The sequence below is a fragment of the Alosa pseudoharengus genome, unplaced genomic scaffold (genome assembly GCF_046254945.1).
Source record: "Alosa pseudoharengus isolate Yale_2024_CS ecotype anadromous, Long Island Sound unplaced genomic scaffold, YU_APseudo_1.1 YU_APseudo_1.1_scf_19, whole genome shotgun sequence".
Taxonomy (NCBI): Eukaryota; Metazoa; Chordata; class Actinopteri; order Clupeiformes; family Clupeidae; genus Alosa; species Alosa pseudoharengus.
In genome coordinates, this window is record NW_027468657.1 from 6,489,551 (window position 1) to 6,556,435 (window position 66,885).

At 42.5% G+C, this 66,885-nt stretch overlaps 2 protein-coding genes and 2 long non-coding RNA genes across 15 annotated transcripts; 3 read left to right on the forward strand and 1 right to left on the reverse strand.

Annotated features, from left to right (window-relative positions):
* The first annotated feature begins 1,372 nt into the window (after positions 1-1,372).
* On the forward strand, positions 1,373-16,026 carry LOC143132197 (GTPase IMAP family member 1-like). Of its 5 annotated transcripts, XM_076291563.1 has the most exons (9): positions 1,376-1,443; positions 2,355-2,450; positions 2,585-3,100; positions 8,323-8,475; positions 9,035-9,099; positions 9,351-9,665; positions 9,763-10,077; positions 14,539-14,646; positions 15,300-16,026. In XM_076291563.1, exons 5-9 carry the CDS (start codon positions 9,045-9,047, stop codon positions 15,311-15,313), a joined length of 807 nt encoding a protein of 268 aa, XP_076147678.1. In that variant the 5' UTR covers positions 1,376-1,443; positions 2,355-2,450; positions 2,585-3,100; positions 8,323-8,475; positions 9,035-9,044; the 3' UTR covers positions 15,314-16,026. The 5 variants fall into 5 exon arrangements, with proteins under 5 accessions (XP_076147679.1, XP_076147678.1, XP_076147681.1 ...); XM_076291564.1 differs by lacking the exon at positions 2,355-2,450 and having other exon boundaries at positions 1,373-1,443; XM_076291562.1 differs by lacking the exon at positions 1,376-1,443 and having other exon boundaries at positions 1,456-2,450; positions 8,323-8,397.
* Positions 16,027-17,536: 1,510 nt separating this feature from the next.
* On the reverse strand, positions 17,537-21,955 carry LOC143132200 (uncharacterized). 3 transcript variants are annotated; one of them, XR_012988259.1, is made up of 4 exons: positions 21,917-21,955; positions 18,491-18,599; positions 18,249-18,368; positions 17,537-17,845 (listed from the first exon to the last, which is right to left on the reverse strand). It is a non-coding gene; the product is annotated as an uncharacterized LOC143132200 (long non-coding RNA). The 3 variants fall into 3 exon arrangements; XR_012988257.1 differs by having other exon boundaries at positions 18,249-18,379; XR_012988258.1 differs by having other exon boundaries at positions 17,537-18,006; positions 18,249-18,379.
* Positions 19,157-33,399, forward strand: LOC143132198 (histone-lysine N-methyltransferase KMT5B-like). 6 transcript variants are annotated; one of them, XM_076291572.1, is made up of 10 exons: positions 19,157-21,863; positions 22,568-22,858; positions 24,294-24,441; positions 24,814-24,979; positions 25,482-25,591; positions 26,596-26,762; positions 27,175-27,194; positions 27,306-27,442; positions 28,073-28,272; positions 28,777-33,399. In XM_076291572.1, exons 2-10 carry the CDS (start codon positions 22,678-22,680, stop codon positions 30,333-30,335), a joined length of 2,688 nt encoding a protein of 895 aa, XP_076147687.1. In that variant the 5' UTR covers positions 19,157-21,863; positions 22,568-22,677; the 3' UTR covers positions 30,336-33,399. The 6 variants fall into 6 exon arrangements, with proteins under 6 accessions (XP_076147687.1, XP_076147682.1, XP_076147685.1 ...); XM_076291567.1 differs by having other exon boundaries at positions 19,159-21,863; positions 28,774-33,399; XM_076291570.1 differs by having other exon boundaries at positions 19,159-20,785; positions 22,565-22,858; positions 28,774-33,399.
* A 20,062-nt stretch (positions 33,400-53,461) lies between these two features.
* LOC143133022 (uncharacterized) lies at positions 53,462-53,898 on the forward strand. The gene is made up of 2 exons (XR_012988408.1): positions 53,462-53,562; positions 53,811-53,898. It is a non-coding gene; the product is annotated as an uncharacterized LOC143133022 (long non-coding RNA).
* The last annotated feature ends 12,987 nt before the right edge of the window (positions 53,899-66,885 follow it).

Genomic DNA, 66,885 nt, shown 5'->3' on the forward strand with positions numbered 1-66,885 from the left:
AATGTTATAAGGACCATATATTTATTTCTTTAGAACACAACCAGAAAATACAGGACATAAGTATTAAATGAGTCCAATCTGTTGTTTTTTATTACAGTGACCATTCTTGCAAAAGCTTTGACTGAGCCATCGCTTCTCCCCCAGGCCACAGCTCCAACTGTGTGGGAAGATCACTTAATCACAAAATCAAATTACATAGGAATCAATAGAAAGGTTATTACCCTTCCATGCAGGTCATGTTTAAGATACTTATTTATCTCAGATGAGTGACAGGGTAGATGTTTTTCTCTTATGACTCTGTGTGTTTCCTTGTACATCTCCTTAGTGAAGTGACCTCTCCCATTTCTCTCCGCCATCTCATCTATTTTCTTCACCAGATCCACAACTTGACTGCAGTCACTGCTGTTATTGTCAAATACATGGTATCGTCCACCACAGCTTTTCATTGCTTTCTATTCCTCAGTTTACCAAGACCATCCTTTACATATTCATCAATTGTCAGACCCTCTAGTCTAGGTCATCAGCATGACTGAACAGGATCATCATGTACTTTGCAGCTTTTTCCCCAAATATCTCCTGTAGAGCTCTGACTGCATTCTGTTCTTCCGGAGTAAACCTGCCCACTGCAATCACCAGCAGGAACACATTCCGGTGAACAGAATTCCGGTGTGATACTGACCTAAAGTGTGTTGAAACATGATACGAGTGTGAACATATTTTTCATAGCTCATCTTAGCTGTCCCCTGCACTTAGAAATCGTGCTAGTTAGCCGATGATACCAACAGTTTTTCGATGGGGGTGCCTTGGGCATCGGCCTAGCCATGCAAATAAATCACTATTTCACACCATTTACAAGGCTCAAAGTAGCTCCATACTTCATTGGTAGACTTCCGAGGGCCTTGACATTTAAAACGAGACATTGAGAACTTTGAAAAAGCACTGGTAGTTTATTTACAAGACGATTTATACAGACAGTAGCTTCATGAAGTTTACCGTTCGCCGCCATCTTGAATTTAGTCACGAAAAGTCGAGCGACGAGTATGAATGAACAGGTATGATAAGGGACCAAATTCCAAAAATAATTCTGTGGAAATTCATGGATTCCGGTTGCTTCCACTCTCTTGATAAAACAAGTAATGAATAGAGTGCATGCTAAAACAAGATCATCAGACTCTAAAATAAACAAAATGATCACTCTAGAAATATCTGAAAGCAGTAGGCTTACCAGGAGGTATATCAGGTATAACCTCAGGAATAGATGGAGATGTTCCCATGTTCCCTCCCTCCCTTCCCCCAGAGCGAGCAGAACGTTGAAATTAATTTATGTTATTTATGTTATCCTCTTAGGGCCCGCCTACTTCCTCTGCTGCTACTCCGGCACTGCAAGGTTTCCAGCCTGAAGATCAGAGCCACTTTTGGTCAAGAAGAGCAGAATGTCTAACAGTAAGTTTGTCACTCAGTATAGTTTCATTCATTACTTCTAAGCTCACTACTGCTTATAGGAATCTCCCTGTAAGATGTTTTCATGGACATTGATGTTGATGTTGTTAATGTAAAAATGTAACAGTTCATATTGAATTATTCTAATCTTTGTTTATTTTCGATAAACATATTAATTCCTCTATTCTGCTATTACATAACACTAAGTTATATGGAAGGTTTTATGGATTTTTTCACGGATACATAAACATTAATATATTAATAATGTATGCAATTTAATCATTTTCATGTTTCTTGTGTTTCTTTTATAAGCGTATTCACATTACATGAAACAAGTCTACTATGTTCAGTGTCTGTACACTTCCAACTATTTTCCCCCACATTCATGCACAATTTCATTTCAAGCCACTGGCAATTAGCTAATTTTCAGAAAACATGTGCAAAACTGGCTTGCGGATTTTCCTATTCTGTGGTACTATTGTATGTGATTTTGTCAGTGCAAGTCACTCATCAGTCTTCTTATGATGATCCTTTCAGGTTTGTGTGTATTGGGTGTATTACTGGTCTGTTTGTGTTTTAGTTCTTCTGACTTTATCTAGATATTCCCTCGATTGTTCTTTTTTTTAAATATGTTTATGTTTTTAAAGGGCACATATAATGAACATCTAACTTTTTCAGTATCCATGTATTTGGGTAACTGGGATGGCTACCAATGCTAAAACACCAAAATAAAACCCAGTTGTTTATATATGGGCTGCCTATGTCACATGTGATTCAGTGAGCCATTCATATTCAAGGTGATGTGAAGTCATGGCAGGTTGTTGAATATAACCATCTCAGTTTTGCATATCAAGACCAAGTCTCTGCTCATGACTGTAGAATGAAAGTGTGAAAGTTTGCTTTTATCCCACAAGCTCAAGACCTATTAGCAACATGTCAAAGCAGAGCCATTGTGCAACAGGCATGCAAGCAGGCCTCTCTGAAGAGGGTTCATCAACAGGGTTGGAAAGGTATTTCCTTTTGGTATTTCGACTTTTGGTATTTCGACTTTTCAATGTGAGTCTGGGACAGCTCAAATTTCCCTCAAATCCTGTTTGACATAAAAAATGACAAAATGTTTTCAAAGTGAGGTTTCTCTGTGTAGATGACCACCTGAAGACCCCACAGCTGAAGCTGGTGCTGCTGGGAGAGTCCGGCTCTGGGAAGAGTGCCAGTGGGAACACCATCCTGGGAGAGAAATCTTTCCTATCAAAGCCCAGCTCCACTCGGATCACCACTGAGTGTCAGATGGGGAAAAAGTTTATCTGTGGAACAGAGATGAACGTCATCGACACTCCAGACTTCAGATCTTCAGCAGCCAGAACATGCTAATGACTGCAGAAAGCTGTGTGAGGGTGCTCTGTGTGTGTACCTGCTGGTCATTCAGATTGGCCGCTTCACTGAGGAAGAGAGAGATATGTTAGAGAGGTTAGAGAGCATCCTGCAGACCAGATTAAGGGACAGAGCCATCATCCTCTTCACACGTGGGGATGATCTGGGATCTCATGATATTGCTGAGTATGTAAAAAATACCAACCCACACCTCCAGACACTCATCAGGGACTGTGGTAACAGATATCAGGTGTTCAATAACAAGGACAAGACTGCAGCAGAGCAGCAGGTGAGAGAGCTCATGAGGAAGATAGCTGAACTGGTGCAGGAGACTGACGGAGCTGAAGTGTTTGCAGAAAATGTTTCACTGAAAAATAGTTGGATAACGTTGGTCACTTTGCTAGGTACAGGTGTGGGTGTGAGTGTGGTTGTGGTTGTGGGTGTGGTTGGGGGTGTGATTTTGGGTGTGGGTGCAGCTTTGGGTGTGAGTGTTGGTATGGCTCTGGTGGTGTATAAGCTTATAACCAAATAACAGTTCTAAAGGTCAGAATGTGCCCCTACAGCTCCACCTGTTGGTAGATAACTCACTAAGTTAAGTGGAAATGTGTGTTGTTGTTGCACCTTTTTAAAACATTTACATTTTAAATAAGATGTCAGCAACCTGTTAAATGAACACAACATGAGAGGCAGTGTTGAGAAAATTCAGCAGCAGTTGACAAGACATGAAACCATTTTGAGTACCATGGATTGTGTTAACTTACCTTAGCAAAAATAAGTTCATGGAAATGTACTGTTGGTCTACTTATTTTGAACTAAGCATACTGTACGTATAGCTTACTTTTTGTGTACTGATCAGAGATACACTAAATTGAATTATACTTGGCTTATACTGATAAGTATACATAGGGCCCTTGGCGATCAGAAACGGATGGTCAGAGGCGCAAAGTTTATAGACATTAAAGGTTGTATCAGCGATTGCGGGGTAATGTCACTTCTGTTGATATCCAAACAAAACAGAGAGCTAGCTCGCTACTCCCTCCCCCTCCCTCCCGTGCAATAGACCTCTGAAGTTCGCCTACAAAAAAGCAGCCATGTTTGACATCCGGTTTCTGGCGATTTTTCCTATGGGAAAATAACATGGGGATTTTGAATTATCGCATCTTTTAAACTCTCGCAGGGATGAAAAAGTCTAAAATGCAGACGTTTTCCTTAACACACTTTTGTCCTCTACCTTCGAGTGGATACTGTGATCTCCGTTACGTGAAGGCGGCACACTTAGATTTTTGCTACCCCAGAGCTAACTTGCAATGCAACTTGCCATAGGTAGTTAGCTTCAATTAACATAGATCTCCTTATATGGGCAAAGATGGCTGTTTTGGTTCTTTTTTGTAGGCGAACTTCAGAGGTCTATTGAAACTCCCCATAAACACTCATCTCGTCGGTTATTGGTTGGAACACTTTATTTTGCCTTTGAGTGGTTGCCAACAGTTGGTAGCAATTGTTTTTGTGTACAGATCTCAGAGCCTAGGCTGCCTACAGAGACACGTTTTTTTGACAGATTAAGAAACCTAGGAACGCCTTGTTGCGCCATCTGCCCGACATTTAACTAAAGGCCTTCCAAAATAGGGTAACCCTTACCAAAAAAAAAGATATACTTTAATTTTATAAAGTAAACTGAAGTGCTGTTGAAGTATAATTCCCAAGTTTACTTTAGTAATTTTATTAGTATAAATGTACTTACGGTACACTTGTACATGTTCTATATTTATACTTTTTTGGACTAAATTGGCCCACTTTCAGTTTATAATAGTAAACTTGTAAGTACTGAGAACTATACTTTAAGTAGTGAAGATAGTAGTTATATACTTGTAGCACACTGTCAGGGCCAATTTATCCTTCAGTTTGTAGTTTACTTAATGCCGTCTCCCCCTGGTTGAGTTCTGAAGGAGAACAGACTGAAGGATCCGGCCACACTACCGGCCTTGACAACGCTAGGGAGGATATCGGGACAACGCTAGGGAGGATATCGGGATAACGCTAGGGAGGATATCGGGATAACGCTAGGGAGGATATCGGGATAACGCTAGGGAACAACAGACCCGTGAACTGCAAGCTGCCGGATCAGTGGTCGGTGTGGAAATACACCTCCCTCACGCAATTGCCTGGGGGGAGAGAAGTTTTCCCCTACATTGAGCTAAGTGGCCCTTCCCTCCACGTTCAGATTTATTTGAAGCTTGAGGGCCTTCTTATCATAGTCTAAAACGTATGGTTACTGGCGAGAAGCTTATTTAAATTTAGTGGGATGTCCAGTTCACATTGGGAGTAATGTCGTTTTTAACTAATCAAGCAGCAATGTGGAACTAGGCCTCAGTTTAAGTTCTATGAGGAAAGCAGACAGCTCAGACTCTTGTTGATCATTGATTATGTAGACCTCCTTTGGTGAAAATCAAGTTTTTAACCTTGTCAACATGTCCGTCTGATGCTATGTTTTAGAAGACATATCATGCGTGAAATATGTCATGGTCAAGGTTTTCTGCTTTTAATACTATATGTGTATAGTATTAGCCTTTATATTAGCCTTTTTGTCAAGGAAAAAAGATATAGTGTCTTTGTTTTTACATCACCAAACATGGCTGAAACATCACAGTTAAAGGTGCCATGTGTAATGTCCGTCAAAAAATCAATTCATACTCCACATTCCATAACAGATGGGGGCAGTATACCTCCAGAAAGTGAGTTGGTCTACCCCAGAGTAACAACCGAGACACGTGTATTGCAGTTTGGCTGGTGGTGATGTTGCCCGCATACCGCCTCCCATGGCCGAAACTGGTATTATGACACCTGTCGGGCTGTGGCTAGTAATTTAGCATGCTAATTCAGGTTGATATCTCTGTAGCACTATACCTTGTCATTTTTTAAATTACATCATCGCCCTAATTTCTTCTCATTCTTTTGATGCGAGTAGCTCATTTTTTGGATATTTTTGCCTCAATTCTTACACATGGCACCTTTAAGCAAATGTACAGTAACGTGTGTCCTCTGACAGAGAACATGCGATGTCACCTCTGTCTGCCTCATTTTGCTCAGACTCTGTTTATGTTGGGAAAGACTTCTACAGAAGGGGCACTTGTACTTGTATAGCTTAGGCATGTCTGTGTGTGGAGTCCCCAGAAAGAAATATCCACCATGACCCTTCAGAGAAGCACTCAGAGAAGGGCTCAATCATTAATTGGTAATTTAAATGATTAAAACAGACTTTTTCATTGAGCAAGATTGTACAATGGGCAAATATTTTTTCTATAAGGTTCACAGTTTGTCTTAACTTTTTATGAACTCCCATCATATATTCATTACAATGTAGACAAACTCTGAAAAATTGTATAGGTTTTGGTCTTAAAATTGTAATATTTATCTATTTACTTCTTTACACAATCATGATGTATCAACACCATCTGTACATTTCTGCGGAAATTAAATGTAATTTTCAAGAAAACCTTTTTTCTTGAGAAGGTTCTATTAGCTGGATCTACCCATCACACACACACACCCATCTCTTGTTGAGGTGGTAAAACCGGACCTCGCATTTGTGTGTTCAAGGTCATTCAATCCTCCAGTCATTCTCGTTCTATGTTGCATTGTAGTCCTCAAAAAATTAAATTCCTTGAGGACTACAATCCTTAAGAGACATGCACATGCTGATATGACAAAAGCTGGCTTATTGCTTGCCTTTACCAGAGACTTTCTATTTTGAGTAGGAGGCTACGCCAACTAAGCTGTAAAAAAGACAGATAAAGAAAGACTTTTTACCCACATTAATTTTGGGTAAAAATTAATTTTTATCTTTTAAGAATAGCTTTCTATTTATTATGACCGCCGTGCAGTGAAGCGGCGGTCATATAGGTTTAGTCAGACTTTTTTTTTTTTTTTTCACACGGCCAAATTTCCGTCAAGGATTCCCGGGACACTGAAAGACCGGGGTACACGAAACTTGGTGGGCATGTAGGCCCACATGGATAGCATGGAACCATCGTTTTTCGTTTTCATCTGTAGCCCTCCCGCTGGACTGGACCCCCGAAAGGAGGGTAGGGCAGACACAGTTTTCTGTGAATATCTCGAGAACCGTATTTAGGAGGACCACCTTTTTTTTGTATGTTGATCTTAAGGGGACATGTCAACCCATTACATAACCACTCATTTCATGTATAGCGCCACCTAGTTAAAAACAAAAAAGTAAAAATGAGATGTTGTAATCGCAGGTATCTGTGACCTAACATGGTCAAAACTGCACGAAATTGGAAGTGTAGGATCATTATGACACCCTCTGAATGCACGCCAAGTTTGTGGAATTCCGTTCATGGGGGGCCACACAATAAATTAATTTATGTTACTGTACCCCAACTGGCCTGTAGGTGGCCGGAGACAGTTTTCTGTGAATATCTCGAGAACCGTAGGGCCTAGGAGGACCACCTTTTTTTGTATGTTGGACTTAAGGGGCCATGTCAACCCATCCCATTTCCACGTATTTCATGTATAGCGCCACCTAGTTAAAAATTAAAGAGCAAAAAATTAGGTGTTTTAATCACAATATCTCTGGCTGACATGGTCAAAACTGCACGAAATTGAAAGTGTAGGATCATTATGACACCCTCCGAATGAATGCCAAGTTTCGTGGGGGGGCCATACAATAAAATAATTTATGTGTACATTTAGTGACCGTACACCAACAGAGTTTTCTGTGAATATCTTGAGAACCGTAGGGCCTAGGATGACCAATTTTTTGCGTATGTTTGCCTCCAGGGGTCATGTTAACCAATTCCATATGCACGCATGTGCATAAACAGATATTCACACACATACATTCACAGTAATCATACGTATGCCACATACACACACAGTAGATGTACGCATGCATGCACATGCACACACACAGGCACATCCACAAGCACATGCCCGCACGCATACACACACACACACACGTACACGCACAAATGCACACAATTCAACAATTTCTCAAAATTATGAACAGGCAAGATGGGGTGGGGTTATATAAAATGTATTTTACATGTGAAATCTATGAACTAATCATGTTTTGGTACTTGTTGTCTAGCAGATACCAGTGAGAATTGAGTGTGCATAATGCAATTCAGTGAGACAGTTAGAATCATATATGCCTTTCACCTTTTGTTTTTAGCCAGCAGCCAGACCAGCAGACTGACTTTGCTGAATTACTGAAGCTAAGCAGGAACAAAGGAGGAAATGAACACAATTTGCCAAGTGTGACTTATTTTTGTGGAAAAAATGTGCCGGACTGGGCGGAGGTCATATTTTGTACCGCTCTGCGGTACATCTAGTTAATTAAGCAATACGGCACGAGTGGGAGTGGTGTTGGTAAAGGATATCGCCACGGCTGTAATTCGGTCGTAGGTACCAGGCCGAAAGTCTATCTATCTCTCTCTAGAAATGTCTCATGTGAGGGATCTCTACAAGTGTGTTTGTGTTTTATGTCTCTAGTCTCCAGGTGCTGATGGTGTGATCAAGGCAGAGCTCTAGCCGAGAGGGGTGGACCTCATTTTACATCGTGCCACAGTATATAAACTACACACTTACCTTCGAGAGTAATAACAAAAAACTCATCTGTATCTTTACAATGGGCTGACTAAAAATGTCAGTGTCCTATGAAAAACTTGTTACTCATGTGAATGAGCAATATAAAATGAAACATTTAAATATGGTACTAAGAACTTGTTTTTTTATTTGTGTTATGATTTTTTTTTTATCTTTAATGATGGAACATGTGTTCCAGCAAAGCATGCATGCCATTGGTGAAGAGTTTGTGTAGACACGAAAGCTCAAAGGAACAACCTTAAAGACTAAAATGTCTCCTCACCAAATACAGGATGTGGTTTTTCTCAGTAGTTGGGGGGGGGTACAGTTCTTTCCACTGACATTAGACATTATTACAATTGCTGAAATGTCAGAGGACTTTAGCCAAACCACATTGGCATGAAACCTATATTATGGCCAGACCACACAGCCTCTCACACACTTTCAGAATGTGTTTTTGGACAACAACAGAGACAAAAAACAAAAGAACCAGATTGAGAAAAAAAACAGAAGGAAAAACATTGTCATCACAGGTTCACATATGAAAGTATGCTTCCTTATAACTGTCTATGTGAGGGATCAAGTCTGAGCTCTGATTACTTTCCATCTCACTGTCTAGTGTCCACGCGATGATGGAGACATGTATTTTGGTCTGCCTAATCTGGCTCTTTATCCAGTGCCAAGGTAAGCAACACTACCTGAACTCAGTTCAATAGGTAAATGACATACATACACAAATTAAAATGCATAATAATGTTAACATAAACATAGTGATATTGGTTAATATAATGTTTAAACATACAGTAATGGATATACTGTAGGAATATGAAACAAAGTATGTCAATAATATTTTAATTTGGTGGTAGTGATGAAATGCTTCCTTCATAGAAAGAGTAGGCTACTATAAACTATGTTTTTTTTGTGTGTGAATTTAGGCAACACTTATTTTCACTATCTGACTGATGAGAATGCCTTAACTCTGTCTTGTGACACATGCAAATGGCAAGTGGACACTGACTTTGACCAATCGGTGGACTGCAACCTGTCCAACAGTTCAGACGCCTGTGAACAAGGGTGCTACTCCATGGGGGAAGAGCTCTGCAAACAGATAGAGGAGCATAAATCGGATCACTGCCAAATTACTGTCAGAAAGGGGTTCTTTGCCTGTGTCAGTGCCTTTGACACAAGAACGATAGTTCCATTTGAAACCCCTCCTCACCATGTAGACTCTTTCCTTGTTGTGCCAGAGAGTAAGTTTAAATGGTGAATCTGCATTACTAAATTAAAATGATTCATTACATGACCAACTAGTTGTTTGTAATGACATGTTTTACCTTATTCCAATAGTGTTCTCAAAACAAATGACTAACATCACTGTACGAGTGTCAGAAGGAGAGTCAGTCACTCTGACATGTGATGTCATGGAAACAAATCTGTTCTTATTTGAGCGACACACTCTGCTTTGGATCCGATCCAGCGTGGACAAGAGCAGCTCTTGTGCTTCCTCCACCCAGCTGCAGAGGCCTGGAACTCATAACCTGACTATCGCCAGTGCTTCTCAGGCTGACAGTGGGCAGTATCTGTGTGCCGTGCAAACAGAAAAGATCCGTATGTGGAGAATAATATCCAACATCACAGTCACTGTGGACAAATCAGCTGAAGGTAAGCCAAGGGAAAGTTCTGTCCCTAACAGGCACAATGAAGTTAACTAAAAACATCATCATTTGTTCACAGAAAATGCTTTCATTTAAATGAATAGTTTCCTTCATTTGCATGTTGTCTTGGCAATCTGCAAATTAAGGAAATTGATTGACTAATTGCAGTCAGCATGGATAGACTATAGGTCAGTTACTTTGGGAGGGTATTGATCAAAAAGACTCCCCTTGTTTAAAGCAGACATATGGAAAAACATATTTACCATAGCTTTTTTGAATAAGGAGAGTTCAGTGCATGGCCACAAAGCTACCATGAACCGGAAACACAGTTGTCTCTTCCTTTGAATGCAAATCTCATACTTGGAAATGACCATTCAAAAATACACAATCTCTGATCACCGTCCACCAGATACCACTTTGACTTGGAGTTCAGGTAGAACTTGCTGAAGCCTGTTGTGAATGGTCTTTGGCACCCAACCAGCGTAAAGCTGACTTAATTAAACATGTGGGTGCTAGCCTTGGATCCGTCCAGCGATGAGCGGATCTCGTCTCCTGCCGATGGATGAAGGCAGGGGCGAGGAGCCTACCCCCCACGACGAGACGGGGACCAACTGGTGGCGGTGGCTGAAAGACGGTGATGTGGTAGGCAGACCATGCCCGATTGACGTGGACTGCTGGCAGAGGTGGCTGGAGGGGAGGTGGAGGGGACGTCAAAGTCAGCGTACTGAGAAGCAGAAGCAGTGTTAGGTGGTACATATTTAAAGAGCCCACTGAATTCCTATAGGCTAGCGCTGATTGAATGAGTAAATGATCGGATTGCGGGGCTTTCCCGAAAGTAGGCAGCTAAGATAGGCTCCGTGTAAGCATGGGAGGAGTAAGCTACACTACGAGTCTTCCTAGTAGAACTTTCGCTGAAGCTATCATAGACCAATACAGCCAGATGAGCACGAGGGGGCGTATACTAACATGGGCCATTTTATTCTCCAGACTAATAGGGTTGTAAATGGGTTCATGAAATAGCATCTGAGCATGTTTTTGACAGACAAAACATGCTGCACATATAAAAACAAGTTGCATACCTTCCATGTTAACATCACAAAATAAGGTAAAATACTGTGTTCATCCACTCTATGCCATCTTAAAATTTTGGTGGTGAGAATAAAATGTCATTCAACTTGTTCAATTCAGTTTTTAGGACAGTTCTCTGGCAAATGTACTTGAAGTCCTGTTTTTAAATAACACTGTATGATTGAATTTTGATATGAATTGTGCAAGTGATTACAGTTATAGACTTTATCTGAAAAAAAAGGAAGTGCTCCCTAGGTGATAAAGGGCTGCCCATTGTTCAGAGTGTGCTAGTGTGTGTGTTTGCTCCTGAGCTCACTGCTTCTAGTGTGTGTGTGTACACTATCCTAGGATGGGTTAAATGCAGAGGACAAATTTCCATAACGACAAATAAAGACATTTAAGTGTAAGAAAATTCTATGGCTTCCTGGTCCGGTATCGTCAAATCAGCGGGGGTGTTCAACCTTGTATAGCGCTGCGCAGATCTGGCTGCATCTTTCAATACAAACATACCTTACGTTTAGCCAGATATACGTAGTGCTGAATCTTTCAATACAAACATACCTTACGTTTAGCCAGATATACGTAGGCTAGTGCTGAATCGATCGATCGCACCCGCTGATTTGAAGATACCAGACCAGAAAGCCAACATTTTCTTCCTACAGATAGTTCTTAGTTGTTATAACTTCTCTGTACACTTTCAAAGTTTAGGCCTACAATACTTTGGTTTGTCTGTAGAAATCCTCAATATACTACAGTGTAATTATATTTTGAGCATTGTTAGTGGTATAAAAAGTAATTTCTATAAGGGAGGCTATTGGTAACATAGGTAATAAGTTTGATAGTACACCCAAAAACAGCCCCCAAAATTAAGATTCTTTAGCACTATTACTCAATCTGAGTTTATAGCAAAACTCTAACTCAAACCGGCTCCTCAACATGTGCTTTAGATCCAATCCCTAGATTCCTCAAAAACGTATATGATAGCTTAGCTCCTTTTCTCAAGATAATAAATACCTCATTAGAAACAGGTATATTTCCGACTGCTACCGCTGTGAAACATTTACTTAAAGTCAAATCTTGACTATACTATCCTGAGTAACTACAGGCCTATATCAAACCTACTGTACAGTACCTTTCATGAGAAATGTACTTGGAAAAAGTTGTTTGCAATCAGCTAAATTTAGATCAAATCACAGCACAGAAACAGCCATAGTAAAAATAGTCAATGATCAGACTACCGACTCAATCAAAGTCTCAATCCTTATTCTTCTAGATTTGAGTGCGGCATTCGACACCATTGATCATAATATTCTAAATCACCGCTTGCGAAGTGGGTGGGTCTCTTATCTCTGATAACGTTCTAAACTTGCCTTTCGGTGTGGCCCAGGGGAGCTGTCTTGGTCCTCTGCTCTTTTCCCTATGCTTCCGTTAGGAAACATTATAAGTCAGCATAATGTAAACTTCCACAGCTATGCAGATGATACCCAATTATATATTTCTATGGAGCCAACTTACCCAGATGGCCTTTGCTCCCTTATCACATGCTTAACCTCCATTAATCAGTGGATGAGCACATTTTTTTTTTAAACTAAATGATGACAAAACAGAGGTACTTTTGGTTGGACGAAAATCAAAGCAAGACATCGTTCTAAGTCATCTTTGGAACCTGGCACACCAGGTCAAACCAAAAGTAACAAGCCAACAAGTCAACAAGATGCAGAAAAACTTATCCATTCCTTTATCAATAGCAGGTTAGACTACTGCAATGCACTTTTTACTGGTCTCCCCAAAAACATATAAAGAAATTGGAACTCACTCTGCTGCTAGACTTTTAACTTTTAAGACCATGAAGAGAGAACACATCACCCCTGTGTTAGCTGAACTGCACTGGCTTCCTGTTTCCTATTGATTTTAAGGTTATGTTAATTACCTACAAAGCTCTGAATGGCATAGAACCGTCATATATCTCTGACCTTTTAATATCTTATCAACCACAAAGGAAACTTCTCTCCTAATGCTAATATAAATTGTGCCCAAAGTGCTCCACAAGCAAAGTGGAGAAGCTGCTTTTATCCATTATGCCCCCAAACTATGGAACACCCTGCCTCTGTACATCAAACAGGCGAGTTCAGTGAATATCTTTAAAAAAAAACTGAAAACACCTGTATAAGAGAGCCTTTAGTTAACTCATCTTATCTTATAGACTACTTTTCAGATTATTCTACATTTGACTGCTTCCATTAGAGCTACAGCCAGCCAGAAGCAGATGGGCTCCCCCTATTAAGTCAGGTTCTGCTCAAGGTTTCTTCCTGAAAGTATACAGTATTCCTGAGTATATGGTGTGCTTGTAGGGGGTTAAGGGTTAAGACTGCCAGTCTTCTGGTCGGTGTGTTCCTTAAACGTCTGTATATAAAGTCATATAATCACAACACATACTAAGAACATAACCGCTTAGAGTCCACATCAACGGGGCCTAAGCCTAAGCATTTTTTAGCCAATAGCATTTGTTAGCCTATAGCATTTTTTAGCAAAGCGAGTACAGTACTGTAATTTCTGATATGTTGCTGATTGGTAGCCTAGAAATCTAGACGCACCCTAGCGGCAGCCAATTACATTTGCTTCCAGGGCTAGTCTAGCAACTCTCCGTTGGCTTTTGAGCTCGAAAAATTAAACCTCTATCAGCCCAATCAAATCGTGTATAGAGTTGTTAGGCGGGCTTAACATAATGATTGATGGCAGAGTTGCAACGGTTTGGCTTGAATTCCCTGCTACTTGAAAACAAAGAAGATGGATGTTGCTGTTGGCCAACAGTGTGACACGAGTTAAGCTTGTTTTAAGTTGGCAAAAGTTTGAACTAGCCAACTAGCTCCTCTGGTGGGAAAACGTATGGGACTCAGCACTGTCCTATTGCGTGCAGAGGGAATTTGAAAGACAACCGATTATCCCGCCCCTCGGAATGAGTACTGCGAACGGTGAGTGCCCAGACCCTACATTTTAATGTGGGTCTGGCTTGTCAGGTTAGCTGATTGGATCATAAACGGCCACAACAACAAAGAGGAATGGCTGATTCTTTTCTATTATTGTGTTACATGTTCCAAATGTAAAGCACTTTGAGCTGCATTCTGTGTAAGGTGCTATAATGCTTATTATTATTATTATTTTTTTTTTTTACGTGGCACCTTGTTAGCACTGTAAGCCCATTCAGTGATAATGCAAATAAACGGTTTTGCTCAAAACATTTACAAATTAAGGTCATTTTGAATGAATCAAAAGTTTGAAGTTGTTAATTACCGTAAATAGATCCTAGGTTTGTTTTTACTCCGTAGTTACACTTTAAATGTGATTTCTGTGCCTATACCTGTTTTCAGTAGATGCAGATCTCTTATGTGTGTGTTTTCAGTGGATACATATCTCTTCCACGTGTGTGTTGCCGGGGCCCTGATAGTGATGGGTGTCACTGCTATTGTGGTGGTTGAGTTTCGGAGAAAGATGACCTCTGAATTGGAAGGTAAAGAAACTATGTCTTATAATGTACAATGTTTAACAAGGTATGGTAATGATTTGTTTTCTATTTGTGACGACAGTTTCAAAATAGACAATGAGAAAGGAACTTCTAATAATTGCTGAAATCCCTCTCTATAAACTCCTTATGTGCTGTTCTGTGGTGCTATTTACGTGGAGATCTCTGTTTGCTAAAGTTGCAGTCTAGCCTCTCTACAAACGGAGGTCTGTGTGTTCAGAATAGGACAGTAGATCTCTGTTAAAGGTGTTGTCAGCGATAGCGCAGGATGTCCCATTTGTTTATGTTTATGTTTAGAATTATTAGAAGACGATTTTGTCCAAAACAACGTACATTATATTCTTACCAACGACCAAACGAAACCAGAGAGGTAGCTCACCCCTCGCTTCAGCATTCCGAGAGAAACTCCACACAGGTTTTCGTTTTCGTTTGAGAAACAGGCTTCCCCCACTTTGTTTGTTTTTGGAGCCTGGGCTGCCTACAAAGACCAGGTTTTTTTACAGTGTACTCACAGCATGGGCAGCGGATCATGAGGAGATTCCTGCTGAATGTGACAAATAAATGTATGGGCTTGAAATCATATCATCATACAATCATACAATCGCTGACTGCACCTTTAATGTTTGATATTCACTCTTCAGTAACCAGAAGTTGATGGTCAGAGAGAGGAGGAGCATCGGCTGAAACAGGGGTGGAGACAGGATGTGGGGCTAACCACATCTCGTCAGCATGGTGACATGACAACATCTGCAAAAAGAAAAGAAGAAGCCAGAACCCAGACGGGTTGAAACGTCGCTGGTTTTAATAAAAAAAATGTGTGAGCTGAACTCCAGTGTACGGACATTCCCTCCTTTTCGTTTTACGCTCATACTTTGTCCTGCACCTGACCTAAAGAAAGGATGTGCACACAAACACTTACATGTTTTTGAATTGTCCATGCAAATTGTCTGGACAATCCAACGGCGAAATGGGGAAATTAAGATGTTATTTTTTTCAATATAGGCTGGGCTAATTAATCAACAGCCAAAACAAACCATATAGCCTAGGCCTATGCTGTATTCAGAAGGTGATGATAATGTTTCAGGTGTTTTAGGCTACATCTTTAAATGAAAGAAATCATTGGTGGTCAATAGTAACAGAAATAAAATGTTGTTCAGCTTGATATCTGTAAAAGTGAACATGTGAAATGCAACAGATTATTTGCTTTTGAGAAAAATGCTTTACAGCTTCAGATGATTTTGAAATGGCTAATCCCATGGGGTACAAAAAAAAGGATGCACAGGCATGGTTGCATGTATTTTATTTATTGAGAAATCTTCCTACTACTAAATTTAACTCTGTATTGATGAACATTCAACTTCCTTTGATTTTAAACACAGATGACATTAAAAAGTTTAGATCAATTCTTAATTCTTAAGCCTCTAGTGGTCATTTGAAATGTCTGGAAACAGATATTTTTGTTCAGCAGAAAGGGATGCTTTTCAGGGGATATTTTCTGAAGATCAACCTGGCAATGTGTTTTGTCAAGTTTTGGTCTGAGGAGAGATTTTTTTTTGTTTGAAGGTGCACTCTAAGCAATGTTACGCGGTTTCTAAACTAAAACCAAGCCAAACGAATGACACCCAAGCAACATTTTTTAGTTCACTAGCCTCGTTATATTAGAAAAATAAGCCCACTCCTTCATGTTTGGTGTAAGACTTGCAAGACTTCAGTGTATAGTGTTGTGCTTTTATAGCTAAATAACAATCATTAACGTTTGTTGTGTTAATCTGTATTGGACCAAACCATTCAGTGCAAATTATGACACTAAACTAGGCCTAACACTTTTGCAGATTAGAAATGTAACTCTTTACACTAGTGTAACAAAAAGTTAACACTATAAATGTTAATTTTAAGTGTTTACACTGTAGTCTATCTAACTAGCATTTTTTACACTTTATGGAATAGTTATTTAGCCGGCGAGTTTGTCCAAAGTGACATACAAATAACACCAATACATAAATTTAACAGTAAACAAATATTATACAGTATAAAAAATATTTAAGAAAAAGCTGTGAATTAAACAGCGAAAAGATTGGGACAAAATAAACACGCAGCATAGTGTTAAAATGGACTCTCACAGAGTTGATTAAACACTGTAAAATTTGAGGATAATTCCCATTCATAGGCCTAGGCCTATTGATATCACTGTAAACACACACTGATGATTTTGCTACTTAACTGCTGGCCTAAGCATTCCCAGATAGCAAAATTTGACCGGCCCACCTCTGGCCCACTACCTTGCCTCAGGGTTGCGTGAGTGTTGGCCCAGTTCTGGCTGGGCCTCCGGCCCAACAATGGCCCAGTCACTGATAACTGACACAAACAATTTCCTCTGGCCCAGATGTGGCCCACACACTGTAAAATGACTCTTATTGTTTCTGTTGGCCCTGGTGTGGCCCACACACTGTGAAATGACTGTCATGCATTCTGTTGGCCCAGGTCTGGCCCACACACTATATAACTGAGTGTTGGCTGAGTGTCGGCTGGGCCTCTGGGCCTCTACTGGCCCACACACTATAAAACTGATCTGACTGAGTGTTGGCTGAATGTCGGCTGGGTCCCCGGGCCACATGTGGCCCATTAACTACCAAAAGTAAAAGTAAAAGAAAATAAACACAAATCCAGAACTAGTAATTAAAAGCACAAGCTACTTTTATTAACAAGTTTAACAAACACAACCTTGCAAATAAAACAAACATTTAAAAATTATACAAGCTTTTACATACAATTTAGAAATTAAACCAGTTAAAATATACAAGCTACTTTCATCTACAACAATCGACATCTTTCATATAAAAAAACACAAACAATTAAACATTTTAAAACTGTATAATGATTCAAAGAAATAAATTATTCTAAATTAACATTAAACCTGTCTAAATATTCTAAATTAACATTAATCTCTCCCTCACTCACTCTAAAAGAGTAATTCCATTGTCAGTAGTTGTGGGTTGTGAGTTAAGTGTTGTGTTAGTGCTTTAAATTCTGTATTTTTGTACCATGTACCATGACCTACCCAGCTACACACATGCACACACACTCACTCTCAAAGTATTTTTCAATAGCAGCAACCTTTGCCACGTCCCTTCTCTTTCTGTTGCCTCCACCACTTTTAGCAGCACTACCAGCCGGGGGTGTCTCCAAACTGAATTTAGGTATAAAAGAATATCACAAGATCATTATGAAGTTTAAAGCAAGATTTCAACATGTCATCTGTCAGAGAAGTTCTGTTTGTCCACTCAAATTACAGATAGCCACCTCAGCTCTCTCAGTTGGGGGTTGATCAAAGAGTTTTTTACATCCATCCTTCAATTTGAGATGAATGGACAGCATGTCATTTCAAAAGAAAAGAAAAATCATTAAATTATTTATCCTTTTACTGTCTGACAAAATATTACTAAAGCCCAGTCTTGCCACTCTGCAGCTGTCTTGGTAACACCTCCCTGGTAGTTATTTTGGGCAAATAAGACATTGTGTGATTGTTAAATGCTAATATATTACCAATGACGATCACTAAGAGCAAGACATATTTGTCAACACATACAGACCTGAAGCACAAAGGCTTGTGGACTGTGCTCCAGTTGGTTGGCCATGTTTTCAACAGCGCATTCCTGTTTCCTGCCCACTCCTATTCTTTGCTGACATAATGGATGAGGCAAACCAAGCATCTAAAATGCATCTAAAAATTACACATCACAAAACACAGGCCTAGATGAAAACTGATTCCTATTATTTGGCTCATCTAAACAAAAACATATTACTTATTCTATTAAATCAATGTACAACTTACCAAGAACTCTTCAGGTCTCCTGTTTTCCCAACACAAGAAATGGTTCACAAATGTATGTAGCCTTCTTCATCCAAACTGGTGCAGGTCTCTGGTCAGTGTTGCCTGGATTCTGAGGTGTACATTTAAATCACAGTAACGTTAGGTTAATGGAAGTATTATGTGTTCAAAATGATTACATGATCACAAACAACCCCTCAGTACAAAATACAGAACAACCTTAAAATAATCCTACTGATTTTGATGAGCTTTACATGACCAGGACAGGACAGGTCCCACCCTACCATCTCTCTCACTCACACACACACACACACAATCTTGCCTGTCTAGTGCCTGAAGTTGGATAGATAACGATGAGATGCCCAATTACCAATCCCTATTCTAAGTCATGCAATACTGGTTCATTGTTAAGCTATTTCTAAAATGATTAAATCACAATTTTCTTTGAAAATCACATAATTGTGCAAGTATAGCTAACGTTACAGCACTGCACGATTTTAGCCTAATAATCACATCATCAACTATCATTATTTCACTGATGAATCGACAGCGTGGCCTTGAGCCATCTGCATCGCTGTGTAGCCTACCCCCAAGCAATATGCAGTTGGCTGAAGTAGGCTACTGTATAGTAATAGCCTACACTCTCCATCTGCATATTTCCATTTCCTCTCCTCACACTATGTTGTTGTTGTTGACGATGAGCATCAGAGATGTTGGTCCTCAACAATCCATCATAGCCTACGAGCATGGACCGATAGTCCTAGTCTGGTCTAGTGCTTGGACATTTACAGGTTCATTATAAGATATATATGGGTTTTTCTTCCCATTTAAAACTCATGATACTTCCTTGCTTTTCTCTTCTAAGCAGATGACATAGATATTTAGATATTTGTGGGCACTGGGGAGCATTCACAGATCCATCAAGTCGCCTGATTAGACAAGGCTACATCTGAAGTTGTTGAGGTGTTTAAAGGGAAAGAGATTCGGGTTTGCGGCAACCACTTTTGTGCATCTCGGTGCAAGTATACATTACTAGCTAACTAACATTTGTAAGGAATTCCTGCCTCTTACGAAGTGAATTGAACTGATGGATAAATTAGTCAAATAACCTGGAACTATGGCTGAGATTTAGAAGTCAGTGTATTCCAGACCACACAAACTATTTTTTTTAAATCTAACTCTAGCTAGCTAACGTTACACAGTGGGCTAACGTTAACTTACGTCCTTCTCTGGGTACAGTCTCACCGCCATCTTGAATTTTAATGTTTATTTCTGAGACTTTTTGTTTTTACAAGCTGTGGACTAAGTACTAAATACCGTTTATGAGAAGAAACACAAACGTAAGTAACAACATCTCGTTAATTTGTCCAGTGGTTTACAGTCAATATGATTGCTGCAAGCTAACTTTAGCTAACGTTAGCTATCAGTGGCTAGTTCTAACTGTTAGCAATGCAACTGACACTAACATTAGCTATCGTGGGCACGACTTTCCACTTAGCATGCCGCTAGTAAACCCCACTCTACTGAGCTAGCAGGGAAGCCAAGCTGGCCGTCGGTAGTGGTGTACCGTTTTAGTTTGGCGTGAAACAGTCTGTTTAGAGTAGTACATATGTTTGACTAGAGGCTTGTTTTGAAATATTAGCTTGAACTTGAGTCGGGAATTCATCCAAATTCACTGATATAGGAAGATTATCTCTCCACAGTAAACTGAAAGGTTACAGAAGGAAAGCTTGCTAGCAGCTAGTTATTTTTTGGCTTAGCTAACGTTACCCATGGTAGCCATGTAACTGTTAGCTATGCTAACGTTTGTTAGTTCAGATCATGCCTGCCTAGCTTCCCATAGTATGTGGGTTTAGTTCTAACGTTAACACGGTTGATTTAACAAGCCGTTTAAGAATAACGACAGCATGTTGATTAGGCTTTATGTGAAGGTTTGTCGAGCTCTCATCTGACGTTATGATACGATGCTAGTATCTATAACGTTAGCTTGCGATAACGTTAATATATTGTGTCGTGGCATGGAAAAAAGACAGGCATTGATTGTCTTTTCATCAACCAACCAGTACATTTGCTGACGAGGTTAACGTTAGCACCGGCAAGTAAGAGCAGTTCAAAAGGGCTCTTATGTGGAACAAGTTAGCTAAGCTCCCATTACCACAGTGTTAATAACCTAACCCAAACTAATCGGTGGTTAAGTTTTTCGTTAGCTGCTGGCCGTGGTGCTGGAAGAGGGTTTAATTAGCTAGGGATATCCAGCTGATTGAGCCGAATCCCCTTGATGGAACGACAACTCGTTAGGTAAGTCTATGGTCAGGACTGTGCTAAAATAACCCAACAATCGCTTGCTAATTGCCGATTTAGTCATCACCGGAGATTCATTTTCAAGCTTTAACAGTGGTCAGCCTATGTGCATTTGAAGCTGTGCTAACAGGTTATCTCATTAAGTTGATCTACAAAAGTATCGATACCAGGTTTCCTTGCGCCGTTTGCTTAGACTGGCTAACTTTAAACGTTAACTGTTATCGCATGTTGAAGTGTTGACTGTGTGAGACCTGGCTACCCAGCTTTAACGTTACCCTGTATCAACATATCCCAGCACCATTAAGTTAGCTATCGTAATTAACCCTATTCGAACTACTTGCACGGTGATCCTAAGAAGTAACTTATAACCATAGAGTCAGATTATACATTTAGTGTCTTTATGGGTGCCTGATTAGTAGTTAAGATCAATGAGTTGATGTGAGATCACTGCAAGTAAACAAGGTGTAGCTGCTAGACTAGTTCTACTGTTGAGGTGGGTTGCTAAGCAGGGATGCAGATAACTTTGCTGCTTGGCTCTGTTGTTACATATATCAGTCAAGTTCCTAACATTAACGTATATCAAGATTTGAGAATCTCCCGAGTCCGATTCTCTCTTTCTTTCCAGTTGATATTCGCGAGCATTTCTCGGGAATGTCAGAGATTCGGTGGATGTTATGATATGAAGACGCGAAAGTGTAAACGTTCATTTTCACTTGCCAGTCAACGCTAGCAAGCCCTTAGCTATCGAGCTATGCTATATAGCTACACTATCAATAGCCGCTTATTTACTATTAAAAATAGCAAATTAACACAGTACTAGCAGGCTACGTCGTGAAAACGTAATTGGCAGCTACAAGGCGATGGCGATACTTTCACCCGATTTAACGTGCAGATGCTGGAAAATTAACGTCAGTCCTATATACAGTCTATGGTCCTAACCAATAATGTTAACGTTACAGTGTCATTAACTTGCTTATTATGGAAATTAGGAAACTTGCTCTATTTAAGTATCAACAACGGGACTAAGTATCAACAACGGGACTTCGTACTTTGCGTTCATTGTAGCTCGAACCAGGTAATGTATGATCTGAGGTGTGCCAATATTGTTTCGTCTTAAAGCAATATTACCAAATCCGTGCTGACTGCTGGTCATGCCGTTGTTGTTGGCCAGACCTCCACTGTGGGGAGCTAACGTTCTGTTCTGCTTACGACCTATTCCAGTTTATGAAGTGGAATGCGTGCCTGTTGATGCACTGTTGAGCTCAGTTTGTTTGCATTTTAACAGGTGTTAAAATACAGATTACATTTTCTTTCTGTTGTCTTGCTCTGGCTTTGATAGATAGATAGATAGATAGATACTTTATTGATCCCCAGGGGAAATTCAAGTAAAAGCGACCTTGAGTATGAGAAAGGCGCTAGATAGATAGATAGAAAAATAGATACTTTATTGATCCCCAGGGGAAATTCAAGAAATTTGCTTTATAAATACAACTATTATTTAATCTCATTAAGAACTGTTCAGGAACCTTTGTCACCATTGTTTTAATTATTAAGTCAATGTGGTGATTTGGGACTGTACCATGTTGTGCCTGTTGTTGCTAACCATAGCTCATCTAGTTTGGGTCATATCAGGTTTTATCATAGGGCATTGTCTTTTTGTGATTGAGTGATAAATCCCCCACCCCCACAAGTTCATATCTGACTTCATCTTAAAGGTGTTGTCTGTCCTGTACTGTTGCTAACAGTAGCCCCCCCCCCCCCCTCCTCTGGTCCCAGCAGGCAGTGCCCCCTGGACCCCGGCCAGCCTCAGCAGCTCCCTCCCCTGCTGGCCTAGATGCCCCAGGCCCAGGCTGGCGGCCGGAGTGACGCGGTTGGGCGAAGCCGAGACCATGGTCCTGAATGGCAGGCGGCAGCAGAGCAGCCGCGTCTCCGGGCAGCAGGCGGGAGGGCAGGCCCGGCCCCCCTCCTCCTCCTCCTCCTCCTCATCCTCATCCTCCTCCACCTCCCAGCGCCCCCAGCTACGCCACAGCAGGAGCTCCCCCAGCACACGCAGGGCCAGCCGCAGCCGCAGTGAGTAACAGCGGTCACACACAAGACAGATGTTTTAGAGCAGTGTTTAGCCAGGGAAATATTCCTGAGTTGTTCGGGCATGTTCCCATTGATATTGGGCAACCAATTTTTCAGGAGAAAAAATATGCAAATTGTCATTGAGTTTGGTTCCATGCAGCTAATAAGCGGTTTCGAATCAGTTTATTGGGAGTAAACCAAATTTGCGTGTGTCTTGTAAACACCTTATTCTGATTAAAATAAACAGAAAAAAGGCCATATTCGGTTTACTAATAAACCGTTTGCACACCCTAGCATATGCCTGGGTAATGAAAACACCTTTAAACGGAATATGCGAAGGAAGAGTGTAGGCCTGCGCATGCTCAATTCCCACAGAATTAGGATACAATGAACAAATGGCCTCACACACACTTTCCTAATCATGGCGAAACAACGCGCACACTTTTGGAAAGACGAGGAGACAAACTTATGTCTTGCAATCATGCAAATGTCATCGGCAGGAGAAAATGTCGTAATAGCGACATTGTTAAAAAGATTTGTAAAAAACTTAATGAGGCTGGCTAGTGAAATACAGGTGGAAGACCCTGAAGACGCTGTATTTATCAGCCAAAAGAGGGAATTCCACCAGCGGAGATTTACGTCACGTTGGGAGCCAATTTGTGGGCTGCATCGCTGACTTATTCGGAATAATGTTGATTGCTATGTAAACAGGACAAACGTGACATTCTACTTGCATGTAAACAGGTTAAAAGGAATATTGACATAAATGGAATTTGGGCAATAAACTGATTCCAAACGGTTTATTCCCGGCATGAAAACACGCTTATTGTCATCTAAGATAAACAGCATTATTGCTTTAAAAAGTGCCCCCATGTGTCATCAGGCATGGAATTCATTTTCATAAATAAGGACGCATACTGGTTCCACCAGTTGCAACCAGTATAATGTATTTGAACTGTCTGAATTGGCTGGTAGCTTCATAACAACACTATCACAAGTTTACACTACAAATATGGCGTGGGTGTGTGTACCTGTTTTGACTCTGTGTGTGCCTGTGGTGTGTTGTATGGTTGGATACGGGAGTTATGGAGTGTGTGTATATGTGTGTGTTTGTGTATAGTGTGTGTGTGTGTGTGTGTGTGTATATGTGTGTGTGTGTGTGTGTGTTTGTGTATTGTATGTGTGTGTGTGTGTGTGTGTGTGTGTGTGTATATGTGTGTGTGTGTGTGTATATTTGTGTGTGTGTGTATATTTGTGTGTGTGTGTATGTGTTTGTGTGTGTGTGTATATGTGTGTGTGTGTGTGTGTATATTTGTGTGTGTGTGTATATGTGTGTGTGTGTGTGTATATTTGTGTGTGTGTGTGTATGTGTTTTTGTGTATATTGTGTGTGTGTACCTGTTCCTGTTCAGACTCTGTATGTGTTTGATGTGTTGTAGGGTTGGGTGCGGGGGCTCTTGAGGGGGAGCGGCGCCATGCTCCCTCCTCGGCGATGAAGGCCAGGGAGCTGTGTGAGAATGACGACCTGTCCACCTGCCTCATCGTCGACCCCTACCTGGGCTTCCAGACTCACAAGATGAACCCAAGGTACGGCCTCAGCACCTGGACACACCAGGCCATTGGTAGAGAGATAGATAGCTAGATAGATAATTACATTATTCATCTCCAGATGGAAATGGCAGTGTTAAGTAGTAGCAGTAGTAGTAATTTACGTACATTTCCCAAAAAACACACATTTTACACAAAACATTCACAGGTAGTACACAAAATAGTGTAAAACTATACATATAGATGGTATATAAACATATAAATACATTTAAATATAAAAATATATGAGTATAACATATATTAAACAAATAAACAAATGTTTGTTAAGTTATAAGTACATTTTTTCTAAAACACTGCAATGTATTAGGTAATGCTCTTGTGACGTGATTGCGTGATATTTTTGTCCTTTAGGTTTCGGCCAATCAAAGGCAGACAGGAGGAACTGAAGGATGTGATTGAGCGCTTCAAGAAGCACGACAACCTGGAGAAAGCCTTCAAGGCCCTGACGGCAGGAGACTGGACCCGCAGCCACCTCCAGCACAAGAGCAAAGCCCAGGAGAAACTCTTCAAAGAGCACGTGGGTGACCAGGAGTCAAGGATGCAAACATCTTTATTGTCTTTATCATACAGTAATAGAATATTTACTTGGGTTAGAGGCTCATACGACTCATAAATAATATGCTAAGCTGCATTATCAGGCTGTGACAGCCTGTTTACCATGCATAGAAATGTGCTCTGTTGTGCTCTGAGCGCGTGCACACACACACACACACACACACACACAGTGACTCACTGCCTCGTAGTCACCATACACTAAATTAGAACAGAGATGCTCAAAATGCACAGTTTACAGTCATGCGTGAAGTACTCGGCAGATTAATATATAGCATACGTGAAGTACTCGGCAGATTAATAATATGTAGCATACGTGAAGTACTCAACAGACTAATAATATGATGGCTGTGTAGGAAATGTGTTATAATGTGTGTTTTGGGAGACACGTGCCCTACATTTATTTAAATTTCATACTTAAATCAGATATCTGATACAATGTTCTTTTTTGTTTTTTGTTTTTGCAGGTATTTGTTTACTTGCGCATGTTTGCAACCAACAGCGGGTTCGAGATTTTACCCTGTAACCGCTACTCGTCAGAGATGAACGGAGCCAAAATAGTTGCAACTAAAGAGTGGTAAGAGCCTACAGCTAGCTAAACACTAGGCTTAGGCTTACATGGTACTGATGTAACAGCTAGCTAAACACTAGGCTTAGGCTTAAATGGTACTGATGTAACAGCTAGCTAAACACTAGGCTTACATGGTACTGATGTAACAGCTAGCTAAACACTAGGCTTACATGGTACTGATGTAACAGCAAGCTAAACACTAGGCTTACATGGTACTGATGTAACAGCTAGCTAAACACTAGGCTTACATGGTACTGATGTAACAGCAAGCTAAACACTAGGCTTACATGGTACTGATGTAACAGCAAGCTAAACACTAGGCTTACATGGTACTGATGTAACAGCTAGCTAAACACTAGGCATACATGGTACTGATGTAACAGCTAGCTAAACACTAGGCTTACATGGTACTGATGTAGCAGCTAGCTAAACACTAGGCTTACATGGTACTGATGTAACAGCTAGCTAAACACTAGGCTTAGGCTTACATGGTACTGATGTAACAGCTAGCTAAACACTAGGCTTACATGGTACTGATGTAACAGCAAGCTAAACACTAGGCTTACATGGTACTGATGTAACAGCTAGCTAAACACTAGGCTTACATGGTACTGATGTAACAGCAAGCTAAACACTAGGCTTACATGGTACTGATGTAACAGCTAGCTAAACACTAGGCTTACATGGTACTGATGTAACAGCTAGCTAAACACTAGGCTTACATGATACTGATGTAACAGCTAGCTAAACACTAGGCTTACATGGTACTGATGTAACAGCTAGCTAAACACTAGGCTTACATGGTACTGATGTAATGGCAAACTACCTGAGCTACACTACACCTTTCAAAAGGGCAGGGATTATTTACAGAACTATAACATGGAGAGTTAGCATCATAGTGACATGCATACATACAGATTCAGGGGGAAATATCTGTTAATTTCAGAGCGATTGTGTTTGTGATTGCGTTTGATGTGCAGTGTGGGCTTGTTGGTGTGTTGTCTCTGCAGGAAGCGTAATGATAAGATTGAGTATCTGGTGGGCTGCATCGCCGAGATGTCTGCCAGCGAGGAGAAGAACCTGCTGCGGCACGGCGAGAACGACTTCAGCGTCATGTACTCCACACGCAAGAACTGCGCTCAGCTGTGGCTGGGGCCCGCTGCATTTATTAACCATGGTGCGGACACACACACACACACACACACACACGCACACAAACCTGTTAAACCAGAGATTCCCCATTCTCTCTGATTCTTTATCAACCATGGAATGTGCATATATACACACGGTTTGGTGAAGTCAACCATAGTATGCACACACACACACACACACACACACACACACGCACACACGCACACCTGTTAGTGAAACCAGAGACCCCATCCTTCACATATTACTCAGATACAAAACAATGTGACCTATTACCCACCAATTCTTTCCCGTTTAAAAGATATGCTTGTGAACAAAGTATTTGACCAAATGTATTCAGTGATTTTAATCAGAAAAAGCTGATGCGTAGCTTTTGACTTGGACTAAGACTTGTTCATATAATTGTTTTTTTTTTTTTTTTTTTCTCCTTTGAATTTCAGACTGCCGGCCAAACTGTAAGGTAAGTTTTCTCTGAGATCTTATCTCTGAGTTTTCCGCCTTCCATACACTGAGCTGCATGTTTGTGTACAGGCTTGTTTACTTGTTGTCTAAGAGCGTTTTTCTTCTGCAGTTCGTCTCCACAGGCAGAGACTCAGCGTGTGTCAAAGTTCTCCGAGATATCGAGCCAGGGGAAGAAATCTCTTGTTACTATGGAGACGGCTTCTTTGGCGACAACAATGAGTATTGTGAATGCTACACCTGTGAAAGGTATCAGTCAGCACCAGCCTAAAATGTCATACTTTCACATAAACAGTATGTTAGATATAAGTAAGTAAGAAAATAAATGGTAACACTTTACTTGACAGTATTGACATAAGAGTGACATGACACTGTCATGAATGTGTCATAAACAAGTCATACACGTTTATGACCTAACACTTCTGTGACATTCGGTTTTTGTCATAACAAATTAGGGTTAGGATTAGGGTTGGGGTTCATGTATTCATGACTGTGTCATGTCACTCTTGTCGATACTGTCAAGTGAAGTGTTACCAATAAATTATGTAAGTTGCTAAGAAATAACCAAATGTAAGTTGTGGGTGAGGAATGTTTATGGGTTTTACTTATTACTGAGGAGGCCTTGTTTTTTGTTTATATATTAATCACTTCCACAGAAGCATAAGCGGAATGGAAAGTTGTGTGTATCAGATGGTAGATGTTGTACAACTACAGAAATATAAAAGAAGTGGTATCTTCTAGAATGTTATGGTCCCTACAGATTCTCTCTCCCTCTCTCTCTCTCTCTCACTCTCACTTTTTATGTATGTGTTACTGTAAGTTGCCTTGGAAATAGCCATTAAAAAGCCAATAAATGTAAATGTGTGTGCGTGTTTCCAGACGAGGCACGGGCGCGTTTAAGTCGAAGGCTGGTCTACCGGTGGCAGCTCCGGTCATCAACAGCAAGTACGCCCTGCGGGAGACGGACCGCCGACTCAACCGGCTCAAGAAGATGGGCGAGAGCAGCCAGCACTCAGACACACACTCCGTTGGCTCGCACACCGACGCTGAGACTCAGGAATCACCACAGACACACTCATGTAAGCAGCTCACACACACACACACACACACACACACACACACACGACATTCTTAAATACACACTCCGTTGGGTTATAATATCTTGCTCTCTACCTATTACACATTACTATTATTATTATTATTATTAGAAATTTGAGTGAAAAGCCTGAAAATTCTGAACGTTTTGCTGACACTTGGCACACAAGGTCAGAGTTCAAATCCAAACAAACACACTTGTCTTAGAAAACAAAACAACAAACAAAAAGGACAGAGAAATAAATGACTAGCCAAAGGAGAAGAAGGCGGCAGTCTGTGTTTAACCCCATTTTACACACTCATGGAGTCTTCAAACAAGTCAGCTTCAGTCCTGTGTGTCCCACCCTGCATGACAGAAGAGAGAGACAGAGAGAGAGGGAGAGAGAGAGAGACCCCCTGTAGGCAGCACTGTAGTCTCTAGTCTGAGTGTTGTATCCAGTGAAGCAGTGAAATGAAAACACCTTGTTGTTGTTCCGCACCCTCAGCAGCGCAGAAACGCTTCCCCAGCCCCGGCCTGAAGCTGAGCCGGACCCGCAGCAGAACCCAAACACGACAGAACCAGAACTCTCTGTCCAAACCTCCCAGCTCTACCTCACCCGCCAAAGCTGCTACGGTACCCCCAACCACCAGCAGCAGCAGCAGCAGCAGCAACAACAGTGGGCGTCGGCTGTCCAAGAGGCACCATCGCTCCCGGTCCAAACGGGCCCCCCACCCCACCGCTCCGGCCCCCACCCCCACCAGCGTCCGGCTGCGCAGCCAAGGCCGCGCGCGAGGCGGGGGCCAGCACAAGACCCCCCCGGCGCCCCCGAGGGCCACCCGACTGACGCTCTGCCACAGCATCAAGCAGGAGGCGCTGGAGCTGGAGCTGGGGGTGGGGGTGGGGGCCGAGCGCGCCTGCGGCTACAGGACTCGTAGGCTGACGCGCACGCTCCTGAAGGAGCAGCAGGAGGCAGCCGACAGGGCGGAGGGTGGGGAGGTCGTGGGGTCAGGGGTCAAACACGAGCCCCACGTTCCGGACACCACGCACCTGGGCGGGATCGTCATTAAGACGGAGCCTGCGGACATGGAGGAGTACCTCCAGCACGGGTCAGGTGTGGCCCCGCCCAGCCAGGACCTCCCAGCCAATCACAGCATGCAGGCAGCGCCACGACGGCTGACCCGTCTGCGATCTGATAGGACAGTCAAACAGGAAGAGGAGGGGACTCTTTGCCCTCCAACGTTCCCCCCTACAAAGTCTTGCCCCTCCCCTTCCCCGAGCCCTGGGGTGCTCAGCCAATCAGTCATTTCGAAAGACTTGAATCACCGCGGAAACGGTGCTTCGTCGAGTCGCAAGGGGAAGAAGAAGCGGAAGCACCGTTTGGTTCGCTACGACGCGCTGCTCATCGAGGACAGCAGTGGCATCCCCAAGCTTACCCTGCGTCGCCGCGACGATAGCGGCAGTGGGCGGCGGAAGAGTCGGAAGGCCTCAGCGAGCACGTCAACCTCTCAGAAGAGCCCCCGCCGACCTGCCTCCCCCTCCTCTTCCTCCTCCAAAATCAGCATCAAGTTCCGCAAGAAGCGCCACGCCGACTGGGGCGGCGCCTACGTGGCACACCTCAACAACGGCTTCGGCCCCAACGGCAGCGGCGTCGCCCACGGCAACCACACCAAGCTGAAGATCCAGCTGAAACGCGAGGAGGAGGAGCAGCAGGTGACTCAGTCGCATACGGCACTTGGCCCCGCCCCCACCACACGCCCCACGCTCAGTGGCAGCACGCCACCTGTAGGCACCAGAGAGCTGCTGCAGCAGCAACAGCAGCAGCAGCAACGCGACTCCCACGGCAGCAGGAAACACCGTGCCCACCCGCCCCCAGCCCCTACGCTCTCCTCCTCCTCCTCAGAGGAAGAAGAGGAGGAGGAGGAAGATGAGGAGGATGCTGACGACTTTGACGACTTCTTCCCATTGCCGGCGCCCAAGCGCCTGCGGCTGATCTTGGGGAAGGATTCCATCGACATTGACATCTCCTCCAGGAGGAGACAGGACCAGGCGCTCCGCCTCCACACCTGACATCGCCCCCTCATGGGTCACATGACTCCAGCAGGGGCCCTCGGTGCTTAGCACCGCCCACAATCAACCCCACAGGTGTTGATGTAAAAAAGGTTTTTAGTCCTGTTGAGACCCGTTGTGTATGAACCTCTCACTCAAGTCAGTGGACATTCTGTAAATTATACAATGAAAAAAGAAATCATACCATAAGTCAAAGCACTTCTGTTTTGTAAGATAAAAAGGAAGATGTAGAATATATAAGTGTTGGTAAAAGCTGCCCTTGCAGATTTATATAAATATATAATTTTTTCTGTTTTTTTTTTTTTTTTCTATTGTCATTTGTTTTGGTGCTGTTTTTCGTTGAGACTGAATTTGTTTCTTGAAAGGTCGTGGAAGATGACCTTTCACATGCTGATGTAAGAGGGAAATGGGATGTCAAAGGAAAGCCGGGTCCAGAGATGCCCCATCACCATCCCACGGTGCTGGAGTGTGTGAGGGCTTTGTGTTCCCAAGACATATCCCCCTCCCCACCCTCCCCATCACATTCTCACACACACACACACACACAGGTAGAGTCAGCTCAGACACTACGCGGTACAGGTTGAGGCGTGCTGACGCACAGACACACACACACGTGACTCCTGTGTGGTCAGTAGGACCCGCACCAATGAATAAATAAATATAAATAAATCAATAAATATAATGTGTATGAGGACACATGCCAGGACATCTCTAGCGGCGGTGTAGCAGTGCCCAGACAAGTCTTAGCTAGCATCACAGATTGATTTAGAACTTTCTGATGGGCACTGTGTGTCTTATCTGTGGTCCAGATGACCGGATCAGCCCTTTTATCACATCATGCATTTATAATAGCCATGCCTTTTTGATCGCATGCGTCAGATATGTTGAAAAACTCACCCTCAAAGGACTCGTATCAAGGAGAAAATTGGTACACACACACGTTTGGAATGGTAATGCTCTTGGATATGTCTGAGGGAATGCAAAGCCCACTGGCACACCCAAACACACTACACACACAGGACTCCAATGGTGCTGTTGGATATATGATAATGAACATGCACACACGGGAGTCATAGTGGTGCTGTTAGACATGTACACCTCACACACACACACACACTCAGCAGGGTGTGACAGCTGACTGAACCCCTCAGACTGTGTGTGTGTGCGAGAGTGAATTGGTAAATGAAAACTGTCACGCTGCATTATGGTCTGAAAGCTGAAAGGAACCCAAACCTATGTAGAAAGACAAACAGTACTGGGAGTTGTTGTTGTTCTGTATATGGTATATCATTTTGGATGTTTTTTTTTTTTATGCCACCAATTCCAGGAAAAGTGTTTGTTTTACCTGCTGAAGTAACTTAGACTGGTGCATCTCCCTTCGTCTGTTTTACAGAGGTCCTGGCAGCTCACCTCACGGCCCCCAGTCAGTCAGCATCCACAGCAATGTGAACCCCCTCCCCCCCAGTACAGCTACAGTAATCAACCACACAGGAAGTGATGTAATGTGAACCCCCAGTACAGCTACAGTAATCACCACACAGGAAGTGATGTAATGTGAACCCCCAGTACAGCTACAGTAATCACCACACAGGAAGTGATGAAATGTGAATCCCCCAGGGCTGACACTATAACCACCACACAGGAAGTTGTGGTGGTGGTGGTTGTTGGGTCTGGTAGCATCTGCTTTTACTATCATGTATAGCACAACATGTGTATAATTCAGCCATGAGTCATTTTGACGGAGGTCTTTAGAGGGTACAATAACCCAGTTCTAACTGAAGAATCTAGCACATAGAACACCAAAATGCTGAAGGTTGGGTTCTGCACAGTTAGTACAGTATGTGTGTGTGTGAGCTTGGACATAAAGGAACCCACTGCTGTAGATGTGGTGTATTCATGGGCTTATAATGTTGCTCTGCAGTCTGACCATATCTCATCATGAGTCCAGTTGGAAAGTGTACAAGTTCCTAATCATAGACCTGTTGGACTGGAACACTACTGGTTTTAATATGCATCTGAGTCCAGTGCGGACGGTTCCGGTTCCGCTCGGAACCCACTGAACTGGATCTATATGGTTTTTAACAGCATCACACAGCCATTTCCACACAGCACTTGGTGCCTTAAGCGACTCCGACTCCAGGATGCGAACATCATCATCTCCATCTGACAGGACTCAAGCCCCCAGCATGGGGAAATCCTCATTCACTGTCTGGCCACCCAAAACCCTCTCCCCCATGATGTGATGTGGTGTGTGTGTATGTGTGTGTCTATCTGTTTATGTATGTGTGCGTGCACGCGCATATGTTTATGTATATGTGTATGTATGTTCATGTGTTTATGTGTGTGTGTGTGTATATGCTGAATGTTTGGACCCCTTTCCCCACATAGCAGCTGCCTGTGGCTCAGGTCCGATCTGCTGCTGACCCGGTGCTGATCTGATGTGGGTCTGGCACTGACCCGCTATTGGTCCAATTAGTCTCAGTTCCAGTCCTCGTATGGTGTGGGCCTGGTGCCGACCCTGGTACCGTGCTGGTCTGGCCCTGTGCTGTTCTGAGTCTGCTGTTATCTGGGACCTCTGCTTTTTTGCTCACGCCACCAGCAGTAGGCCCTGTGCGTGCATCCGTGTGTGTGTGCGAGCGAGTGTGTGTGTGTCCAGACCTACACTGACTCTTGGCCAGGTCAGAGCCGTATCTCAGCCGGGTCGCCCCCCCCCAGCTTTACTTGATCCTCCAGCTGTCCTCTCCATCGCCCCCTGTACAGACGTCTGTGGGAAAGATCCCTTTTAAAGACTGTGTGAATAGTTTGCTGACAAACAAGTGTTACAAGGACACAGGTGACACTGACCCAGAGTTTTGAAGAGACAAAACTGTCTTATTGTGTACAACATGCGGACATATTGTACTTATTTAACAGTTTTGAATACTTGAAAGCAAGATAAAAGTTTCTTTGCGAGAAAAAAAAAAGTCTCCTGTATTACTGTGTTTAGAGAAAAAATACTGTGGATTTGTGACCTTTTCCATGCTTCATTTTTCTCCTGTTGATGTCCAGCAGGTTCTTTCAAGAGCAAGATTGGGAAGGGAAATTGAAACATAAATTGGTCACCCACGGCTGTCTGAAAAGTGTTTTTTTTTTCTTCTTCAAATCTATTTGAAATTGCTCTTGTGTACAAGGTACCACAACTTAAAGAGTAGGCCTAGCCTATTTGCTGTGTCAACACAAATCTTTCCTTTTTTTTGCCATGAAAGAACCCTAAACACTCTAAATCACAATTGGATTTTTTAAGTGAACAGCAATCAAGTTTACATCAAGCAGGCAGGCAGCATGGATCTCTGCAGGTCAGGATGTAATGACCAAACCCCAATAGCAGCCTGACCACAAGAGAGGAAAGGGTTGAGTTTGCTAACACGAGAGCTGAAGAAACTGCCAAAGCAGTTTAATGTCTACAAAGCTCACGTCTGCTGCTTTGTAAGGAAGTGGCCCTTGTAATGATGTACATCACAAAACAGACATTAGCACTTAGAATCCTAGATGCAGTGTTTTGGATCCTTAATAGGAGAACAATGATTTGAGCAATCAGCCAGGAATTATTTCGGGGCTTTTAGAATATCATCAACGTGGGAATTGCCAGTATACACTGAGTCAGTAAAAAAGTCAGTGAGTGCTGTTCTGTTTCTTGTTTACTATATTTCTTTGGCATATTGGGCCACCCCTCCCCAGTTACTGTCATGTATCTTGCTTTGATGTAATCTCAGTGACGTTCTTCACCTGAGGTACAAGGCCTATTTCAATCACTGTCAATTTAATGCCGATTAATGCTCATTAACTACGCTCCTAGCCCATTTTTTTAAAATCCAGACAGATTTAGTTCTAGTCCAGAGTGAATGCATTGCCAGATTTAGTTCCAGACCAGAGTGAATGCATTGCCAGATTTAGTTCCAGACCATAGTGAATGCATTGCCAGTGAGCAGTTCGGCCGGCTTCGGATGAGGCCCCTGGCAGAAAGATTATAGGGGTTGAGGTTTCTCTGGGAGACCTCACCTGCTTGCTATGTGTCTGGGGCATCTGGGAAGTCCAGGTAAAGCCGTAGGCATGTGTGCCTGCACTGTGTACTCCATAATACAGGCCCTCTGGGAAGTCCAGGTAAAGCCGTAGGCATGTGTGCCTGCACTGTGTACTCCATAGTACACGCCCTCTGTGGGTGGATGTGTGCCCTCAGATGTGGTGAGTCTGTGGTGCCCAACCTCACACTACATGCTGAAGGCATAGCCTGTATAAAGGCTGAGAGTTTTCATGGAGCCCATAGGTGCTTGCTATACCTCTGATATGGTATGAAGAGGACCAGGCTAGCCTAGCCTTGTGTATGCTGAACATTGCAGGTCTACTCTCCTGATGCACTACATGAGCAGCTGTGTTATCAGTGGCAGTGAGTCACTGCGGTACCCAAACCCAGCAGCAGCATCTGCAGCAGGGGTCTCTGACTCAGAGTACACGCTGTCACAGTGATGGGGAAACAGATGGGGAAACTGTCATCAGCACACACCTGGCCTCACATCCCCCTCTCTCCTGTGTAAAAAACAAATTAACCACCCCTACCTGACGCTGAGGCGAGCTGACGTCTTCTGTCAGCACGTCATCTCGGTTAGTTCGCCCCGTTTCTGATTCTCAGTCGATTAATATTTCAGCACCAAACGTTTTGGTATTCAGTGAAAAGTTCCGTTGAATTCTCCTGAATGTTCCAGTCCTGACTGAGAGGTGATTGCTAAAGATGAAAGGGAGCAGAAAGTAGCTGCATAGGTTCTCTGAGGAGTCAGTCATAACAATATAGGCCTTATGTAATGAAAAGTAAATAGTTGACTCTCTTTAGGGATTAGTGAGCATAGGAACTGACATACCGCATACTAATTGTGTTTAGTGATTTCTGTCTGGAAGGGGAGGAACGGGATTAGATTGAGTTGTTCCTTCAGAGCCAATGCTGTGCCTGTGTTGTGCTGTTTGTTTTGTTTTGCCACGTCTGCTTGTTTATTTCAGCCATTTGTTTCTGTGATATGTGCTCATTCTATGGTCTACCAACAACAGTTGTGGTTTGCGCCCGGGTCAGCAGGGGGAGCTGTTTATCTCTGTCTCTGCCAAATCTCATTCCTTTTAATGGCATAAACAGAGCAGAGACATCTTACTGCCATAAGCAATGAGGTGCTTTTTTAAATCTCAGGATTTCTCTTGGCAGACACCCTATCCCTAAAGTATCTTTACACACATTCGAGCTTGCGGAAATATATTAGCAGCCTACACACATGATAAATCCACACTGACATACACCCACACTGTTGGGTAGTGATTGCTGTGCAACAAGCTTTTAGAACTGCAGTGGTTGTCAATGCAAGGCAAGTTTATGTATGTTGCACGAAACACATTGGTTCAGAAATGAGCTTCACAGTGCTTCACAAAAGAGAAAAAAAAACAGAAAAAGAAGAAATTTAAAAAGTGCGATGTGTGGCTTATCTCTCTGACAACTATCATCCATCCTCTGGCCACCCCCGCAGTGTGTGTGTGTGTGCCTGTGGATGTATTTGTGTGTGTGTGTGAGAGAGAGAGAGAGAGAGAGAGAGAGAGAGAGAGAGAGAGAGAGAGGGAAAATAGGACAGGGATTGTGGGTGAGGTTGGAGGTCAGGGAGAGACCGCAGAGCATGCAGTCCCTGTGGCCCAGAATGACTGGATCCATCGCAAGACCTGGACCACGATTGGATATCTATAGGGTCCGATAATCTCAGGCTATCCGCACACCCTATTTTTCAAAACAAACATTAAATGCTGTTTTAGGTCAGTGACATGGGTCATGTTGCCATGGTGGCCAATGATCTTACACCACTTAGCAGCGTTCGATTATCTGTAAAGATCCCTAGGTGACCTTTATGGAGATATGAAGATAGAAACCACAAGGGCAAAAGAGCTCAGACTGACATTTCACTCACAGATGAGTGCACACCAGAGCTTATAAGGTTGTATAGAAAGGTGAAAAAAGACGTTTCCACACTTTGCAACACCTTGTATTTTTTGGGCCAGTGGCTAGTGTGTTTCACATTTAGCAGAATACTGCTGCTCACAGAACCTGTCAGCAGAGCCAGAGAGACAAGAGAGCCAGAGACTAGAAAAAGCCGACTGAAGATGGGGAGTGTGTAGGGGTGCTAAGATGGGGAGTTTGTAGGGGAGTTTGTAGGGGTGCTAAGATGGGGAGTGTGTAGGGGTGCTAAGATGGGGAGTTTGTAGGGGTGCTAAGATGGGGAGTTTGTAGGGGTGCTAACATGGGGAGTTTGTAGGGGTGCTAAGATGGGGAGTTTGTAGGGGTACTAAGATGAGGAGTGTGTAGGGGTGCTAAGATGGGGAGTTTGTAGGGGTGCTAAGATGGGGAGTGTGTGGGGGAGTTTGTAGGGGTGCTAAGATGGGGAGTGTGTAGGGGTGCTAAGATGGGGAGTTTGTAGGGGTGCTAAGATGGGGAGTGTGTAGGGGAGTTTGTAGGGGTGCTAAGATGGGGAGTGTGTAGGGGTGCTAAGATGGGGAGTTTGTAGGGGTGCTAACATGGGGAGTTTGTAGGGGAGTTTGTAGGGGTGCTAAGATGGGGAGTTTGTAGGGGTACTAAGATGAGGAGTGTGTAGGGGTGCTAAGATGGGGAGTTTGTAGGGGTGCTAAGATGGGGAGTGTGTAGGGGAGTTTGTAGGGGTGCTAAGATGGGGAGTGTGTAGGGGTGCTAAGATGGGGAGTTTGTAGGGGTGCTAAGATGGGGAGTGTGTAGGGGAGTTTGTAGGGGTGCTAAGATGGGGAGTGTGTAGGGGTGCTAAGATGGGGAGTTTGTAGGGGTGCTAAGATGGGGAGTGTGTAGGGGTGCTAAGATGGGGAGTGTGTAGGAGTGCTAAGATGGGGAGTTTGTAGGGGTGCTAAGATGGGGAGTGTGTAGGGGTGCTAAGATGGGGAGTGTGTAGGGGTGCTAAGATGGGGAGTGCTAAGATGGGGGGTTTGTAGGGGTGCTAAGATGGGGAGTGTGTAGGGGTGCTAAGATGGGGATTTTGTAGGGGAGTTTGTAGGGGTGCAAATAAAAACAGAATGTGATTATATACAAGGCTCGTAAACCCATATTTAGCAGCAAAAATTACAACATATCAAATTTGGACTATTTCATGGAAAGTATATGTTAATTTTGAATTTGATGCCAGCAACATGTTTCAAAAAAAGTTGGGACGGAAGCATGTTTACCACTGTGCTGCTTCACCTCTTAATTTAACACACTTCATTTAGTGTTGAGAATTGTCCCATTACTCCCCGATATAGGATTTCAGTTGCTCAACAGTATGGGGTATTCTTAGTCATGCTTTTCATTCAATTATGCTCCTAATTTGACAAATCTGGATTGCAAACAGGCCATTAGCACTTGGACTCTTCCACTATGGAGAAATACTGTTTAAATATGTGCAGCATTTGGCATTGTTTTCCTGAAATATTCAAGGTCTTCATTGCCTGGATGATTTGAACTGAGCACTAAAACAAGTTGGATAGGTTGGATACGTGGATAGGCCCTCTCCTCTTTAGCCCAGATGAGTCTATGATTTCCAAAAAGAATGGCACATTTTGATTGGTCTAAGCACAGGACCTTTTCCTCAGTCCATTTTATACAAGCTTAGGCCCAGATAAGACGGTGGTATTTTCATCATGTCTATCATGTTTCAAAACAATGTTGGCTGTTTTGACTGTTGCAATTTTGGCTGCAGTTTTTGAATTGAGTATCAAACTGTGCACATAGACAATGGTTATCAGAGGTTTACCTGAGCCCATACAATGACACAGGGTTCCTACGCAGTATGGAAAACCTGGAAAAGTATGGAATTTGATTTTAGTAATTTCCAGGTCTGGATAAGTATGGAAAAAAGAAACAAGGGTATGGAGAAATATTTGTGTTTCCAGACTATTGCATTTGCAGTACTAATCACTTCACTCAGGTCATAATGAACCATTCCTACTGTTGTGTAGCTTAACTGTCAGTCCCCATCGTCAAGATACAACTAAGATACAACTAAAAATGACCCAGCTAAATGGACGAATATTAAGTGTCATTTTTTAATTCACTTCAGTTGTCCATACCTTTGTTTTCACCGAGTTATCCCAAACCAGAAGTGGCCACAATGTCGAGAATATGGTCAGAAAAATCTACCGAGAAGTTTGGAAATTTGAGTATGGAAAAAGTATGGAATTCTGAAATGCAAAATGTGTAGGAACCCTGATGACGGGTGTGGAAACAGGTCTGGTGTTGATGCAGTGCCATCTGAGGTCCAAAAGACCACGGCCATCCAATGTGTTTTTCAGCTCCTTCCCTTGTTTGCAAAGATTTCTCTGGATTCTCTGAATGTTTTAATAATAATATGTCCTGTAGATGATAAACTCCCCAAATACTTCACAATTTCATCTTAAGACACATTAAAATCCCATTGTTTCAACATTTATGCACACAGGTTTACACAGAGTGATGAATACCCCTACATTTTTACTTCTAAGAGACCCTGCCTCTCTGGGATGCTCTTTTTCCATACCCAGTTGTGTTGCCAGTTACCCTAATTAGTTGTGAAATATTCCTCCTTTTGTTTTCTTTATCGTTACACAACTTTTCCAGCATTGTGTTACCGCCGTCCCAACTTTCTTTGAAAATATGTTGCTGGTATCAAATTCAAAATCCTTTGTCCTTTTTGCAACTACATATGCGTTGAAGAGAATTGCAGATTATTACATTCTTATTTTATTCACATTTTACACAACATCCCAACTTTTTCTGTTTTGGGGTTGTGTATACATATTGTAAATATGTCTTAACCAATCAAAAGAACTTCAATTATTTCTACATCCACATCAATAATAATAACAGATGGTGATAATAAATAGGCTATGTTCTGTGCCTGTAGATCAAGCTTTTATTATGTGTTTCTCTTGTCTCATTACATTTCTATTTGCCCAAAATTACCTGAAATGAGAAGGACAGGTACAACTAATTCAGCTAAATATACTTTCAGGCTAATCCAGGTTTGTAGTGGGGCTCATCTGAAGAACTTAGTGACAGAGCCTCTTTCTCTCTCTCTTTCTCTGTGTGCGTGTGAAAGTAATGTGTGAATGTGTGTATATGCTCATTTCGAGGTGATGCCACCTGTCTGTGCTGGGAGCCTTGTTGGTCTGTGTCACTGGGATTAGATTCATTTCCCTGGATATAGTCTGAACATGCCCAGGTCCCTCAGAGTGCATGTGTGTGTGTGTGTGTGTGTGTGTGTGTGTGTGTGTGTGTCTACTCCTTAAACCCGTCTCCATCAGGCCAGAGGGGCATGTGGCAGTGACATTTCTGCTCCTTCGTCCCTTGCTGCATCCTTCCTGTCATCAGTCTCAACATCACGAACACCATCACCACCACATCCTCAATATAAAACTCATCACAAACACCCTCATTGCCACATCCTCTTCAGAAATTACATCATTAGAGACATGTCTTGCCTTACCCACAGGTAGGTTAAAAACTCCCTCAAAGTTTACAATAAATATGTGAATAGTCTGTGAGCGTGTTATGAATTGGTCTCATGGCCTTGCCAATAGTTTGAACCATCCCAGTCCTCCTGTAGAGAGGCGGTCATATTAACATCATGAGATAATATGAAAGGCGAGTCTCACATCTTATCTGAGGATGCCGCTGGGGATATCCAGGAGTTTTTTCCATTTGCATACATGGAGTACATAATTGATATTTTTGATGATGAAAATCTGTTCCTCTCACACCGCCTTTTACCTAATTAAAAATATATTTCTCTGTGTGGTTTGCATTCACACCATCGCACAAGTTATTTCAAGAGGTGTGTTCACATGAGCTGCGTCATTCTTAACATGACTCATCAAAACCGCCAAGACGCAGAGAGAAGAAAATACTGCCTCAAGAATGATGGATGCTTGTGTGAACACGATAGTCATGTTGTATGTACCATGACAAGCATTTCTTGTCATGGAGACCAAATACTACTTGGCATCTTTTCCCACAGGACAAAAGTGACATTATTCATTAGAGAAGTGAATACAAGTCTGTCTCCTGAATCTACTAATCTGAATATGTATGCATGCTATGCAATGCTAAGTATATATTTCAATTCGTTTTTCATAGAAAGAATACAAGGATACAAGAAAGTTTATTGTCACATGCATATAGTTACTGGATGTAAGAAATGCAGTGAAATTATGTCTAGTGTCAGCCTATTTGTGCATTTATGGGGGGGGGGTAAAAAGTGCAGTAGAAGAGGGGTTTAGTAGATTAAGTGGCAAGGGCTGCATAAGAAAGGTGGGGGAGGATTGGGATTGGGGGGGGGGCACCAACAAGGAGCACCCAAGAGCAACAGGGGCAAGGAAAAACTCCCTTACTAAGGAAGAAACCTTGGGCAGATTCACGGCTCAAGGGGCTAATCCAACTGCCAGGGGTCTTGGTGTGTGTGTTGGGGGGATGACAGGGGAGATGGGATAGTGTGCTGTGTATGTGGGGAGAGGGCAGTGTGCAATGTGGGTTGAGGGGATGTGTGTTGGAGAAGCTTTCTCATGAGACAATGTGCTGTGTATTGGAGGGGGTGGGCAGTGTGCTGTAAGTATGTTGGGGATGTGTGTTGGAGAAGCTTCCTCATGAAATAATGTGCTGTGTATGTAGAGGAGAGGGGGGGGGGGGCAGTGTACTGCAAGTATGGTGAAGGGACTTACTATTGCAAGCAGAGTACTGTATGTATGATGTATGTGAGTGATGACAGTGAAGATGTGTGTGTGGGCGGGAGGGGAGTGGAGCAGTGACTGTGTGTGTGTGTGTGTGTGTAGTGTGTGTGTGGGTAGGTGGGGGCAGTGTGCTGTAAGTATGTAGAGGATGTGTGTTGGAGAAGATCCTGAAGACAATGTGCTGTGTATGTAGGGAGGGGGCTTACTGTAGCAAGCAGTGTGCTGTATGTGAGGTGATGACAGTGATGATGTAAGTGTGTGTGTTTTTGGTGTGTGTGTTGGGGATGGGGGTGGGGGGGTAAGAAAGGCTAGGCAATCAAGGACATGGGTAGATAGATGGATGAAAAAATAATAAATAAAAAGTTCTATGGAGATTTGCAAAAGTTGGAGAAAGTCAGATATGTGTGTGTGTGTGTTTTGATGTGTGATGAAATAAGAAAATAAATAAAAGGCCTGTTACATAGGGAGAGGGATGTAAAAGTGCTAAAAGACATGTAGGTGTGTGAGTGTGTGTGTGTGTGGGGGGGGGGGGTCATGAGTGCTGAGGAGTGAATGAGTGCAAAGTCAGTATAGTGTGAGTTCAGGGTTGGGAAATGTTTGAGAGTGCTGAGGAGTGAATGTGTGCAAAGTCAGTATAGTGTGAGTTCAGAGTTCGGATGGCCTGGGGATAAAAACTTCTCCTGAGTCTCTCAGTTCTGGCTTTGTGACTACATAGGCGTCTTCTTGATTTCAGCGGTATAGGAATAATCCATTGTTAGGATGAGAAGAGTCCTTCAGAATCTTTTGGGCTCTTAAAAGTACTCTTCTGGAATAGATATCTTGTAGAGCATGGAGTTGAGTTCTTATAGTACGTTCAGCTGAGCGCACTACTCTCTGCAGAGTACTACAATCTCTAATTGTGGAGTTCCCATACCAGAAAATAGCCTCAACTAAACTTCCATCACCTGTTGAAGTGCAGTTTTTATCCAGGTTGAAGTGTAGTTTTTATCCAGGTTGTACTTGAGTAAAATTTAGCAAGGGGTATCTGTAATTTTACTCAAGTAATGGAACTGTGTACTGTGTTGAAAATGTTCAAACTCTTTTACAAATGTTGTGTGTGTGTTTGTGTCAAAACAGTTCACACAACCATAATCTGAATAAGCACACAAAGAACAAACACACTGTTAGTAGGCCTATAAATGAAAACCGTGTATGGCTTTTGCAAAGATGTATACATATGGTCAAATATGCCATTTATGGATACTTATTGCAATAGGGGGTTCAAACAACAATAGCACAGTAGAAAACAAAGTCATTGAAAGAAAAAAAGGTTGACCAGAAGATTTCATCCACATCACATGTTATTGCAATGTTATCTTATGCTACAGCATCGCCTGGGCCTTGTCCTGCTCCTCCTAGTCTGTTGGTTTCTTTGTTGTTTGGTGTGTGTGTGTGTGTGTTTGCATATGTGTTTGCATGTGAGTGTGTGTGTGTGTGTGTTTGCATATGTGTTTGCATGTGAGTGTGTGTGTGTTTGCATATGTGTTTGCATGTGAGTGTGTGTGTGTTTGCATATGTGTTTGCATGTGAGTGTGTGTGTGTGTGTGTGTGTGTGTGTTTGCATATGTGTTTGCATGTGAGTGTGTGTGTGTGTGTGTGTGTGTGTGTGTGTGTGTGTGTTTGCATATGTGTTTGCATGTGAGTGTGTGTGTGTGTGTGTGTGTTTGCATGTGAGTGTGTGTGTGTTTGCATTTGTGTTTGCATGTGAGTGTGTGTGTGTTTGCATATGTGTTTGCATGTGAGTGTGTGTGTGTGTGTGTGTTTGCATATGTGTTTGCATGTGAGTGTGTGTGTGTTTGCATATGTGTTTGCATGTGAGTGTGTGTGTGTGTGTGTGTGTGTGTGTGTTTGCATATGTGTTTGCATGTGAGTGTGTGTGTGTGTGTGTGTGTGTGTGTGTGTGTGTGTGTGTGTGTGTGTTTGCATATGTGTTTGCATGTGAGTGTGTGTGTGTGTGTGTGTTTGCATGTGAGTGTGTGTGTGTTTGCATTTGTGTTTGCATGTGAGTGTGTGTGTGTTTGCATATGTGTTTGCATGTGAGTGTGTGTGTGTGTGTGTGTTTGCATATGTGTTTGCATGTGAGTGTGTGTGTGTGTTTGCATATGTGTTTGCATGTGAGTGTGTGTGTGTGTGTGTGTGTGTGTGTGTGTGTGTTTGCATATGTGTTTGCATGTGAGTGTGTGTGTGTTTGCATATGTGTTTGCATGTGAGTGTGTGTGTGTGTGTGTGTGTGTGTGTGTTTGCATATGTGTTTGCATGTGAGTGTGTGTGTGTGTGTGTGTTTGCATTTGTGTTTGCATGTGAGTGTGTGTGTGTGTTTGCATATGTGTTTGCATGTGAGTGTGTGTGTGTGTGTTTGCATATGTGTTTGCATGTGAGTGTGTGTGTGTGTGTGTGTGTTTGCATGTGAGTGTATGTGTGTTTGCATTTGTGTTTGCATGTGAGTGTGTGTGTGTTTGCATATGTGTTTGCATGTGAGTGTGTGTGTGTGTGTGTGTTTGCATATGTGTTTGCATGTGAGTGTGTGTGTGTGTGTGTGTGTGTTTGCATATGTGTTTGCATGTGAGTGTGTGTGTGTGTGTGTGTGTTTGCATTTGTGTTTGCATGTGAGTGTGTGTGTGTGTTTGCATATGTGTTTGCATGTGAGTGTGTGTGTGTGTGTTTGCATATGTGTTTGCATGTGAGTGTGTGTGTGTGTGTGTTTGCATATGTGTTTGCATGTGAGTGTGTGTGTGTGTGTGTGTGTGTGTTTGCATTTGTGTTTGCATGTGTGTGTTTGCATATGTGTTTGCATGTGAGTGTGTTTGTGTGTGTGTGTTTGCATATGTGTTTGCATGTGAGTGTGTGTGTGTGTGTGTGTTTGCATATGTGTTTGCATGTGAGTGTGTGTGTGTGTTTGCATATGTGTTTGCATGTGAGTGTGTGTGTGTGTGTGTGTTTGCATATGTGTTTGCATGTGAGTGTGTGTGTGTGTGTTTGCATATGTGTTTGCATGTGAGTGTGTGTGTGTGTGTTTGTGTTTGCATATGTGTTTGCATGTGAGTGTGTGTGTGTGTGTTTGCATATGTGTTTGCATGTGAGTGTGTGTGTGTGTGTGTGTGTTTGCATATGTGTTTGCATGTGAGTGTGTGTGTGTGTGTGTGTGTGTTTGCATATGTGTTTGCATGTGAGTGTGTGTGTGTGTGTGTGTGTTTGCATATGTGTTTGCATGTGAGTGTGTGTGTGTGTGTTTGTGTTTGCATATGTGTTTGCATGTGAGTGTGTGTGTGTGTGTTTGCATATGTGTTTGCATGTGAGTGTGTGTGTGTGTGTGTGTGTTTGCATGTGAGTGTGTGTGTGTTTGCATATGTGTTTGCATGTGAGTGTGTGTGTGTGTGTGTGTTTGCATATGTGTGTGTGTGTGTGTGTGTGTGTGTGTGTGTGTGTGTGTGTGTGTGTGTGTGTGTGTGTGAGTGTGTGTGTGTGTGTGTGTGTGTGTTTGCATGTGAGTGAGTGAGTGTGTTTTCTTCTCTCCACTCCCCACGTGGCCAGGCAGACCCTCCTCCTCCCACTTGCTATCTGTGACACCCTGGGAGTTTCTGTCTCCAAGGTAACGTGAAGTTTTCCTCAGCATCCCATCACACTTTCTGGAAAATGTGTCTGATCGCTTGTCTTTTGAGATTAGCGAGATCAGAATTTTATTTCAGGCTTATTTCTATTCATATATTTGTCTCCCTGCAGAACTGTATGTAGCTTATGCTGTATGGGGTTATCATGGGATTGCTGTAGCCATGCCATGTCATGGGTCTCCACCTCACGCCTGATGATGATCATGAGGTTAGCCACACACAACAGCGCCCTCTAGAAACCTTCCCAGGTTATTATAGTACTAATTACAACACACACACATCACATATCATTAGTGTCATTGGTCATTAGTGTGAGAACATGCAGAACAACTATCTGGCAACTATCTAATTCCCAGATAAAGAATCTCTATCTATCTATCTATCTATCTATCTATCTATCTATCTACTATCTAATTCCCAGATAAAGAATCTCTATCTATCTATCTATCTATCTATCTATCTATCTATCTAATTCCCAGATAAAGAATCTCTATCTATCTATCTATCTATCTATCTATCTACTATCTAATTCCCAGATAAAGAATATCTATCTATCTACCTATCTATCTATCTATCTATCTGCAAATCAGCAAGGAAAGGGGTGTTACAGTTTTTCTCAGTCACTTTGGTGCTTTTTGTTCACTATTAGTTCAACCTCCACAACATTTAGTCATTTGTGCACATCATAGTAGCAAATTCTCCTTCCTCTGAACAAATTGCAAATACTTTTCGACATGTATCAGTTGCTTTCATACAATTCTTTGCTGTTTTTTAACATTATCATTTGCTTATGTCATGTCAGTCAAAATGAACTATACTTATGAATGCGGAATAGTCGTTCCCAATAAAACTAATAGTCTTAATTTCATTGCTTGAGTCATTACATACAAAATTGTTGAACTAGTTATCAAATTCTGTCACAATGCTGTAGAATTGCAAAGAGCATACAGTAAAAATGTACGTATTCAGTGTCTTGGACTCACTTACTCCCCTAACTACAGCAATGTGTAACTTAGTCGTTTGTAGCTGGCTGTACAAGTACTGTATAGTGCTGTCTTGAGCATGTTCAGGTAGTGTCACTGAGTTCTGACCTTTTTTTGCATTGGAAAAACTGAGAGAACTGTCATAATGAAAACATGACAAAGCCATTTGACTATCTTGTTCATAAACGATGGTGTCAAGACTTCTCATTTTGATGACACTGACAGTTTCATTGACATGAATACGTGCTTTTGAGGAATGGACTATCCATTTTGAGCAAGTGACGTGCTTTTGCAGGTCATCCACTAGGTTTTGCAGTTTGCACTAATTGTTTTGAGAATTGCACTAACTGCTGTGCAAATGTTAATAGTGATGTGAGAAAAGCACCAAAGCGACTGAGATAAACTGTAATGTGGTAGTTGCCATATGCCATATGTCATTGTGATCCTTTATCGCATGTTGTTATGCAGTATAATGCGTTTGCATTCACGGGCAGACTGTGAGATCCTTCCAAAAATCAGCTGTTTCATGGACAAAATTTGTCTGTCCTCAACATCAAAGAAGTGCGCGTGCACGCATACACACACACACACACACACACACACACACCTGACAGTGCTCTGTAGTCTGGTATGTTTCCAGAGTGAGCCGGGGAGTGTTATCAGGCCAGTGAGATGAGTGATGCTCTGAGAAGAAGCCCAGATGTCTGATGTCAGTAATGTGGTATGCAGTGTGATATCACACACACACACACACGCACACAGACGCACACATCGCAGCTGCTGCCAGATGTGCTGTTCCAGTCCAAACATCTCATAGATGATGATGCCTCTGTATTTGTTGTTTAACCATGACTGATACTATACTGTGCTATGCTATGTTATACTAACGGTTCCCTTGACTATTGAATGTTGCTGTGGGCAACATATTAGGTTTAATAGGTTCAGAACTAATGGCTTGCTCCAATAACATCGATGCCCAGCTGTGGTTTATTGTAGCTATGCATTGATGGCATTGCGCTGGTGTCGACTACCCCTCACCATGCCTTAGTTATGCTGCTATAGCATAGTGCTGTCATGGACTTTTCATGTGTCACGCCGTACAACCCCCCCCCTCTCCTCTCCCCCCTTCTCTCTCTCTCTCTCTCAACTCTCCCTCTCTTGCCTATTCCCACCATGGTATACTGTAACAATATATAGTACTACTGATTACTTATTGACATTAACCATTTTGATTTTCAGTAATACTAACCCACTCTACATCTCTCTTTCTTCCCCCTTACTGTACCTCACTTGTGAGGTATATCATCACCAGTCATCAACCATCCGTGTGTTGGCCCTCCTCTCACCCATCTCACCTGAAGTCCCATCCTCGACTGCCCTATTACTGCCCCCTAACTGGACTCCTGGCCCGTACAGCCTAGCGACCCACCACCAGCCTATGACAACTCTGCCCGGATTACTGGCCCATCCACCAACCCACCACATGCCCCTCGAAAACTCCCTTCCCCTGGACAATCCCAACGCTGGACTATTGAACTTTCTGTCACTAAATCAGGAATAACGAACTACCATAACGGATACGTAATCATCCCACCTCTTGTAACTTTCAGCTCAAGTGCTTAACACCATGTCTTATTCTCTACACCCGACTATCATATGCATTTGTCATGTATACAGACCTTACTGTCATGTACTGACCCTAGGCAGATGGGTCAGGCCCTTGAGTCGTGGATCTGCTCGAGGTTTCTTCCTATATATATCTCCAATTCTAGGGAGTTTTTCCTCGCCCCTGTTACCCATGGGCCTCTCTCTTGCTTTCCTTTTCTTCCTTTCTTTCCTTCTTTCTCTGATTGCCTACATTCTGTAAAGCGCCATGATACATGTGTTATGTTTTGGCGCTCTATAAGCACAATAAATTGAAATTGAAATTGAATGGCAAACTGCTTTGGTCAATGGCCGATGGCTGGGTATTAACATTTCCTGATGATTATAGAGTAGGCCTAAATGCTAATTGCCTGTGTCTGTAATCACGAGGGTGCCCTGAAGTTAATGTATGCTAATGTATGCACGCACAATCCAGTAATGGGCTTCCAACTCCATGACATCATAGTGCCAGGTTGTCATGGTGAGCACATCACAGAGCACCACTGGAGGCTTTGATGTAGCTGCGGGGTTTGTTTGAGGGGCCGTCATGTTGGGGTTGGGGGGTCAGGGTGTGTGTGTGTGTGTGTCTGCGTGTTTGCCCAAAAAATGACTTATACACAGGGTATGGACTAATGCTGTTTGTCTTTCTCCATCCCTCGATGGTTTCTCACTCATGCTTTAATTCTCCATTCTCTCATTCCCAGTCTCAGGTGTGTGTGAGGTCGAGCCAGGTGACTGCATCATCAGGCTTCTATGTCTGTGGTGACTGTGGACACACACACACGCGCACACACACACACACACACACACACACACACACACACACACACACACACACACACACACACACACACATTATCAACAGGCTTCTATGTCTGAGGTGACTGCAGCTATGGGCCTTGAGTCTGGCCAGAGGCTCTGATGGCGGTGTTGTTGGGTTGGATGTGGGGTTGGGAGGAGCAGGTGTTTCTTCCACATGGCTTTAGTTTCAAGGTCGCTGTGCTAGACACTCAAGGTCGCTGCTCCAGGCGATGCCTAGTATCCATGTTACTCTCTCCTCTCTCTCTCTTTCTCTCCTCACCTCTCTCCATAAATCTGAAGTTTGTGTTTACAATGGATGTCTTCTCATCTCTCATACACTATTTCCACTGCCCTGGCCAACCTCTCATTAACCTTGACCATCATCAGGAGTCACTTAGAGTCATTGATATAGCTGAGGGTTATTACAGTTTTTCTCAGTCGCTTTGGTGCTTTTCTCACATCACTATTAACATTTGCACAGCAGTTAGTGCAATTCTCAAAACAATTAGTGCAAACTGCAAAACCTAGTGGATGACCTGCAAAAGCACGTCACTTGCTCAAAATGGATAGTCCATTCCTCAAAAGCAGGTATTCATGTCAATGAAACTGCAGTGTCATCAAAATGAGAAGTCCCTACACCATTGTTTATGAACAAGATAGTCAAATGGCTTTGTCATGTTTTCATTATGACAGTTCTCTCAGTGTTTTCCAATGCAAAAAAAGGTCAGAACTCGGTGACACTACCTGAACATGCTCAAGACAGCACTATACAGTACTTGTACAGCCATTTGAAAACTACAGTAAAGTTACACATTGCTGAAGTTAGGTGAGTAAGTGAGTACAAGACACTGAATACGTACATTTTTACTGTATATGCTCTTTGCAATTCTACAGCATTGTGACAGAATTTGATAACTAGTTCAACAATTTTGTATGTAATGACTCAAGCAATGAAATTAAGACTATTAGTTTTATTGGGAACGACTATTCCGCATTCATAAGTATAGTTCATTTTGACTGACATGACATAAGCAAATGATAATGTTAAAAAACAGCAAAGAATTGTATGAAAGCAACTGATACATGTCCAAAAGTATTTGCAATTTGTTCAGAGGAAGGAGAAATTGCTACTATGATGTGCACAAATGACTAAATGTTGTGGAGGTTGAACTAATAGTATGAGAATTTTCATTCTGATCTGAAAAAAGCACCAAAGCGACTGAGAAAAACTGTATCAGCCAACACCACCCTGTCTTTTCTCTTCAATGTGACACTGAACTGCATGTCCAGATCTGAGGTATGGATTAAATGCAACCCTGGTATCCATTTCACACCAATCAAGCTAATGTAAATGTGTGTGTGTGTGTGTGCATGCGTGCGTGTGTGTGTTATTTGAAGTCGCCACATTTGGAGAAGGAGGTGTTGTGTGTGTCCTTAACATCTGCTGTGCTGCTGCTTTGTTATTGTCAGCAGACTCACATGGCTGAACCGTGTCTGAGCTATTATTGCACCTGTCACATGTGTGCCCTTATGTTATGTAATATTTATTCTGAATTGTGGACACAAATAAACAAGTAAACTGTGTGTGAGTGTAGGAGACTGCTCTGAGTGAACAGAGGGAAATTGGCTTCCTTGAGCCTGATTCAAGGCGTGCAGAATTGTAGCACCATTTTGAGTCTCACATGATGCGCCATTTGGCCCTCAAATTCTTATTGTTGAGCCTGTTGCCATGGTGTGGTGTGTGTGTGTGGCCGTGTTATGGTGTGTGTATGTGTGTGTGTGGCTGTGTTGTTGTTGTGTATGTGTGGCTGTGTTATGGTGTGTGTGTGTGTGTGTGTGTGTGGCTGTGTTATGGTGTGTGTGTGTGTGTGTGTGGCTGTGTTATGGTGTGTGTGTGTGTGTGTGTGTGTGTGGCTGTGTTGTTGTTGTGTATGTGTGGCTGTGTTATGGTGTGTGTGTGTGTGTGTGTGTGTGTGGCTGTGTTATGGTGTGTGTGTGTGTGTGTGTGGCTGTGTTGTTGGTGTATGTGTGGCCGTGGTGTGGTGTGTGTGTGTGTGGCTTTGTTGTGTGTGTGGCCGGGGTGTGGTATGGTGTGTGTGTGGCCGGGGTGTGGTATGGTGTGTGTGTGGCCGGGGTGTGGTATGTGTGTGTGTGGCTGTGTTGTTGTATGTGTGGCCGTGGTGTGGTGTGTGTGTGTGTGGCTTTGTTGTGTGTGTGGCCGGGGTGTGGTATGGTGTGTGTGTGGCCGGGGTGTGGTATGGTGTGTGACTGTGTTGTGGTATGGTGTGTGTGTGGCTATGTTGTTGTGTGTGTCTGTTGTGTGTGTTGAAAAGCAGAAGAGTCACTTAATTAAAGTGGATCAATACATCTCCTGAGGGAAATAAGCAACACAGATTTAACTGCGCGACTCAATCTATAGCAAGTGGATGATTGGCTATACTGCTATTATACTAGACACTGATTAACCAGTATCATCAGTGCTCAGATGTGACCAGGAATGTGTGTGTGTGTGTGTGTGTGTGTGGCCAAGTGAGTAGGTGTAAGTGTGTGTGAGTAAATGTGTGTGTGACAAATTATGAGTGTGTTATGGGGTTTGAAGAGCATCTGCTGTTATTTTTCAATAAACTTGTATTCCAGTGAATTTTTACTGTAAGAGGAAAGAGCATGTGATGCAGCCTCCCATAATCAAAAACAAACATCAAAACCAAAACAACAAATTTCAGTTGGTTTCCCATTGCATGGTACTTACTGTCACCCAAGCCATCTCTGAGTCTCTCGCGGCCGCTGGGTCCCCATACAGTGTAACCATATCAGCCTGTCTTCTAGTGCACACATTTTCCCATGACAAGTCATGGCCCATCATTCAAGACTCAAACCCACACACAAAGAATGAGAAATACAACCCAAATGTTGCTTCTCTCTGAACATAACAAGGCAAGTCAACAATGGCATGAGTCTGGTTAAACCATAACAAGGCAAGGCAAGTCAAGTCAATAATGGCGTGAGTCTGGTTAAACCATAACAAGGCAAGGCAAGTCAAGTCAATAATGGCGTGAGTCTGGTTAAACCATAACAAGGCAAGGCAAGTCAACAATGGCGTGAGTCTGGTTAAACCATAACAAGGCAAGGCAAGTCAACAATGGTGTGAGTCTGGTTAAACCATAACAAGGCAAGGCAAGTCAACAATGGTGTGAGCATTGAGTGGGCTCTGCATACTGCATATACATCAGTCTGAGTGAGAGGGTGCAGAATTTTAGCCTGCTTTAACCAGACTCACTACTTTGTTTCACTTCGTGAAAACAGTTTGGCCTCTCACGATTGGGCAACGTTTCCAACCCTTACATCGTAATGGGCGTAGATTTTACTTTAACTTTGAAATTATCGGTCCAGCCTAACCAATCAAATTGATCAGGGATTCCTAATGTTGCTTCCTACTTCACCTAACCTTTACAAACTGATAATAAACTGCATCGGCAGTTAGGTAACAGTGTATTTAGACCTGTGCATAAATGTACTCATTCATCCGACAGCAATTTTTTTGATGTTTGCCGATGTTGCTACTACCGTATACCATGGCCATTTTCAAATTTGAAACTAACGTCATCCCCTCTCATCACTGATTGGCCATGCTGGTGGCTGAGGGAAACATTGTTTCTTGGTGTTTTAAGCCCCTAACGTTGTCTTAAAGGCAGCGCTGCCTGGAAGGCGCTAGGGTTAGGCATGGGTTAAGGTTAGGGTTAGGGTTAGTGGCAGCGTTGCCTGGAAGACGACGTTGGGGGTCTTAAAACTCCATTGAGCGGTAACATTAGTGTGTTATCAGATGCCAGTATCTCAGAGAAATGGAAATGAACAGAGCTACTAGGCGTAAGGTGTAACGGAAGGGAGAGACACGGCTACAGTGGTCACATGACCTCCTCCTCTCCGGCCCAGGAAAGCCGTGCTTCGCTCACGGTTTCTCATGACCTCTGTATGACCTCTGCCTGAGGAGCAGAGGGAGGTCGCTGCACCTTACACTTATGGGGGAGGGGATACAGTATCTGGTAGAGTGTGTGTGTGTGTGTGTGTGTGTGTGTGTGTGTGTATGTGTGGCTGGATCCTAAGTGTGTTTTATGATAAAGCCGTGTGCATTTTGCTGTGCGTGATTATATTTGAGCTGCATGTTTGTTGTGTATGGTTTGATCACCTCTTCCCCCCTGAGTGAGAGTGTGAGTGTCTGCGAGAGTGTGTGTGCAAGAGACAACGTGTGTGTGTGTGTGTGAATTTGTGTACGTGCACAAGTGCGCGCGCGTGTGTGTATTTGTGTACGTGCACAAGTGCGTGCGTGTGTGTGTGTGTGTGTGTGTGTATGAGTGTGTTTGTGAATTGCCTTAGAAGTGAGCTGTAAAAGGAGAGCTGCTATTGTTCTTTGTTGTTTGTCCATATTAACATAAGCAGCCTGTGCATGTGTGTGTGTGTGTGCATGTGTGTGTGTGTGTGTGTGTATGTGTGTGTGTGCGTGTGCGTGTGTGGACTGTATGTTGTATGATGACTAAACTGTTTTCTTTTTTACATTTCAGAGATATAAATCTTAACTCAGTAGATGCTCAGGTAAGATAATTAACGCTATAACAGGTGTGGCTCCCCAGTCCAATTACGTTAGGCAAACCCTGTTGGATAAATGACAGGATGAATGTAAATAAACTGTAATCCCAGATAGCAATTTCCTTTGGGCCGGATCCGCATAAAAGCCTTTAGATCCGCCTGTAGCGGACATACGGTATCTGACTGTGGGCCAGGTCTGCTCCTGATACAGGTTTCAGCTCTGCTAGCAATGCTGTTTTATCACCGGTTAACAGATTTGTCCCAGGTCCAATTTCCGCAACTGAACTGGAAGTCAGGAGATGCTTTTAAAATACAAAACACTGATTTGGCCCAAACCTGTGATACGGATATGAACCGAAGGACCATTTTTTCACAGCAGACCCAGGTGGTAATGATATTAATTAAGGTGCTGATTCTGCTAAATTGACTGTCCTTTCCCTACTTCATTGTAAACTGGCTGCTAAAGAAAAAAAAAGGTATTTTGGAATGGCACAAATTTAGAAACCATGGGGGTGCACTATGTTCCCATGGCCACTTCATTTCTACAGTAAGGCTGGAAAAGAAGATATAGTTGGCTCAATATTGATCATATGTCCGTTTCATTATTTTTATTATTACCTAGCAGTGGTAAAAGTAGTCAATTGTTGTTTGTGTCAGATCGATCTAACAGTGCTATGAGACAACCCCATATTCTTTCCACGCAGAAGTCCAAGCAGTAACGTTAATCAAGGATCTTTGGTTTGCTCACTATCAATCTTTTGACATGATTTGCCAGCCTGGGGTTGGACTAGGACAGCCCAACTTTTCAAGGTTGGTTATCTGCTTTTTATCTCTGTTTTATTCAGAGACAACAACAAGCAACCGAGCAATTGATAACTTTAAGGTTATACTTTCCAGCAATATGGGCTAGCCTACTACCTTAGCCATCACAATAACTATTTTGGAAAAAACATTGGTAACGCTAACAGGATCACTGATGATAAAAAAACCGAGTGTAATTGTGACTACCTATTTTCAAAAAGGAATAAATGGCTAATGTTTATTTTGTGTTGTTTCAGATTGACCATGGAGATGACTGAGGAAGACAGCCTGAATATCGATGGGAACAGTGGAATTAACACGACTTAAACTTTGTCTGGGATTGCACTTCTACAGCCAGGTTGTTGAATAAAAAAATAATTAGACACTTATGTGTAAAGTTTTTGTTACCTCCCTCGATCTTGTTTGTAGCCTAGCTTATGTTTATCAGTTGAGCTGTTGGGAAAACGTTACGAACTTTAGCCTGGGTGAACCTATAACGAACCTGTTAGCAAATGTGTAGCAAACAGATTTTTCAGGATAATTAGGCCTAATTACCAATCACATTTCACATGTCAAATAAAGCCAGCTGATGTCTGATAAACGGGTCCGTACCACACACAATAAGCGGACCCGTATTGCATATGATAAGCAGATCTGGAACACGTCAGTAACACAGACTACCATACGGAACTGGGCCAGTCTTAGCCCTTATTGGTACCAGATCCGTCAAACGGATCCAGACCAATTTTGGACCGATGTGCGTTTGGACGCCGGATCAGGTCCATTATGCAGATCCGTGCCGGACGTTGAGGTAGGTGTGGCCCAGTTCCGTCCCAGTGTATGTTTGCTATCTGGGATACTATTAAAAACGATCATTAGTGGTCAGCTACACCGTGCACCGTGTGTGTGTGTGTGTTCACATTGGATAATAATTGTGTGTGTGTGTGTGTGTGTGTGTGTGTTCATATTGGATAATAACTCAAATGACCTCCGGCTCACTGCAGAACTATCAAACCAGGAGCTGACACACTGTCTTTTTTCTCTCCCTCTCTCCCACATCACCCACATCTCTCCTCTCTCCTCCCCTCTCTCTCTCCCACATCTCTCCTCTCTCCCTCTCTCCTCTCCTCTCCTTTCCTTTCTCTCCTCTCTTCCCCCTCTCTCCCCTCTCCTCCCTCCCTCTCTTCTCCTCTCCCCTCTTCTCTCCCTCTCTCCTCTCCTCTCCTCTCTCCCTCTCTCCTCTCCTCTCTCTCTCCCACATCTCTCCTCTCTCCCTCTCTCCTCTCCTCTCTCTCTCCCACATCTCTCCTCTCCTCTCTCTCCTCTCCTCTCTCTCTCCTCTCCTCTCTCTCCCACATCTCTTCTCTCCTCTCTCCCTCTCTTCTCCTCTCTTTATCACACACATCTCTCCTCTCTATGTTTCTCCTCTCTCTCCCTCTCTCCTTTCTCTTTCTCACTTGTTGTCTCTCCTCTGCTCTCTTCTGTTTTTCTAACCTGTCTTCCTTAGAGGGGACATGATTCATAAGAGAACATGCTTCTGACCCCCCCCCCCCCCCCCCCACACACACACACACACACACAAACACACATTCTTCAGGCAGAGTGGGTATTATTTTTAGACCTGCTCAATATGATGGTAGTCTTCTTCAACAGGCTGCACCCAGGGCCGTTTCAAGGAATTTGGGGGCCCCAAGCAAAATGGACATGGAGGCCCCCACCCACCCACCGCACGCAAAGCCTACAGGAACCACAGCATAGCCATACAGTTTAAATTCACCCACACTTTATATAAATAAAAAATGTTGACAGTGCAAATACTGCTGTTGCATATATGCTGTGCATTAGTTTTGAACATTTTGAACATTTGCAAAAACACCACCGTACCATAAAATCCAATGTCAGCTTCTTCCTCATGAATGGAGGATGAAGTTGATGGTGTACCTGGGAAAATAATTGAAAAAAAATTTACCTGTGAAGTACGTTTGACCATTTCACTGTTAGCATATTGGAAATGGTCATTAACAGCTCAGCGAGAGAAATTCACTCTACCTTCATCAGTGGAGGTATCCTTAGGAAGAGCCTGAGGGCTGAGAAATTTAAGCAAAAAACCTTGAGGGAGAAAGAAAAGATATGTTAGCATTTCCATATTTTGATATTTAGAAGGGATGCAGCTGCTTTCACAACTACCAATGCTTACTGTAAAAACATCCCAAGCTAATGTTATACATTGACCCAGGCCTACTTGTATCTTAACATAGCATTTAAGCATTCTGCTGTTTGAGAATTAGACAGACGCACCTGATGCTTTAAAGAGAGTAAACAGCTGGCGTGCATGAATACTACTAGACATGAATGTTCCAGTCTGCTTTCATGCACGGGATTTATCGTGTGGTTTTCCTAACCCCCATTTGGTAAATAGATTATCACGGTCGATTAGTAGCCTATAGCAGAGAAGCTATGCCACCTTCATCAAAACCTATTACAAAGCTATAGCAATGTTATGTCATTAAATACGATAAACAGTGATTCTGGAACAGATCTGCGTCTTCCTTATCCCGTTAATAAACATATTAGAGTATGTAACCATATTCCGTCCGTTCGAAAAAAAAAGTTGCGCTAACTGTTCTAGTTTGTTACAAGCAGCATGGGCCGTCAGGCAGGTAGTTAACATAAAAAATGTTTTTGCTAGGCTAGCCTTCCTGCTGCGACATTACACCATTTGTACAAGACAAGTAGAGCTATTTTATCCAGTGTAATTTATCACTTACCACTATCTTGTTTTTTCTTGTCATCCTCTTCCTTTCTCTTCTTTCTTTTCTGGCTTCCGGACGCATAACTCCGCTTTATTATGACTGCCGAGGTTTTATATTTTCCCGGCAGCAGAGATCACAAACTTGGCTGGCTGGCTGCTGTCAGCGACTACTGAGAGGGGCCCCCTTGAGGGGGATCCCGGTATTGCCGGTAACAGTGTCGTTGCACTTTACTGCATTGACTATCAAAGGGGCGCTCACAGTTTGTCGTTGCATTTTATTCTTAACCAGTCGTTGTCTTGGGGCCCCTGGCCAGCTCGGGGCCCCAAGCAATTGCTTGGTTTGCTTGCCTTCTAGCGACGGGCCTGGCTGCACCTAGTAGAGTAGAGAGGAGAGAAGAGAGGAGAGGAGATGAGAGGAGAGGCGAGGAGAGGAGAGGGGAGGAAAGGAGAGGTGATGAGAGGAGAAGAGTGGAGAAGAGAGGGTGGGAGAAGAGAGTAGAGGAGAGGGGAGTCTATGAGTCCCAAACACGCAGAGTTTTTCTGGGACATACTTATCGGTACATCTGAAGAAAAATAGCACAGATGGAACTCTAGTTCTCTGCTACAATCTGAGTCTATCTTCGTCTTCCCACAGATTTTGTAAATGACAGAACATGACTTTCACCATTATCTGAGCCTATCCTATTCCCTCACTCTTTTTTTTATTAAGTACCCATTTGGTGTCCAGGAAGGACATTTCTCCAACCATCAGTATTGGGTAATTCTGGGCTATTTGAAAGAGAAGAACATGTCGACTTCCGGTCAGGTCACTGACAAGATGGCAGCATAGACCAACAGCTCCCGATTAGCGAAATTCTTTAAAAGCCCCTAAACCCCACATTTCTTTTATTAATAGAGTTGTAACATATTTACTGAGAGGGGCAATGGCGTCCACTAGGATAAAAGGCAAGAAAAATGTACAACAACCAAAGATACAAGGCGGGAAGAGACGAAGTCGTAGCTGTTCACCGCCTAGCCTTGAAGAAGACGGTGCCAAGGCTAGCCCTCAGGAGGAGGATGATGCAGTAGATTTGAGCTTGATTCTCAAAGAGCTAAGAGATTTCCGACGAGATAACAAGACTCAATTGGAAGACAAGTAGAAATAACAAGAACAAACACCAGGCTGGATGATGCTGAAGAACGGATTGTTAAGGCCGAGGACAGGATCCAAAACACGGAAGATGTATTGTCAGAAATGCTAAAGTTATAAGCCCAGATGGAAGCTAAACTCACAGAACAAGAGAGTTGCTCAAGGCGGGAAAATATTCGATTTTATGGAACAGAAGATGAGTTCCAGTCAGTGCTCGAATTCGTGGAAAAATTACTGGTGGAAAATCTCAATATTACTGACACGTCATCCCTGCTAATCGAGAGAGCTATTCGGGCGTTGGGATCACAACCACCGGCAGATGCTCCACCGAGATCTATCCTGGTGAAGTTCTCCAGCTTCAGAACAAAAGAAATGATACTCCCAGGAGCATGGAAAAAGAAAAGTTTGATCTGGAAGGAGAAGCGAATTAATTTGGACAATGACTACCCTCCGCGTATCCTGCAAAGGAGGAAAGAATATGCAAACGTTCGAAAGATTCTGAAAGATAGAGGCATCCAGTTCCAAACTATGTTTCCAGCCAGGCTAAAGGTGAAATATAAGGAGGGAGCCCAGATCTACGATACGGCACTCGAGGCTACACAAGACATGGCTCAGAGAGGCTACCCCGTCGACATCATCAGACCCCCGGAGACGTTGATGGAGCAACTGCAACAGCTGAGTTGGCGGAGAGCAGCGAGGTGACCCGGAGACCGAGCTCCCCGCTATAGAGAGAAGTTACAGATCTTCAGACGAAATCCCACACCCGCTAATACAGATAGTGGTTAGAATTCACACATTAGCGTATCTTGGAAATGACACGGTTCCTCCGGTTTGGTGAGTTTAGTCGTTTCATTGGTTAGAAAGAAATTAGTTTACTTTCCTAGTGACTTCATTAAAATGTAACGTTACATCGGGCAAGCATATGGACAATGGGACTTCACTGTGCTGTTACCTATAAGGGCTCTCCCTGTCAAGAAGGTGATTTTCCCTTAGTAGTGCCTATAACCAGCTGGCGTAATGTCATAAAAAAGACCACTATCTTGGAAGTACACTTAGTTCTTGTGTATGTCTTTGTTGTGTATTTGTTTTTAGTTTGGTTGTTCTTTACTGTTAAGGGGAAGCTTTTCACACATATGAAGGAATATGATTATCCAATAACCTAAATGCAAGGCATAAGAATAGTTTCTTACAATGTTAATGGATTAAATAACCCAGTTAAGAGAGGTAAAATCCTATCACAACTTAAGAAAGATAAAGCTCAGATAGCATACCTCCAAGAAACTCATCTTAATGATATTGAACATGCTAAACTAAATAGAATGGGCTTCAAACATGTTTACTCATCTTCCTACAAATTAGGACATAAAAGGGGGGTAGCCATACTACTATCAGGAGGGGTTAATAATGAGCACATATCAGAGTTCTCAGATCAAGCAGGCAGGTATATAATGATAATAGGAAAAATAGAGGGAACTCTAATCAGTCTTCTAAATGTATATGCTCCCCCTTGCAGCGATTGGATGGTTTATAGAAAAATATTTGATTTAATGACAACAAAAGCCCAAGGGGTAGTAATTGCTGGTGGAGCCTTTAACATACATTTGAATCCAAAGCTAGATGTCTCTAATGGGAGGCCATCATCAAAGCCCATTAACAGGAAGATGAATGCATTAATGAAGGACTTGGGTATTATAGATGTTTGGAGGAAAAATATATCCCACCAGTCGAGACTACACTTACTACTCCTCCCCTCACACATTATATTCTAGGATAGACTACTTCTTTATCTACAATAGAGACCTTCATATGATACAGAGATGTGACATAGGCCCAATGACACTCTCAGACCATAGTCCTGTTTTCATATCTGTGAGCTTCAACAGAAAACCTAGATCCACATTGTGGAGACTGAACTCAGATGTTCTGAATAATCCAGGAAAGGAGTACTTGAATATAGAAATTAAATCATACTTAGAACTAAATGATAATGGAGAGGTGACCCCAGTAATTGTTTAGGGCACGCTCAGGGATGGGCAGTATTTCTAATACATGTATTTAAAATACGTATTTCAAATTTAAAATACTATTTTGTAATTTGTATTTTATTGAGATGATGAAAATGCCTTCGTATTTTGTATCAAAATACTTCAGTGTTGTGTATTTTTTTATTTTCAAAATACTGCAAAATACTTTCTGTGAAACACTGTGATGACATCTATCTAACTATCTATACTGTAAAGCACGAAATCTCTGTCCCTGTCTGTTTGTGGCACCCTTGCATGGTCAAGCCCCTCTGCTCCAGTAGAGCGTTTATTTTCCTTTGCTGGACTGATTAACAGGCCCCATAGGCGTCGTCTGAATGCAATACTGTTTGGGAAGTTAGTTGTGCTTAAAGGCATCAACTGAGGAGACAGGACTAGCTAAGGTTACACACACTCCTTTGCTCACACAAGGACAGCACAAGGACAGGACTAGCTAAGGTTACACACACTCCTTTGCTCACACAAGGACAGCACCAGGACTTGAGTTCACAAGTTTATATTGCAACACTTGAGTTTGCTATTTTGCTATGTTCTCTGACCTGTGAAATATTTCAGTGCTATGGTAACTAAAGATACCTCAAACAAGGACATTTCCAATTTTGCACATTTTAAATAAGAAATGATTGATAATGTCATAATAATTGGCTTCTAATTGGCTTAACTGATTGGATGGTATTAATGTGACAACCTGATTTTTTATTTTTACTTTTTTTTGTATTTACATTGATAGAGGTTGTGCACACATCAGTTTCAAGTGTATACAAAATTAGATACATTTCTAAACTAGATGTACCGCAGAGCGGTACAAAATATGACCGCCGCCCAGTCCAGCACATTTTTTCCACAAAAATAAATCACGCTGAAAGGCCTATATGATTCTAACTGTCTCACTAAATTGCATTATCCACACGCAATTCTCACTGATATCTGCTAGACAACAAGTACCAAAACATGATTAGTTCATAGATTTCACATGTAAAATTAATTTTATACAACCCCACCTCCATCTTGCCTGTTCATAATTCTGAGAAATTCTTGAATTGTGTGCATGTGTGCATGTACATGTTTATGTTATGTGTGTGTGTGTGTGTGTGTGTGTGTGTGTGTGTGTGTGTGTGAGTGTGGTGTGTGTGTGTGTGTGAGTGTGGTGTGTGTGGGCTACAGATCAAAACGAAAAATTACGGTTCCATGCTATCCATGTGGGGGTACATGCCCACCAAGTTTTGTGTACCCCGGTCTTTGTGGTGGGCTACAGATCAAAACGAAAAATTACGGTTCCATGCTATCCATGTGGGGGTACATGCCCACCAAGTTTTGTGTACCCCGGTCTTTCAGTGTCCCGGGAATCCTTGTTGGTGTACGTCACTAAATGTACACATAAATTATTTTATTGTAAGGCCCCCCATGAACGAAAGTACACAAAACTTGGCATGCATTCGGAGGGTGTCATAATGATCCTACACTTTTAATTTCGTGCAGTTTTGACCTTGTCAGCCAGAGATATTGTGATGAAAACACCTAATTTTTTGCTTTTTCATTTTTAACTAGGTGGCGCTATACATAAAATAAGTGGTAATGGGATGGGTTGACATGCCCCCTTAAGACCAACATACATAAAAAAGGTGGACCTCCTAGGCCCTACGGTTATCGAGATATTCACAGAAAACTGAAAACTGCCAGTTGGTGTATAGTAACATAAATTTATTTATTGTGTGGCCCCCCATGAACGGAATTCAACGAAACTTGGCGTGCATACAGAGGGTGTCATAATGATCCTACACTTCCAATTTTGTACAGTTTTGACTTTGTTAGGTCACAGATACCTTCAATTACAACACCTCATTTTTACTTTTTTGTGTTTAACTAGGTGGCGCTATAAATGAAATGAGTGGTTATGGAATGGGTTGACATGACCCCTTGAGATCAACATACAAAAAAAAAATGGTCCTCCTAAACCCTACGGTTTTCGAGATATTCACAGAAAACTGTGTCTGCCCTACCCTCCTTTCGGGGGGTCCAGTCCAGCGGGGGGGCTACAGATCTGGAATAACGATGGTTCCATGCTATCCATATGGGGTTACATGCCCACCAAGTTTCGTGTACCCCGGTCTTTCAGTGTCCCGGGAATCATTGACGGAAATTTGGGCATGCGAAAAAGAAAAAAAAAAAAAAAGAAAAAAAAAAATCTGACTAAACCTATATGACCGCCGCTTCGCTGCGCGGCGGTCATAATAAGTCATCTATTTGGATTGTTTGTCTTTGAGTTATTGTCACTGATTCATTGTGGGCAATCTATCACACCAACTGGCTGGGAAGTGCAACAGTTGTGGAGTCGGCATAGCCTGTCGCTGCAAAACAGTAAATCTCCAAACTCAAAAACAGTAGACTAACAGTCAATAAAAGTGGGCTGTCAGAGCAGCACAAAATACTAAAAGCCATGCCGAGTGTCCTGTTTGCTCTTAATCTTTCCATCACATTTGGTGCCTCTGCCTAGCCACTTCATACATGTGTTAGAATTAGTTCTGTACTTTAAAGAACATTTTGAGCGATCACATAGCCTATGTTCAATGTTGCAATATTATCAGAAGGCCCTATGTGCAATTTGCTTTTGAGCAGGATCCTACAAGAATATTTCAAAATGAATGGAAAGACACAGTGATGAGATTTTGCACTCAGCTGTAGCCTAGGCCTGCTAGTGGTGAGTCTGTTATAGCCTATTTACTTGTATTGTAGCCTATGCAACTATTCTATTAAACACTGTGTGCTATAGTCTATTAAACACTATAGGCTATGACCGCTATGTTCTTGCACTATTTTCCCCCATTATATTGTTTCAGTTAGCCAAAAGGCTAGAAGGATGCTCTTTATTACATGGCAATTTTGGTAAAATAATTAATAAAAGTGAGGTGAGGTGCCCCCCCACCCGTTGTTCTCTGGCGCCGACCCTGGCAGAGGTTTATATTGGGATGTCTAACATGAGGGGTCAGCATATCTAATCTGTTGACTGATTATGGAAGGAGTCTCTTGCTTTCAGATGTTTTTCCAGGTAGTGTACAAGTGAAGGGATAGACGAAAAAAGGCTTTTAGAAAGAAGTATTTTGTAGTATTTTGAAAATACAAAAATACAGTATTTTATTTTGATACATTTTTTGGCTGCTGTATTTTGTAGCTTATTTTGATACATTTTTAAGGTGGGTATTTGGTATTTTATTTGGAAATACATTTTGATGTATTTGTGCCCATCCCTGGGCACGCTTAAGGCGGTTATGAGGGGCAAAATTATTGCCATCACCTCTCACATAAAGAAACTTAGGAGGCAGAGACTACATGACCTGGGAATTAAATTAAAGCATGTACAACGACTCCACATTGACACTTTGGACAATAGGGGAAACAACAAATAAAAAAGATAAGGACTGAAATTGAAGACATAAGCACTAAAGAAATACAAAAAAAAGTTGCTATTTCTAAAACAGAGGTATTATGAAGTAGGTGGGAAAGCGATGAAACTCCTTTCATACAGATTAAGAAAGCAACAAGCTGACAATACCATCCACAAGATAAGAAATCCAGAAAGTGGAACTATAGAGTATAGGGTATAGAGGAAATCCAGCAATGCTTTGAAAAATGATATAAAACACTCTATTCCCAACCACAAATTGATAACGACCTTCAGATTGAATCATTTCTGGCCTCACTTAATTTACCCTCCATTTCGAAGGAACAAAATAAAGACTTAACATCTGAAATAACACTAGAAGAAATAAACTCCGCAATCTCTAGACTGAAGACGAATAAATCTCCATGGCCCAGATGGTTTCACAACCGAATGGTATATAGAGCATTGCGAGAGCAGTTGGCTCCAATATTACTGAAAACATGTAATTGGGTCTTAAAAAAAAGGAAATTCCCCCTTCCTGGAGGGAAGCGATTATCTCACTTATTCCAAAAGAAGGGAAAGACAAGCTTGAATGTGGTAGTTTCCGCCCAATAAATGTTTTAAATGTTGATTATAAGCTATTTACATCAATATTGGCACACAGAATAGACAAGATCTTACCCATACTCATCCACCCTGACCAGACAGGGTTTATCCAACAAAGACAAACACAAGACAACATAAGGAGGACCCTGCACATCATCAGACACATCACACAACATAGTATAGAGGTGGCCCTTATAAGCTTAGATGCAGAGAAGGCCTTTGACTCCGTTAGGTGGTCATTTCTATAAAAAGTTTTATCAAAATGTGGCTTTCATGAGACTATAATTGCAACATTTCAGTCCTTATATGACAACCCTTCTGCAAGGATTAAAGTAAATGGGTCCCTGTCGGGTCCCTTCATTCTCCAGCGTGGAACCAGACAGGGTTGTCCTGCCTCCCCCCTACTCTTCGCTTTATTTATCGAACCATTAAGTCAGTGGATAAGACAAAATGACTGACTTGAACTATGGCCCCTTAGACGTGAAAATTAAGTCGGACATGTTGCGATGGAGTCTTATCCTCCATAAAAATGAATGTGTTACCAAGACTGTTATACCTCTTCCAGACTCTCCCAGTGGAAATACCTATCAAACAGTTCATAGAATGGGACAAATTGATATCTAGATTTATATGGAAAGGTAAAAAACCTAGAACTAGATATAAAACTCTGCAGTTACAAAAGCAACAGGGAGGATTAAGCCTTCCGTGTCTACGTGATTACTATTATGCTGCTCAACTGAGGCCTTCAGTGTGTTGGTGTGCCTCATTGTACTCTTCAAGATGGAAGGATATTGAGAGCACAATTAGTGAAGGGGTTCCCTTGGCGGCCATAGTGGCGGACCATGGACTAATGAACGATATGATAAATAAAAATAATCCCTGGATTACTACAGCTCTAAAGATTTGGCAAAAGACAGTAAAACATTGTAACATAGAGAGCTTCTTAAAATTGTTGAGATGGTGCGCTTTTGATTCTGACTTCCCCCCCAGCAAATTAGATAATACATTTAGAACTTGGATCAAAAGAGGTCTTACAACTCTCACTCTTTTGTACATAAGGGGAGATTTAAGAACTTTAAATCACTCCGGAAAGAGCATGGATTGGAATGACATGATTTTTATAGGTACCTCCAGGTCCGCCATTACTTCTGCCAAAATATAGTTAGACTACCGGAGGCAGGGAAGACAGGTATTTTTGAAGTGCTCCTAAGGGCATGCCATTTTCAGACATGTAATAAAATCATCTCCAGACTTTACCATAGCATACGCCAGGCTGTTTGACTATGTGAATTACAATGGGGGATAACATGCTAAAATACCTGGCTGGAGTTTAGTTGGAAAAACCTAACTAGGTTCTTCATTACACCATTACAACAACGACAACAAAAACCTAATACAACATGCTGGAGAACTGTGGAGTCAATGAGGCCAACCATTTCCACATGTTTTGGGAGTGCCCAATTCTAGCTACTTACTGGCAAGAAATCCACCTCCATCTAGAAGCGGCCCTGGGGATGAACATCCCATATAGGTTTGACACCCTCTACCTAGGAAAAATATAATTTGATAACTGGGACCACAAGGATAAGAAGTTGATACTGATACTTCTAGCAGCAAGCAAAAAGGCGGTTAAAACAAGAGTCTCCATCATTACATGAATGGTTAGATATAGTTCATGATATTTATATTATGGAAAGGCTTTCCTTCTCTCTCAGAACTCAGTGTGAGAAATTCAATAGGATCTGGTCGAAATGGACTGGGTATATTAAATGCATCAGATCAGATTTCTGTTAAAAACATTTATTTTTCTATTATTACTATCTCTATTCTAGCCTTGTGGAAATTGAAGTGAAAGCTCCCCATGTTCACGTTGTTCTCTTTTTCAAGTAAAAACTATTAGGCCATAATAAGGAAATAGATAGCTTTATTTAAGTTTAATGCACGCTATAGTACATTGTGGATTAATGCATGAGTGATTTGCAACTATGTATTACTTTGTCTCTTCCATTTTGTTTTCCTTTCTTTTATACCTTGTATGTAGGCCAACTGGATATAATAATCCACTTTGTACTGTTTTGTTATCTGAATCCCTGTAAAACATCCTGATGGCCAAAAATAAAAATAAAATGTCAAAAAAGAAAGAGAAGAACATTCTCTGCTAGTCTCCAAGAAATAAGCTGTGCAATGTGTTATTTTGTGTCTGTAGAGAGCTCTCAAAGTGCTTTCTCTCACTCTTGCTCTCTACACCCCCTGCCCCCCCCCCCACACGCACACACAACCCCCCACCACGCACACACGTGCACACACACACACACACACACACACACACACACCACATGTACACACGCATGTGCACACGCACATGCACCCATGCACATGCACATGTCCGCACATATAGGCACACACAAAGACACACACACAGATGCACATGCACACACATACACACACACACACTCACTCGCACATAAACAAACACACACACACACACACACACACACACACACACACACACACACACACACAGAGTTATTTAGCAGGGTGATTAAAGGATGCCACCGCCCCCAGTCCTGGCTAAATAGCACGGGCAGGGGACAAAGAGAGAGCAGGACACAGGGAATTGTTCTGAGCTGAGGGTTCTGGGAAGATGAGCCCTTTAATTACATGTCAAGTGTGATGTTGTGTGAGAGGTCTCAAAGGGCAGGGTTCAAAGGTCAGGGTTCGCTCTGCTCCTCACAGGCAGCAGTGGGCCAGAGGGGACCAGTAATTGCTTCACTGCATTTGTCATGCATGTCTTGTGTGTCTCTTGCGTGAGGCGTAAACCACTCATCAAGGCGTGAAACACTTAATCCTGCAGCTCTTCCACATACAGCAAGCCAAGGACACAGCCGGGGTGGGGGTGGGACCGGGGAATTCGAGGGGGCCGTGGCCTACTGGTTAGGGCTTCGGGCTTGGAACCGAAGGTTTGCCGGTTCGATCCCTGACCAGTAGGAAAAATGTGGGCAGGGGAAGTGGTTGAGCACTGCTCTCCCATGCCCACATCCATGGCTGAAGTGCCCTTGAGCAAGGCACCTTACCCCTCACTGCTCCCCGAGTGCCGCTGTAGCAGGCAGCTCACTTCTCCGGGTTAGTGCGTGCTTCACACTGATCCCATCCCTGGTCCCATTTTCATTAAAGAACAATGAGCCAAAGAGGAGTTAGCTCCTCTGTGCTTTTAGAGGTGATATTTAATTTGGTAAAGGAACGTCAACACAAGGTAAACTCTCACTGTTTATTTATTATTTCGTGCTAGACAACAAAAAGACAATTAGGCACATAACATACCTAACAATAGGTAGCACTTTACACACACATGTGTATACATGTGAGAACATGTGTTCTCACACTTAGTAGTGTGTGCTTCACACTAACCCAGAGACCAAATTGC

Excerpts from the sequence above, each read along its gene's own strand:
- LOC143132197 (XM_076291564.1), top strand. The coding sequence starts at position 9,045 with ATGATGGAGACATGTATTTTGGTCTGCCTAATCTGGCTCTTTATCCAG. Across the intron at positions 9,666-9,762 it reads TTTCCTTGTTGTGCCAGAGA|TGTTCTCAAAACAAATGACT; the intron begins GTAAGTTTAAAT and ends TTATTCCAATAG. Across the intron at positions 10,078-14,538 it reads TGTGGACAAATCAGCTGAAG|TGGATACATATCTCTTCCAC; the intron begins GTAAGCCAAGGG and ends GTGTGTTTTCAG.
- LOC143132198 (XM_076291567.1), top strand. The coding sequence starts at position 22,678 with ATGGTCCTGAATGGCAGGCGGCAGCAGAGCAGCCGCGTCTCCGGGCAG. Across the intron at positions 22,859-24,293 it reads CAGGGCCAGCCGCAGCCGCA|GGTTGGGTGCGGGGGCTCTT; the intron begins GTGAGTAACAGC and ends GATGTGTTGTAG. Across the intron at positions 24,980-25,481 it reads AGAAACTCTTCAAAGAGCAC|GTATTTGTTTACTTGCGCAT; the intron begins GTGGGTGACCAG and ends TTGTTTTTGCAG.